Below are 68,205 nucleotides of genomic sequence, written 5' to 3'. Positions count from 1 at the left end.
TTCCTCCGGCTCCTCTTGGTCCTCGTGGTGCCTGGCGAGCATTTTTGGTGCGAGGGATGCGGGGCTGAGCCCGGGCTGCCTGGGGGCTGCGGGGGCCGTGCAGGACGGGGAGGGCCACATCCAGCCCCAATGGTTGATTCTGGAAGAGGGGAAAGGCTGGAAGTGCTGACCCCAAAGGCTGAGCGGTCCCCACTTTTTCCTGGGAAGAGCAGGGAAGGGATTTTCAGGTGTGTGTTTTGGGGTGTAGCGACCAGCCCCCTGCTCTCAGGCATTCAACAGTGGTCAGTGGGGAGGTTCCACAGCGGGACTCGTGCTTAAACCACTGCAGGATCAGGCCCTGGTCTCACCGGACCACCCGCCGGTCTCCTGTGGGGACCCCAAGCAGGGCGGTAGCACCGGGACACATCCAGTTCCCCCCCTTGCTGCTCAGTTCTTCAATGCATCAGTTCCCTGGCTGGGTTGGTGCTGGGAAATGACAAGGGAGGGAGCATCAGCTCCAAATATTAAAGGCTCGGTGCCCCGATCCCTCGGCCCATCAGCCTGTCTGTGCCCCGCTCATCTCGGCCGGGGTTTCACTGCTCCCTGTGGTTGTGGCTCCTCTTTCAGCTGATATTGCTGGAGTCTGCAGCAGAGGAGGAATTTGGGGTGCAGGAGGCAGGGGGGCACTTTCCTTCATCTCAACAGGTCTTGTTTGTTCAGGAAAGAGAGGGGCAGATTTCTCGCCCCAGATCTCTTTGATCCCTGGCACTGATTCTGCACCCCCAGCCTGCTCCAACACCCTGGACTTGCCCAGTTCAGGCCTTTTTCTGGACAGGGAGGATGTGGACCTTGTATATAGTGTGGGATAAAGCAGTGACAGCCCCTGTACACCCCAAAATATGGTGTGGGAAAAACAGATGATACCTCGTATGCCCTTTGGCTTGAGGATGGGGACAGGGATGCGGGTGCTGAGATGGGCAAAAGCTTTTGCTGAAGCACAACGCAGGGCTGAAGCGTCCGGAACCACGGGCTTGTCTCCTTGGTGGAGACACAGGTCCCTGGGGAAAACGTGCCCCATGCGATGGCCGATGTCACCCTGCGCTCTGCTCACGGGGCCGGATGGATGGGACGTTGTGCCAGTTGAAAAACCTTCCCCGGCTCCCCGCTATTTGCCCCGAGCTCCTCCGAGGGCCAGCAGGTTTCTGTCGGAGCAGGATTTCCCTGCTGGACCCACTTCCATCCTTTTGGCCATCTCGAGATCTGGACCAGCCTTGAATCCTGTAGCTTCGTGTACGGGTTTGGGCAGCGGCTGCTTGCACCAGCCTCCCTGTATTTCTGAAGCATCAGTGGGAGCCCCTGGCTGGCGGGAGAAGCGTTTGAGCAGCATCGGGGCCGCGTGGGGACAGCCGGGAAGATGCAAAGCGGCGGCCGAGCAGCAGCGGGAGGGATGCAGAGCGCACAGCACCCAGGGCTGATGCTGCACGTCAGCATCACATACCCCAAAACACAACAGCACGCACCCCAAAATCCCAGCTGGGAGTGGAGGGGGAACCGGAGCAGCCTCTGCTGCACTTGGGAAACCTTCTTCTCCCTCCTGACTACTTGTAAACCATTCAGTGAGAATTTCTTAAAATAGGTTCCACTTTAAGGACATATCTGCTGAATACCATTAATTTTCTGGGGTTCGTTAAAAGCAAACTTGGTATCATAGCAACTGAATCTATTCCAGGGAAGCAGCCAATTGCACTGTGCGGTGTGTGCAACCGAAGGCGAGAGAAAGGAGCCTTTCAGGTTTATTCTTGGGCTTGTGCCTTTGCAAGTGAAGTTTTAATTTTCAGTGTTTTATTCCTTGCAGAATATTTTATAAATTCTCCCGGCAAATGTGTCGGGAGAGGAAAACCACTGTGTTGGCAAATATTTGCAAAATCGCCTTCGTTCCGTGCGGTTCGTGGGCAGGGGCGGTGGCAGAGGGACGTGGCGGGTGCTTGGGATGGATGCGGCAATTCACCCCCATGCTCAGGACAGGTGGGCTTGTCCCTCCAGGATTGGTGCCACCAGCCCCTGTGTCACCCTTGGGAGCGATGCCAAGCGTGGGCATCTCTGGATCCGGGACCGCCCAAGCGGGATTGGAGGCTGCTGGTAAAGAGGACACTAATCCCCACCTCATTTCCCCGGCCTCGCTAAAGAAATAGTCATTATTTTCCTTTTAATCCCATCTCTTTCCTCTTTTCCATTAGGCCCTAAGCTACAATCTTGTTCCCCCGGGGGATGTTACGCTGAGGATAATCCCAGGCGCTACCGGGGTGCTCGGCCCAGCTGCTTTGGGACAGGGGGTGGTTTGAGGGATCGGGCATGAGTTGGGGGCTCTCTGGTCCTTGTCCCCGACATGGGGAGAGGAGTTGGGCTGAGCATCCCAGCGCTGGCTCTGCAAAGCAAGTTGGGGGCAATGGGGTGCTCCCCAAAACCCTGTCCCGGCCGTGGAGATGGGAATAGAGAGCTGGTGGCTGGCGGGATGCTGGGGTTACACCCAAATTCCCTAGGTGAGGGGGTCCCTTTGCTGAGCCCTTCCTCCCACCGCAAGCTGATTTTGTAACTTGCTAGCAGAGAGGGAAAGAAAAAAGTCATTTATGATAAAAAGTATCACGTAAACAGACAGAAAGGGTAAAAACCCCAGACAAAAACACATCCACGAGCAGGAGAAAATGAAAAACACTGGTGTGTTTAACTTCAGGCCATTTAAAAATAACCGTTGAACAGGCAACGGTAAATAACCATTCCTTCCCATCAGGTGTGTGTCGCTGCGGTGGCGGAGCTCTCTTCTATTCACCCAAAGCTGGCGGGGAATGGCCCGGCCGGCTCTTTAGCTGCTCATTTGTATAGACGTCAGGAAAAGGCTCCGACCTGGATAAACCAGGTGCTGGTGATGGAGGGAGATGCTGCGCGCAGGCCCAGCTGCCCCGGACATCGGTCTGTTCTCCCTCCAGCCCCACACGATGCGCTGGAGCTTTGCTTTCTCTCTCTCCTTTTTTTTTTTTTTAAATGGAGAAATTATAATTTACAGTTTAATATCTTCATGTTTCTATGGAAACTCCATGGCTGCGCTGGGTGGAGAAAGCAAAACCAGCCGGGAAAATGGCAAGATTTGAAAGCAAGAGGAGCGGGGCGGATGCTCACTGGGGACCTGGGGAGGGATACAGGGGGACCTGCCATGTGTTGGTGATGCTCAGGGTGCTGAAGATGTGGCCTTTGTCACCGCATCACTCCTGCTAAAGCCAAACCCTTTGCTCAGGCTCCTTGGTGAGCGATTTTTCAGGATGCTCCAACCCAGCAGCGTGTGCCGAAGCCTTTCCCTCTCCCCACAGCCGGAATCCTCCTGGCGCAGGGAAAATCCCCCAGGGACTGTTGGTTCTTTGGTGGGGGACGAGTTTTTGTCGAGTCCCCTCACTACGGGCACACGTGGGCATCGCCCACCCCGGGGAAAAACTGCTCCAGCCCCAAATGTAGGTCACACACATACGTGCAGCATCACATCCATATGTTGACTTCAAAGAGCCGGAGCTCGTCCTCGCCGCTAACAAACCCGCGTGTGGCGGTTAAACAGATCCGCGTTTCGAAATGGCGAACGTGGGGCATATGCGTTATGGACCGGGGGGGTCAGGGGACCCCCCCTCCCTGGCACTGGGGCTGGTGATCATGCGGAAAGAGCAGGGTGGCAGCAGAGACCTTGTCCCCCTAATAGCCGGTGACAGGGACTTGCTAGTGGCGATGTCCCTGCGTCGGGCGCGGAGGGAGGATGGAAGGTGTGTGATGTCCCCGCTTTTGTCAGAAAGTATCTATCAGAGCAGCGGGGAAAGGTCAGCGGGAAAAGCACGCGGGGAGGCACGAGCGGGCCCCGAGGATGCTGTCCTGTCCGTCTGTCCTGCTGCTAACGCCAGGCAGTGATGTCCCCCTCCCGCCCCCAAGGATAGCAGGAGATAAGCTTAAAAAATTCCAGATGCTTCAAAAAAAAATAACAACTCCGGGTTTCGCCGCCTTCGTCTCCTGGTTCCGCAGCCTTTGCGGATGGTGTTTTCGTGCCTGACTCCGCCGCCACCAGAAATGTATTTATTTATTTTTAATGAAAAGCACGATCCCGGTGCTATTCTGGGGCTGGGCCCTGGCAGACAAGGGAAGATGCTGGGGCTGGCGGGGGGGCTGTGCCTGTGCCACCGGCTTCAAGGAGCAGCCCCCCCTTCTCGAGCGGCTGCGCGGCGAGCGGGGCCCCGGCGGCTCCCCGGGAGGCTGAGCCCAGACTTTCTCTGCCCTAATTCCCTGGGAAACCAGGCGAGGGCTGATCCTTGCGCGGCTGTTTATTGTTTTCTAGAAACCTTGGATTTCCACAGAGCTCGGAGAGGATTTTTTGGGGGGAAAGCCACATACTGGATGTTGGGGGACATCAAGGTGTGATGCGCCTCAACCACCCCTTCCATGGGGAATCCCATTGCTTCGTGTGGCAGACGGGGATTTAATGTGGAATATTTGCTCCAGGAGCATCAAATGCTGGTTGTGAAACAGGGACAGGGGAGCTCAGGGTGGTGCTGGAGCATTTGGGGTCCGCACGGCTGGGTTGGAAATGGGGGGACGGCCACGCGTCCCCTCCCCTCGCCGAGCCTCTGGGTTTGCAAATAAGAGATGGGCGCTGGTACCTTTTGGCTAATTTCTTATATCAAAATTGAAGCGTCTGGGTAAAAGGAAGATGCAAAAAGGGACGAAACCCCCCGCCAGCTGCAATATATCAGCTCCTAGCCGGGCACACCCGCACGCCCGGGCTTGCACACGCGTGTGCACGACGCAGCCGAAGCCGGTGTTGGGGGCCGGCTGCTCCGGGAGACGGGGGGCGCGAGTGGCATTTCAATGCAGCGCAGGCGAACAATGAGGTGTGTTTTTAAGGGACTGTGAAAGGGATTTTTTTTCGCTGAAGGACTGAAAAGGCGGCGGGGGGGGGGAGCCGGGCAGCCCCTCCATTAGCTCAGTGCAGCAGCGAGAACAGCTGTGAAAAGAGCCCAGGCCTTTTTCCCACGCCCAGAGGAGCGGAGCGAGGGAAGGAGCCCTCCCAGCGAGGTCAGATCCCATCACTAATATATACACAAGGCTGTGCCCTCATTCACGTCACCCCGGCGCAGGTTTGTTTAAGGCACACACACATTGACACTAATTTCTCCTCGCCCTCGCTCCCCCAGCCGGCCCCATTATGGTCCCCGCTGCATTAAACCCTCCCCGTGCCCCGATGACGGCTGGCGGCACTGAGGCCTTGTTGTATTTTTTATTCCCCCCCCGGTTCTTTCTCCCAACACCTGACCGGCAAGGTCAAGACGAGCCGCCCGCGCCGCGGCGATGGGCTCTGGCCGGCAGCTGCTGCGCCGGGGCCGGCTCACAGGAATGCGCCGCGGCCACCGGGTCCCGCAGATGGGACCTGGCGGGGGTTTGACACCGGGGACTCAGCTGGTGGAGGCGGATGGGGGATGCTGAGATGTTGGGGGTGGTGGTGAAGTGATGGTCCCCCCTCCCCAATCCCAGCTCTGTGCATTCGGTGATGCCGGCAGAGGTTTGGCCGCCTGGCTGTGTGTCGGGAGGATGAGGCTGCGGGTTTGTGCTGGGGACAAGTTAAAGGGTTTGGTCCAAACTCCCTAGGCTGCAGTTTCCAGAGTCCAAATGGGGAATGATCCGGTGCTGCTGGGGGGGTCTTGGTGGTCCTGGCACGATGTCCCAGCAACCAGGGGCACAGGGGCGATGTCCTGGTGCCAGGCAGACTCTGCTGTCCCTTGGGGTGCTGAACCTGGGTCCAGGTTGTCCCCACTGCCACCGTCCCCATCCCCTGCACCCCAGCACTGGTGGTGGCTCTGGGGGACATTGCACAGGGCTGTCGGGGGGTGCGGGATGCGTGAGAGGCTGCACACGGGGGACGTGAAGGGGATCGTCCCCTCCTGGCTGTCCCACGCCAGGTTCAGCCGCAGCTGGTCCCGTCCCCCTCGCGCACGGTGCCGCCGGCCCAGCCAGGCATCTGCCGAGAGACGGGCAGCAAATAAATCAGGTCTTGTTTATTCTCGTGCCTGGGCTTGGTGTGTGAGTTCATTTGAAAACGTTCTGCCTTAAATTACAGCCTAATAAATCAATACCCACTTAGCGATGCAAGCGAGCGGGAGCAGTTTGCACAAAGAATTAAAGTTGCCTCCATGGGTCTTGGGCTTCACGAAGGGCGAGGGAGTGAGTCCCAGCAGGAGTGTGTCCTGGGACACGTGTGCACAGCTGGAACACGCGTGTGCACGGCCAGAGCGTGTTCATGGCTGGGACATGTATGTGCATGGCTGTGCTTTACTGAAACATGCATGTGCATGGCCAGGACATATGTGTGCATGGTTGTGCATGGCCTAGACACGTACATGCATGGTTGTGCATGGCTGGAACACACCTGTGCGTGGCTGGGACATGCGTGTGCATGGCTGTGCTTCACTGGGACATGCATGTGCATGGCCAGGACATATGTGTGCATGGCTGTGGATGGTGGGAACACGCTTATGCATGGCTGGAACATGCATGTGCATGACCGTGTGTGTCAGGGATGCGTCTTTGGGCAGGTGTGCGCCGTCAGCTACCCCACTCGGACTCAGAGCAGCCACAAGCTAATCCCATTCTCCCCCCAGCTCCTCTGACGAGGGATTCCTCTCTAAAATTGACAATAGGGTTCCCCCCATTCAGTGCCCACCCGCCTCTGCCTCTCGGGCACTTCGTTGTGCCCCCACTAACGGTTTTCCCTGAGCATCCTCCTCCCCTCCGTCCCTCCGCTCACACCTTTCACTTGTCTAATCCCCTTGTATTTGTCTGGGCCGCCTTCCAGGGCCACCCACCTCTTTATGGGGCCACTGCTTAAGTAAACGCTGCCTTTGCTCTGTTAAACGGGGACTCCTCCTCAGCAGAGCCGGGCTTAGCAGGACCGGACCTTTCATGTGCCACTCGCCATTCTCCAGGCCTGCCCTTCGCCTCTTGGCATGGCACCCTCCATCCTCATCCTCTTCCTTCCCAGGGATTCAGGGCACATGGTGCTCTCGGCGCCCAGCATCGCGGTACCTGCAGCCCTTGGTGCCATCACTGCTGTTCCCACCAAAGCCACCCTTGACAATGCCCAAGGACTTTGTCCCTGTCCCCCTGGTTTGTGGCAGAGTCGGTTTTATCCCTCCCCCTCCTCGTCTCCCTTGCCAAGCCCTGACACTTGATGGCAGCCCATTCAAAATGCATGGGCTCCCTCTTTCCAAGAGCCCCGGTCCTTTTGAACTAAAAGGATTTTCTCAGAGGCTAAGTTCAAATGTATGGCCGTTATTTATTTATCACCCCGCTATGTATTATTCATTTATTTAAAAATGTATGGCAGCTGGGAGCCCCGTGTTTAATCACCCCGCGGATGGCGAGGGCCAGGTGGAGCCGGCCCCTCGCTCCGCCGCTAACCTGGCGCCGTGGCTGCCGCCGCCTCGCCAGCATCACGCCTGATTTACCACGAATCTGGCCCAAAACTAACCCCAAGCCCACGCCGGGCAGAGCAGGGCGGCCGTGCCCAAGTCTGGTGTTTTGGGGGGATGCCAAGGACCCGCCGTGCCCCCTGTTGCGGATTACGGGGTGTAGGTGCATGGGGTTGTTGTCCCCTTGGTCCCCAGGATAGCTTTTTGGGGTTGGGGGTGGGGATGTGCTCTCCTCGCCACCTGCCTGGACCCTCCAGTGACCCCGAGCACTGTCCCAAATTGCCGTCTGTCCCCAATATGAGGATGCAGTGGCCAACTGATGTGCAGGGAGGTTGGAAGGGGCTGGCGTTGGGTTGTCATAAACTAAAAATGAGGCAAAAAAAGGAGGAAATGGGCTGTGCTTTGCTTTCCCCGGCATCACAGGGAGGAGGGGACACATCCAGCTCTCTCAGCATCTCCTTGTCCCTTCAGGGCTTAGTGCAGGGGTGAAGGACCCAATTCCCTCCCGGGAGGAACGCAAAGGGTTAAGGATGCTTTTCTTCCCCCCATATACCCCTCACGAGCCCCCACCATCCTTTTCCAGGCTGGGACACTCGCTAATTGAGACAGCTCCAGCCCCTGCCTCCCTCCTCTCCCCCCGGGGCTGAGCTGCCTCTTCCCAGGGGGAGCACATTGTCTGCTCCAGCCGGGTTGATGTAATCCCTAAACCCGAACAATACTTCCCCACCCCGCTCCTGCTGAAAGGGTATTACTTGCCCAATGAGATAATTACTCCACAGGCCACCCTAATCATCCCCCTCCCTCCAGCCGCTTTCCCTGATGGGCGACAAGCCGCCCGCAGCACCCGGGATGTGGGTTCAGGGTCCCCCGGGGTGACACTGCCGGAGATGCTCACCCTACGTAGATACCCCTAAAACAAGCACTAAATTATACTGGGGGAGGGGGATGTGCTGCTGAGATGCCACCTCCAGCCCCATGGTTGTTGTCACCTCAAAACGCCACCCGTGCTGGGGTGTCCTGGGATGCGGAGCCTGGGCTGGTAATGCCACTGATGAATGAACTCGCACCTGCTGCAATGGGGTTTGGGTTTCTCCTGAAGTTATGTCCCCGTCGTGGCCTCGCTGGGAAGGGTCAGGGCTGGCAGATGTCCCCCGAGCACCCGGCAGCGAGCACAGACCCGTCAACAAATCAAGAAACCAATTACCAGGCTAGAATTTGGGGAAATAAAACTCTACATTTTTAATTAAATACCAGCACTTGCGCAGAGCTGATTTAAAAACGAAACCCAGAATTTCAGCAACTGAGAAACCTTCCCCACCCTACAGGAGAAATGTGAAGAGTTTCCTCCATCGGTTTAACAGGAAACAATCCTGGTTTTCAGCCCCGCGTTGTGTGGGGTTTTGCTGCCAGAGGGACCCGGTGCTTGCTCCTGCAGAGCGTGTGTGGCCGCGTGGCGTTAGCATGTCCTCGTGAGCACACACGTGTCCCCGTGAGCACACACGTGTCCCTGTGAGCACACACGTGTCCCTGCACACGCAATGACAGCTGAAACGCCAGTTTTCCCAGCCGGATGGTGCCAGGGCTGGCTGTCCCCTCCCAGAGCAGCCAGGACACGGCAGAGCTCCCATGTCCCTTCATTACCTGATGTGCTGGAATTGGGGACACTGCAGGAAAAGAGACCTGCAGAAATTAAAGCCTGGTTCTTATTAATCCCGCTCTTTGCAGCTCTGGCTAGGCTGGAGCTGGGGATTATCCCATCCGCCTTCCCGCACGCCAGTACAGTGAGAGCAAGGCGGACGGAGGATTAATCCCCCACAGGTTTTGCTGATCCCATCCCCAGGAACGGTGGCTGGGGGGGTTGTTGGGGCTGGAGCCGGGCAGGGGGACACGTACCCTCTGCCACCGCGGATTTGGGTTGGGCTTAGGGAGAGGAGCTGGTGTTTGGGGGGATGCTCGTTGGGATGCTCGTCGGGACCGGGGCCGGGGTTTGAGCGACAGGTCCGGCAGCACCGTGGTCACCAGGCTGCACATCCCCAAGTTCCCAGCAAGGACTTATCCTCCCGCCCCGGTGGCACAGGGACCGTGCAAGTCCAATGCTGCGGCGAGGGACGCTGCCCGGCTCCCGCCACCGCTCCTCCCCGTCCCTTTCTTGGCCGATCTCTTCTGACAGACAAACACCAGCTCTTTCTCCGTCACAAAGTCCTTGTCCAGCCAAGCACACAAAGCGGATCCATTATCCGATGGGGGACAGAAAGGAGGGGCCGGGGGGGGGCTCGTCACCGCACAATGCGCACAAGTGGCGCGCGAGGCCGCCCCTATTGTGTCTGGGCAGGAAGGGCCGGGACCCCCGGCGTGGCCCCCTCAATGGCAGCATTGTGTCTGACCCCCCCGTCCCCTTGGGTGTCCTCTTCGTGTCCCCCTGCCTTCATTTTCAACCGCTCATCTGGGGCAGCGTCGACAGTCCCCCCCCATGTCTCTGGTGGTTTTGGGGTCCCCACTTTCCATTGCACACCAGAGGGGTAGAGTTTTTGGGATGCGAGACTGCAGAATGGGATGCGGGATGAAGGATGTGGGATGTGGGATGCAAGGATGTGGGATCTGGGATGCAGGATACAAGATGTGGGATGCAGGATGAGGGATGGATAGAGGATGCGGGATGCAGGATGCAGGATGTGGGATCCAGGATGCGGGATGCAGGATGCTGGATGTGGGATCCAGGATGCAGGATGCGGGATACAGGATGTGGGCTGAAGAAAGTGACCCGTGTGTGTTTGCAGGCGATCCCTGTGGTTTTGGATATGACAGTATCACTCATTTTATTTTTTGCAGAGGAGAAACCCACACTTTGCTTTGGTCAATGTGCTCCAGCAGCATCTCTCACCGGGCTGGGGATGGGGCGCAGCATCCAGAGCCCAGGGGAGCAGCCAGGCCAGTGTGGGGAGACCCCAAACCCCACAGCACCCTCGCCCTGGACACCAAAGGCTGGAGGAGCCCTGTGGGTGCCTTGGAACGGGCTTTCCTGCCTGCCCGGCATGGGTTTGCAGTGGCAAAGTGATACATGACCATCGGGGACGGGCTGATTTGGTCACATCCCTTCACACCTGCGGAGGCTGGTGAGGGACGTTCTCCCCCAGGGATGCTCGAGACCCCCTCGTCTCTCCCGAATGGGGTAAGTTTGGACTTCTTTTCGTTTTCCTCGCACTTTTTGCAAACCCGGCGCTGGGTTTTCCCTGTAAACCCCCCCCCAGGCTCTCACCAGCGGGGGTTTGAGGGGAGCAGCACCGGGGAGGGGGGACCCACAATAGGTGGGTTTTTCTTATTGTTTTCAGGGGAAAAAAATCTCAGCTTTTGTCCCCATTTTATTTATATTCCTCTTTGCAAACATTCCGTTTGCCCTCTCAAATCTAGTGGAAGACTATTGGTAACAGCTTCTGGTTGCCAAATAATTGATATTTTCCCCCCATTTCCTTTTTAATGTACATCTAAAAATCTCTCCTCCATGACTCAAAACCATCCTTCTCTGTGACTAAACAGCACAAGGGAGAATCTTCCTCCCCCACCTCTCGCTTTGCCCCCGGCTGGGTGCGCAGCCTCCCCCACCACCCCCACATCCTCCTGCTCTGCCCCATCCAAACCCCCCCAGATCCCACTTTTCCTGGTGGATTTAGCCCCACAAGCGGCTCCTCCTCCTGTTTTGGGGTATCGGTTGGATCCCACCCCCAGCAGCGCTGGGAAGGGGGTGGAGAGGAGCGCAGCCCCACAGCAGCAGCAGCGTCGCATCCTTGGGAGTCAGTGAAGGGAGAAGAGAACCCGACATCCCCCGCGGTCCTCGCTCCTCCGAGTTTTCACGTGACAGCGAAGCTGTCCGAAACATTAGCAAAACCAATTTAAAGATCACATTCACATTTCCCAGGGTGAGCCTGGCAGCCGGCGCTGCCGCCGTGCCCGCGGTCTCAGGGCTGGTTCACCCCCAGATGCACGATGGGGAGATAAGGAATAAAGAGTATTATCCCCTGTTTTCCCCCCAAAATGCCTGTGCAGAAGTGGTTTTGGGTATCTGCTTATTGAGGTTGGATGTTTTCTTGCTGTTTTCCCGGCGCTCCAAGGGTGATGCAGGATCCTCTAGAGATGGGGCTGGGATGCTCCCATGGCCATGTTCATGCTGATTTTTTGGGGAGCGAGACATACGTCTCCCTGAGCCCCCATTGCTCCCCATTGCCCACCCGCCCTGGGATGCTGATCCCTGCATCATCCATCCGCATGGAAACCGGTGCCGTCCCACCTGGAGACGCCGAGATACCGCGATGGAGCGGGGATCCCCAACCAAGGAGAAGGGACACATTAATACCCCCAAAATTACGATGCTCCACCACTTTGAGCCGCCCTTCCCATCCGTTTTTGCTTCATTCCTTCTTCCTCCCTGCTTTTAAACAGCCTCTTCTTCCTCAGAGTAATATTAATACCGGTTGATGGGGTTTGTTGGTGCTGGTGCCCGGCACAGCCCTGTGCCCGACGGGTGCCCCGAGCAGACGCTCAGTGCTCTGGGCGAAGCCGCCTTCCTCCTCCTCCTCCTTTCCTCCTCCTCCTCGTTGCTCTAAGATGGCCGGCGGCCCCAAAATGGTGCTGAGCATGAGACGCCATCTGCAAGGCTGGTCCCACGCCCAGCCGTGGCCTTTTTATGCAAAGGGGAATTAATTAGATTTGAATATGGTAATTAAGCCATCAAACCCCGCCGCTGGGCGCTACCAGCTCCCTTCTTTTCTTCGGGGCTTTCTTCTCACCCCTCTCTCCCGCCGCCCCTTAACCCTTCCCCCTCCGCTTTTTGCACCCAAAATACCGCTCCTGCATCTTAATGAAACGCCGTGTCTGGGCGATGCCACCGCGACCCCGTTCGCTGCGCCAGATTCCATCCGTCCTGGGGCTGCCGCCCGTCTGTCCTGGTCAACGGCTGCGTCCTCACCCCCATTATCCCTCCTCCAAAATAACCACGTGCTTGTAGAGGGATGAGGGCGACACCCAAAAGAAGTGGGATTTTGGCAAGAAATTGGTCTAAAATGAATTCCCCAAAGGCTGGGCTGTATTTTAAGCCTCTCTGATCCTTCACATTCCACATATTGGCTTATTTTTGGTGATGGATCCGCGTCCTGGTGTCACCCAGGTGCTGCCCTGATGCGCAGGGGTGGGTGAAGCTGCTTTTGGGCATTTCTCCCAAGGTATTTTGTGATAGGAAGGAAAATAATCAAGAATTGAAGGTGCTTTCAACATCTGTGCCTAGAAAAGGACGTTTTTTTAAACTAGGAATTAAAGCTTTTGCCATTTCCACATTACTTAATAGGGCCCATCTCATCACCTTGGCCCGTAACCGCTGGGTGAGGCGATGGTGCAGAGACTGGAAAACTCTTGGAAAGAGGGATCTGCATGGAGGAAATAAAACCCCTGGAATATATTTTATACATATATTTATATTTATAAGGAAAATATTTATCTTTTTTATTTTTCTTCCCACTCACCTTGCAAAGCAAAGGGAGGAAATTGGGAATACCTGCGGGAGCTCATCAGAAAAGCCCCCGGGCGCTTTCTCAGCAAGGCGCTGAGAACTCGTATCGGCTTCTTAAAAGCAACAAAAAAACCAAATCGGCCCCAGAATATCTGCGACAGGGTCGTTTCTGGTGGAGCTTTTCATTGTACCAGCAGCTGCTTCCACTGGAAACAAGAAAAAGGCTGAGATTGTACATATATGTTGTATATACACACATATATGGTGTGTGTATACATGGTGATATGGTGTATATGGATATACGGTGTTAGTAGGAGGTTTTAGGAGTTGAGAGACAAGTCAGGACAGGGTGATATGGTAGGAGATGGGCAGGTAGGATGGAGAGCACCCCAGACATGGGGTTGGTACCCACCGAGTATGCTCGGGGCTGCGGTTGGCACCAAAGCTCAGCCCCTCCAGGCTGGGACAGGGGGTGACAACACTGGTGGCACCAAACTGGGAAGACCCAAAGTTCTACAAGCCCCTGAGCATCCCCGAAGGCCAGAACTCATTAACCAGGGGTCCCGCGAGCAGCACCCACGGCAGGCAGGAGGCTGCGCTGTGCGGGGCGATCCATCTCCAAAAGCTCTTCCAGCAGGATTTTCCTGCCCTTCCCGCTTTCCCCACCCTCCCGTGGCCACCACGTGGATTCCCCCCGGCAAGGGAAAACAAGCCAAGATGCTTTCTTTTGTCTGCACCACCGCTCGGCTCTCTGGCTCTATCCACCTCGACCTCCCCTCCGTTCCCAATTTTCTCCCTGTCCCTTTGGTAGCAGTAAAGGGGCAAACCTTTTTTGTTTATTATATTTTTTAATTATTTATTTTTAATTGAGAAATAGTGTTGGGGAAGGAGGGATGGAGATGCCCCAACAGCCGAGCCAGGTTCCTACCATCCCAGGGTAACCCCAGGGGTTTCCTCCCCAAGCCCCCCTTACAATGGCCACTCCAGCTCACTGTGACTTCTTATTCCTAGAGCCCTTGCCAGCCATTTCTGCCACTTCTGTGCAAAATATATATATGTATTTATTATATATATATATATTTATTGTGTGTATATATATATATATATAAAACAAGTGATGGATGCGCTGGCGAGAGCTCTGCTATGGGGGAGAGAGGCGGGGGAAAAGCGGGGGGATGGAGAGAGCTTAAAAATTACAGTGGGAATTAGCAGGAGCCTAAGCTGTTGTTTGCGCTGCCCATTAGCATCTGCCTATTTATCTGTCACCAGATCCTCGTGGCATCTATCCATCCATCTGGATCCCTGTCAGTCTGTCTGCCCATCTAATTATCCATTAGCATGGCAAAGCCCACCCCCGGCAGCGGCCCCAGCCGCGAGCCCACCTCTGCTGCCCCCTCGCCATCGCGTGGCTGCCCCACCAGCAAAAACAACACGGGAGGGGCTGCAAGGCTGCGGGACGTGGGCGCATCCAACGGGGATGTGGGAAAGCAGGGCTGGAGCGGGGAAATACGGGGGGTTGTGTTGTGGGGGTGTCCGGAGGGTGTGGATTGTGTAAGGATGTGCGTGTGCATGCAATAGTGCACGTGCATGAGTCGGTATATGTGTATATGTGCACAAATTGGCATATGTGTATCTGTGCATGCCATGGTATACATGCACGAATTGGCAGATATGTGTATGTCACGCCGCAGTATCTGTGCACAAATTGGGGTATGTGTGTACGTGCACAGCGCGGTATGTGTGCACAAACTGGCATACGTGTGTATGTGCACATCACAGTATACGTGCACAATTTGCTATGCGTGTATATGTGCACATCACAGCATACGTGCACAATTTGCTATGCATGTATACGCGCACGCCACAGTACACATGTACAAATTGGTATATGTGTATACACGCATGTCACGGTACACGTGCACAAATCGGGATGTGTGCACATGTTCACACCACGCTATACATGCACACCACCCTTCAGCTGCTCACGGATGCTTCATCTACCCACGGGGAAGCAAAGCGGGCAGCTCGTGCCACGCCGTGCCGTGTCGTGCCGTTCCGTGGGCAGCGCCGGTGCCGGCGGCTCTTTGTGCCCGCGCCGCCGCATTGGGTTTCTTTGTTCGCGGCGCTGGGCAGGGTCCCCCCTCCCCGCCTGCTCCGCGGCCCCCCCGGCCACCGAGGAGCAAATCAGCGGCGTTTGCATATTCAGAGCAGGTGGGGGCCCATATGCCTAAGATGCACCAGACAAAATTAGCCACCATAATCATAATCAAGTGTGCCGTTGTGTTGGGGGAAGGGGAGAGCCTGGCAGACAAGGCTGATAATTATGAAGCTCAGCATGTGCGCAGCGGTTTTTGCAACAATTATGCCGAGCTCAGCAAGCCGGCAATGATGCTCGTTACAACCACCCTCCGTCACCCGCCGGCAGTTGGCTCCCAGGAGGGCTGTGCTGGGCTCGGTCCTCATTGTGCCACCGTTGGGTCCTGTCCCCGTTGGTTGAGCTGTTTGCAAGCTGGTTTGTGGTTTGGTGGAAGCTCTTGCTTGGGCATCCCCTGGCGAACTGCCCCTGTGCCCCAACCACCTCCCCATAACCTCCTCTTGCAGCAAAACCCCTGTTTCCCAATTGGATTAAACCCACCGTGCTGAAGGCATCTCCAAAAATCATCATCCCCCAGCCCCGTCAGCTCTTGCCCTGCACAGAGAGCAACACAAACCCTTTGCACAAAGGAGCTCTGCAGCTCCAGCTTCACAAAAACTGGTTGATTTTTGCCTGCCGGGACTTTCCCATCCTCCTCTGCTCACCCCACCATTTGCAGGGGCACGTTATCCCCCACGCGGCCCCCTCCGCAGGCTGGGGACGAGGGTGGTGGCAGGAGGTGACACTCCAGATTCATCTCCAGCCGCCAGCGCTCGAGGGACCCGTGTCACACAGCATTTCCCTGACCGAGCCCTGGGGAAGGGGAAGGAGAAGCAGCCGCGTGTGCGCAGGGATGACAGGAGACGCTCCGTGAGGACCAGCTGCGGGAAACGGGCTGCGCAGACACGGCTCGGCGCGGAGCATCGGGCGGGATGCTCCGTGGCACCTTCCAACCCGCGTCCACCAACAGAGGAGGAAAATAAATGGCTTTTAAACAGGCTGGAAGCTGCTCCAGCTCAAGCCAGGGCAGGGTTGGTGCTGGGGGAAGCTCGTGTTTCCCCAGGGTGTCCCAGTGCAGTGGGGACAGAGGGACTGAGGTTGTGGCTGTTTCCCTAGAAAGGAGCTCAGCGTGCATAAGAATCCCAGCTCCACTTTCCCCAGCATCCCTCCTCCTCCTCTCTCCCATGCGATATTTGGGGGTCAGGGTAGGCACAGCCCCAGAGAAAACCCTGCATGAAGCACAGCTCTGGGCTTAAACAGCCCCAAACCAGGATTTTTTTCCCATGCAGGGCAGTTTCTGGACACCCCTGGCATCCCAGCACCCTTCTGCTCGTTACCTCCCAGCCCAATTAAGCACCGAACCAGCACAGAAACACCCATCGGCATCAAGGGATTGAGCTGCTCCGCGCCGGGATCAACTAGGGGCTGGTTTGCTCCAAATTAAGAGGATTTATCAGCAGATGACGGCAAAGCTGGGAAAGGACCAGTTCGGTCCATTTATCCTGAGCCATTTGCCAGAGTCCAGTGAAACAGCCCCATAATCCGGTTTCTGCAGGACGGGGCAGCACGTGCCTTTGGGGATGGGAGCTCCACGTCCCAGGAGGGACTGAGGGTCCCTGAAGAGCCGCTGGTGTCCATGCCCGGGTGTCTGGTGAGTCGTTTGGGGGATTTGCTGGATGTTTTACGCTGTTTTTTCCCCCAAGAAGCGAGGGAGATGTGAACATCAGCAACTCCCCATCACTCGCCATCTGATCTGCGTGGAGCGGCTCCTGCTCTCAGCCAGGGGGGAACAGCAGCATCGGATTCAATCAACCAGTTTCTGGAACATGTGGGAATAACCGAAACAGCCCATATTGGGCTCATTTCCCACCCACAGAGATCCGCCGCTTCAGCCCCTTTTTCAGCAGAGTTTGAAATAACTCCGCAGGAATTTGCGTTTGTGCCCAGTCCCTTCTTGCCCCAAATGACCCATCAAGGAAAAGTTTACCCTCTATCGGGATTTTACAAATCCTGTGCCTTCAGCCGTCCTCTTTTTGCCCCAGATGTGAAGTTTTCCCTGGTTGATCTCTTTCCTTTTTAAAATCATCTACTTTGGAGCCCGGGATTCTTCCTCGAGACATCAATGGGCTCAGGGCAGCTCCGAATCCCCCTTTGGGTACCAGGGCTGCACCACCCACAGCATCTCCAGCAGGAGCTTCAAATGTGATTTTTGGGCTGTGAACTGGACCCAAAAGTGAGTGAGGGTGTGTTGATTCACATGAGAGATGTGAGGGGCAGGACCCGCCGCTCCGCACCCCCAGGGCTAAAGAGCAGCAACTCTCTGGACTATAAATTCCCGAATTCCCTGGATGCCCCCGGCCCGGCTGTTATTGAGATGCAGGGAACAGGGGGAGAAGGTGACCGCCGACTCCATAAATATTAGCGGGGCCGACGGGGCCGGCGGGCGCAGACAAAGCGCCCATTGAGCCGTCGGCGCGCCGGCCCAGCTGCCACGGGGAGCCGGGATGGGGGTCAAGGTCAGAGGTGGGCCCTGCTCGGGTTATTTTTGGCGATACAAGGGGTCCAAGCCCCTTTCCTCATGCCCATAAAGTTAATAAAGCGAACGTGCCCATGGGGGATACGGGTGCTGATGGCGGGAGGGGAAACTGAGGCAGCGTTGCACCGAGGGGACGGTGCTGGTGTCGTTATCCCCAAGGGACCCTTTTTATGAGTCTGCTTCATACCATATATCCCTATAGAGTTTCAGATGGGACATGCCGGTCCCACCGCATGTTGTCAGCGCCCTGTGCCCGGTTCTCCAAGTGCCAGGGGTTTCTCCAGCTGGATGGAGAACTGGTGGTTTTGGCCCCATCTGCCCCCCAGGGCTCAACCCGCTACCACACAAACTTGGGTTTTCAGGAATATTTTAGTCCCTATTAAGCAATCCCTTAGCAACGCCTGTTTCCATGGCGAAGAGCAGAGAAACCTCTGCGCTGACGCTGAGCTTTGCCTTAAATTATAATTCAGCTTGTTTTTATTTGGGTGCTGCCCCATGGGTCAGGTCCTCAGCACCCATGGGTGCTGCCCACCCTGGGGTGGGCCATGGGCGCCCGTTCTGGGCTCTGGGATGGGCTGGGGGCACAAAACAAGGTGGGTTTACCTGGGAACAGGAGCCTTGCAAAAATGGGGTTTGGGGGCACACTGTGCAGCCCAAAAGAGCCGCAGCGGGTGGGCTCTGTTCTTCCACCAGCCTGGCTTTCCCAAAGGGACACGCGAGTCGCTGGGAAGTCAGGATTCCTGCAAGAAAAATCTACATGGAAAAGCGATTTTCATGTTCTTTTTAGTTTGCAAAAATCCCAGTGACATCCTGTGCTGCGCTTGGCGCTTGCAAAGAAATGGGGTTTAATTCCACTACCTCTGTCCCCAATGGGAAAACCCTCCGTTTGGGAGGGATGGCGGGTTCTGGGATGGACCCTCCATGGGGATGTTCCCCCCGGTGTCCACCCCACAGCCCAGAATCAGCACTTCTGTGGGTGCGAGACCCCCGGCGGGTCCCACCTCGTGGCTCTGCCCGTCCTCACCTCCGGGGAGCCGAAGGGAATTCTCCCTCCTCCCCGCGCTTTATTTTGCTGCAATGGTACCAAATCCTTGCAGCGGTTCGTGCCCTGAAGAGCCTTAAAAACCTCCCAAACCTGACAGCCCAAACCAGCTATTGCTTCGCTTGTTTCCAAGTGTTCACTAGCCCTGATTTATTTATCCCGGTTCTTTGAATCCATCACACACTTTTAATCCCAAATCCTAAGCAGAATGGGAAAACAACCAACCAACCAAACCTGCATGTGTCGTTTAGATGCTTTTGCGCTTCTTTAAGGAGGTGGGATTATAACTTCTCACCAAAAGTGTCCCCTGTGCGCCGGGGTCCTGGGCAGGGCTGGAAGAGCCAAGAACCCATTATTGGGGTTTCCAAGCATCAGAACCGTGCGGCTCCTCCAGGGATATTTTCCCAGCCTTCAATGTCCCTGTTCACGGTGGGAGAAACAAAATGCAGATTGTTGGGCCAGAAGGATGAGGCTCTTGGTGCACAGGGGACATCTGTGGGCAAACCCTTTGGATTCTTTCCCTGCTGGCTTGCACAGCCCAAATCTCCCTCCCCGATGGGATTTCAGGGCACCTAACGCTGTTCTTGGCTCTCTGTACCTCTGTTTTGGAAAGCTTTGAAATTTTGGGGGTACTGGATGTTCCCCCTGGCTTAGGACCAGCCTCTCTGGCACTGAGCACCCACTAGGCTGGACTTAAATCCTTCCCAAAGCTGGACATGAAGGGCAGCGAGGGTGGATGAGGCTGCGGGCATATTAAGGTCCCCCCATCCTCCTCAGACCCCCAAACCAGGCTCAGTTTTTCTCACGCACACATGGGAAAGGGGCAGAAATTAATCCTTATGGAAATGTATTTAAATTAATTCCCTGCCTGGACACTCAAGCTGTTCCCAGCCTGGTGAGGGCCGGGCAGCCCGGGGAGGAGGGAGGGCGGACGTGGCCCCAGCCCTCACCAAGCTGGGACTGGGCTCACACCAGTTTATCCCATTAACAGGTGACGCGAGTGGTGCCGAGCGAGGCGCACGGACCATGAGGTGACGTCCTGGGAAGCCGGAGGGACACGGAGCCGCTGCCACCGAGCCCCAGGCATCGGGAGAACAAGATCAATGAGGCAGAAGGGAAAAAACCCTCAAGTGCATTAAAGGTGTTGGAAGCCCCCGCTGTGTCGCAGCCTCGTCTGGTGTCTGAGCAGGATTTTACCCCTTTTCTCTTGCAGGACACCCCAAATCCCTGCACGACCTGGTGTCTGAGTGTGTTTCCTTCCCAGTAGGTCGAGTTTTATCTCACCAGCCCTGTCCCTCCCCACAATGGGGACAATGTCCTGTTCCTTTTGGGCTGGGGGAGGCCGGAGCAGCCCACCTCTGGGCTTGGCTGGTGTGAGGCCGGGCATGTCTCACCTCCACTTTGCTCCTTCTTCCTCTCCTCGTTCCCACCCCAGACCTGGGAGCTGGGTCTGGCCCCGCTTTCCTGGTCCCCCTGATGGAGGACAGATGGGACAGGCTGTGCAAATGGGGACCTGGAGGGACAAACACCCACCAACACCATCAGCTCCTGGTGTAGCTGGTGCTGTCGGTCCTGAACCTCACTCCAGCCCCCCAGACCCTATTTTTCTGCCTTTTAAGTCAAATTTCAAAGCAAAATCCAGAGCCTGGAGACCCGCAGCCCCTGGAGCAGGCAGGGGACCATGCACAGAGTCAGCGCAGAGCTTGGTGACTCCTGTTGCTCACTCGGCATCGGGATGTTGGAGCCGCGGAGCTGGTGCCGGGTCTGGCTCAATCCCATGCCCAGGGAGGGATGTGAGGTCCTGCCAGCGTTTTACTGGTGACCAGTTAAACACAGTGTGGGTGACATGGGGCCACACCATCTCCCCTATGGATGCGTCGGAAGGACGTCCTCGCCGAAATCCCTCCGAACCCCCCCAGCACGCGCTCGCCCGCCCGCCGCCGGCGACCCAGACGCCCAAATATTGAGCTTATCCATTAAATTCCCCCTGGGGAAAAGGGCTGGGAAGAAGTCGGAGCACGCCGGAGGGAGTGTGGCAGTTTGTTATGCTAACCGAGGGGGGCTCCGCTCAGGGGACGTGTCGGAGAGGTCTGAAGAGCAAGGAGTTCACAGGCCCTCTCCTTTTGTCATGCTAAAAGTGCAACACAGAAAATATATACAGGCAGCTGCTCAATGGAGCGTGAAATACAAGCGATTTCTCCGGGAGCCCTGGGTAATGCGATGCAGCCCGGACAATGCCCGCCCGCCGCCGGCTTTGTGCAAAATGGGGAAACTTCTGCGGGGGGAACGGGCACGGAGAGAGTCCCGGCAACGGCAGCTGCCCCCAGCGTCACCCAGAGGTGGGATGTCCCCACCCGTGCTGCCCATGGGGTCCCCTGGCTGCGGGACCAGTGGATCCTCTGTTGAGAATCCAGCCCTTTGAGGAAATGTGCCCCCCCGGTGCATACAGGGACCATGCTGGGCCTGGCACCCCCTTGCCACGCATGGGACTGGGGACCCCTGTTAATTGGTTAATTCAACGACTTTACAGCAGCACCGACAACCGTCTGTCTCGGCAGTTCCCTTTGCTGATGCTAATTCGAGCATCCCGGCAGGAGTGGTGTAAAATCAGCCCTCAAAGGGGCTTTTGTGTCCTGGGGGAGGGCAGCCGTGCTGGGGGTGCTCCGAGCATCCATCTTCCCACCTTTCCCTCCTTTTTTTTGTGTGTCGGTGGAGCTGAAAGCCGCTGCCGTGGTGGGGCTGTGAGGATACTGGGGCCCTGCATTTGTTCCAGAGGTTTGTGCAAACCCTGCGAAAGGTGCGGCATCCCAGTGCAAGCGCTGGAGGGGTCTGGGGGCCCTGGGGGCAGAACACGGGCTGTGCCCACCCAGCAAAGGTGCTACTTCCCCTGCCCCTGGCTTGGCTTGTAGCCAAGGACGACTGACAACCAGGACCAGGGGGTTGGGGGGATTTTTTGGCATCACAGCCCCCCCCCGAGTTCTCCCCACCAGCAGTGGAAGGGCTGCTCAGCTCCTGGGCAAAGCCAGCATGGGTAGCATAGTGGGGGCTGCATGCCCTGGGTGTGTTTGGGGGGGGCAGGGAGGATGTGACACCCCCAAGCCTGGGTACCCCAACCGGCGGGGGATGCTCGGGGCACGGGCGGAAGCGACATCTAGCGGGAAGCGCATCCCGTCGCCTGGGAGATCGATATCCATGGCAACCCCCCGGGGCCACCAACACCCTGCCTGGACCAGGGTCACCCGCCAGCGCCCGCAGAGCCCCCGTCAGGGCCATCACAGCCCTAAATAACACCGGGCTCAACTGAAATGCCTGTAGACCCCCACCGTGACACAGGCGCTGGCACCGTGGTGGGCGCTGAAGCCCCTTTACCGAGATGGTCACAGCCTGTCCCGTGGCATCGTTGCTCCAGGGAGGCACCGGGGAGGTGAAGGTCCCAGCCCAGTCAGCCCCAGGTCCAGGGTGGAGGAGGATGGGGAGGGCATGGAGATCACGAATGCTACTGCCCAAAGCCCTGTGCTCTCCTTTTCCCCAAAAATCCAGTGCCTGGGGACTACTAGCGGTGATGGGTATCGCAGAGCCTCAGCTTGAGGGCGCCCTTCAGGTGCAAATACACACCCACATGTGTGCATATATACACATAGGGGGTGCAGGCACACACATATGTATGATTTATTATGTACATAACCCTGCAGCCGCTTCTGGGGCTGTGCCACCGCCCCGCACAGCGCGGCCGGGACCCGAACCCCTGACTCCAGGTCTGCACAGGGACCACAGCTCCCAGCAGGCAGCTCCCGCGGAACCTGGCGCCGCGAAGAGCTCGCCCTCTCCCAGAACCGCCTTTTCATTGGCCGAGCAGCTGCCAATCAGCAGCAGAGCAGCAGCGGATTGGCCGGCAGGGGAGCGGTGGCTGCGGACGGGCTTCCTGCGGCCGCCTTTGCGCTGACCTCGGCATGGTGAGCGCGGGCGGGGGCGTTCGCCCGGGGGTGCATGGTCAGGGGTGCATGGAAGGAGGATGGATGCTCAGGCTGTCCCGGGTGGTGCACATCCGGGGGGTACACGCTCAGGGGTGCATGCACGGAGGCTGTCCCGGCGGGTGCACACCCAGGGGTGCATGCTCGGGGTGCTCCAGGGGGTGCACACCCGGGGGGCGCATACCCGGGGTGTTCCGGGGGGCTGCACGCCCAGGTTGTCCCATGACAGGGACCGGGGGAAGCAACAGCCCCGGCACTGTTGGGGGCTCCCCAGCTCCCCCCGGCTCTGGGTGGGTCGGGTGCCGGTGTTGACCCCCGCGGGTGCCCCCGGTGCAGGCGGTGATGGGGGTGCAGGTGGTGGTGACCCTGCTGGCAGCCAGCATCATGCAGAAGATGGCCCCGCACTGCTCCTTCGCTCGCTGGCTGCTGTGCAACGGCAGGTATGTTGCCCATCCCTCCTCTCTTGTCCCCGTGGGGGCTCGGGGACACTGTCACCGCTGACACCCGGCTGCTCCTTTCCAGCCTGTACCGCTACAAGCACCCGTCAGACGAGGAGCTCTGCGCCCTGGCGGGCAAGCAGCGCCCCAAGACCAAGCGCGACAGGTCAGCTGCGGGCTGGACGGACCTAAAACCATCAATATTTGGGTTTGGTGCTCATGGAAGTCATCCCGGCGTACTGCGGGACTCCCCCGGGGAGGTGCTGGTGACAAGGAGCTCCAAGCGAGGGATGTGTCACCACGCGAGGGGCTTTGGGCACCGTGGGACACAAGGGACGGAGCCAGCTCTGTGCCTGCCGTCCCGAGCCAGAGTTTCAATTGCAGGAGGGTGAATGGTGTGACGGATGACAAGCCCCTCTCCGTGCCCCGGGACATCGACCTCCGCCTGGACACCAGCCCCATCACCGCCGTGGATGCTCTGGGTACCCCCCCATGCACCCGTCGCCCTGGACTGGGACCCTCGGCCATGCCCGGGTCCCCACCACATGGTGACCTGTCCCTCTGTCACACCAGTGCTGCGTTATTTCCTGGAGTACCAGTGGTTTGTGGATTTTGCTGTCTACTCCACCGCCGTGTACATCTTCACCGAGGGCTACTACTGCCTGGCGGACCCCGAAAAGGAGACGAACATGGGGGTGCTCTGGTGCGTGCTGACGGTCGTCTTCTCCATGTATCCTCCCGCCAGCTTTCGGGGTGCGATGGGCAGGAGACAGAACCCACCATCCTTTGGGGGTTTTTTTCCTATTAAAAGCCAGTTGAGGTGGAAAATTAAAATGTCTGGCTTTTTAAACCGCTCACTGTTGAGCTCTAAAGGTGCCTAATGAGACCCTTCCCCGCAAAGAAGGCGGCAGTGGCCTAACGATGCGCGTGCTTCACAACATCCTAATGAGCAGGGGGGTCCCACCGGCCTTGGGGGGGTCCGCAAAGCCGGTGATTTCCTTGACGGCCGCCCCCTGCCCGCAGCAAGGTCTTCTTCACCGTGATGCGCCATTACTTCCGCTCGGAGGAGGGTGGCGAGCGCTCCGTCTGCCTCACCTTCGCCTTCTTCTTCCTACTCCTGGCCATGGTGGCCCTGGTGATCCGCGAGGACTACCTGGAGTTCGGCCTTGAGCCCGGTGGGTGAAGGGGGGACGGGTGGTCCCTGGGGGCTGCGGGAGCCCCACTTATGGGGTTTCCCTCCCCACAGGGCTGGCCAGTGTCACCAGCAACCTGGAGAACACCCTGAAGCAGCGGGGCTGGGAGTGGACGTGAGTTGGTTGGGTAGGGAGGGATTTGGGGAGGTTTTTTTTGGAAGTTGAGAGTAGGAATCCCATTGAGGAAGGGGCCAACCGGTTCCCCCCGCCCAGCGCTACCTTCTCTTTCCGCAGGTTGCCCATTGCCAAGTTGACCTTCAAGCTGGGGCTGGTGGCCCTGTGCTCCTTCCTGGGCGCCTGCCTGACCTTCCCGGGGCTGCGCCTGGCCCAGACGCACCTCGACGCTCTGCGGATGGCGGCCGACAAGCCCCTGACCCAGTTGGGTGACATCTGTGGGTGGGGAAGGGGGCAGTGGGGTGGGTGATGGCACTTTGGGGAGTTTGGGACCCAATGGCAAAGAGGTTTGGCGGTGGGAGAGGGTGGAGGGGGCGTGGGTGAGGAGCGGTCCCTGCCCACGGGGGGGGATGGAGGGAGCGGGGGGCACCAGAGCTTTGTGGGGGTCTCTGACAGCTCCTCCGCAGGGTCCTGCTCCACCTGAGTTTCCTGGCGCCCGTCCTGGTGCTGGTGATGTGGATCAAGCCCATCTCGCGGGATTTCCTTCTCCACGCACCCATGGGCAAGCAGACGGTGCAGCTGTAAGTGGGTCCTTGCTCCGAGGGGAAACTGAGGCACGGGGGCACCGCTCCACCTCCTCCAACACCAACATCCCCTCCATCCTCCCCACCACCACCGCCTCGCCCACCAGACACCCTCCCTGGGACACAGTGGGGGTGTTTCTGGACCCTGGGGACCTCCCTGAGAGCCCCCTCCTCTTGCCCCAGCATGTCGGACTCCACCTACAACACCATGCGGCTCTGGACCATCGTGGGGCTCTGCCTGCTGCGCCTGGCTGTCACCCGCTGTCACCTCCAGGCGTACCTGGGCCTGGCCGAGCGCTGGGTGGAGCAGATGCGGAGGGAAGCCGGGCGCATCACCGGCCTGGAGATCCAGCGCAAGGTGGGGATGCGGGAGCTGGGATGGGAGCCGGGGGGTCCGGGTGCAGGTCCTGCTGATCCCCATCACCTCCAGATCACCAGGATTTACTGCTACGTGGCCGTGGTCAGTCTGCAGTACCTGGGACCCGTGGTGCTCACTCTCCACTGCGCGCTGCTCCTCAAGACGCTGGGTGAGGAGGTGGCGGGGAGGACATGGGGGCTTGAGAGGGGCAGGATGGGACCTGCAGGTCACTGTCAAGCCATCGGCATCCAAAGCGTCCCCAGGTTCTTGGGACATGATTAAGGGCGATGGAGCTGGTGAGGGGCTGGAGCACAAGGGTGATGGAGCAGCTGAGGGACCTGGGGGTTCAGCTGAGAACAGGAGCTGAGGGGAGACCTTCTGATCTCTGAACTGCCTGAAAGGAGCTTGGAGCCAGAGGGGTCGGGCTCTGCTCCCCAGGAACAAGCGCCAGGAGCAGAGGAAATGGCCTCAAGTTGCGCCAGGGGAGGTTGAGGTTGGATTTAGGAACAATTTCTTCCCCAAAGGGCTGTGGGGCATTGGAACAGGCTGCCCAGGGCAGTGCTGGAGTCACCATCCCTGGAGGGCTGGACAGACGGACATGAGGTTCTGAGGACATGGGGCAGGGACAGGGCTGGGCTATGGTTGGACTCCATGATCTTAAAGGTCTTTTCCAACCACAGTGATTGTGTGATTTGCAGTTGGCCTGAACCCAACACACACAGTGAGCACGTTGGGCATCAGCCACCAGCACATCTGCGCTGTGGGGCTGGAACTGCGGTGTGGGGACCGACCCCCTCAGCCCTGTCCCCTCTGTCACACAGGGCACCACTCGTGGGGGCTGTACCCGGAGCCCCCTCCCCTCCCTCCGGCAGCAGCGGCGGCACCTCCGCAGCGCAGCAGCGAGGACGGGGAGGACGTGCACGCCACGGTGGAGCAGATCACAGGCATCTTGGGCGGCATCTTCACCCCCCTCTTCTTCCGTGGACTCTTTGCCTTCCTCACCTGGTGGGTGGCCGCCTGCCAGGTCGTCACCAGCCTCTTCGGCCTCTATTTCCACCAGTACCTGGCAGCTTCCTGACTGGAGGAGCTGGGACGTGCCCTGGGGCGCAGTCGGTGCCCGGCTGCGGGTCCCCTCCCTCCTGCCATGGCTGGTTTCCTGCTTTGCACGTGCCCGTGGGCACATGAAGACACCCACTCGGGGACATTTTTGCCACCAGCTCTTGGCATGACGGGTTTTATGCATCCGGGCTGGCATGGGCATCCCCTGCTCCTGCCGCCCATCACCGCCGTGCCTGCTCTTCTTGCCCAGTGTCCCTTCTTCCCTCCCAGCCCTGCGTGGTGACCGAGGAGCTGAAGCTCCGCAAAGAGCCACAGCCAGGTTTACTGGGTTGTTCCTGCCCTGGGGACACTCCATGGGGACTCTGTTTTCGAGGGCTCCTGCCAGCCCCTGGGCCGAGGGCTCAGTGGGGACTTCATGGCTGGGTTGGAGCAGCAGTTGACGTGTCAGCACAGACTCTGGGGTGCGCTCTGCCCCATGTTTGCTCCGCCAGCCACGGGCGAGTGTATTTTTGTAGGGTCGCTGCTCTGGCCAGCTGGGTTGGAGTTCCTCGGGGTCATCCCTCTGCTTCGTGTGAAATCCTCAGGCCCGGCAGCCTCAGCTGTTGGTTGTTTTAGAAATAAATCAGTACCCCGGAGTCTCTTTGCTGTGCTGAAAGCTGCTGGTTTCCTTTGCGCTTTGCAGCCCCTCGTCCAGCTCGGCCGAGCTCTCCCCAGCGCACGGTGAGTGCTGGTCCAGCTGCATGAAAAGGGATTAGCAGGTCTGGGCTGCTCAGAGAAAGGGAGAGGGGCTCTGATCCTATTTGATAGCCTTGTAATGGGCTTAATTCCCTCTTGCTAAGGGCCGAGATGAGAAGCAGCCCTGTGCCCAGTGTTAACGGGGCTAATCCAGACAGCCCTGCTCTGTCTGGCCCCCACTTATCCGGGCTGTGGTCACACTAAAAACCGTTTTGCTAGAAAAGAACAAAAAGAAGAAAAATGGGGAAATTCCCCTTTAGCAAACAGCCGGGGAGACCAGCAGCACCATTAAGCAGCCCAGGGCCAGGAGGAGTTTGGCTGTGACTGAGCCCCGGGTGGGAAGGTGCGAGGAAGAAGCGATTTCCCCCAGGGCTGGGATGCAGAAGGGACTCGTTCCGTCCCGCGCTGTCCCATTAAAAGCCAGTCCGACTGCCTTGATGGCTCATTTATCTAATTTTCCTGGAGCACGCGGAGGAAGCAGCCGGGGGCTGAGCCGGGGGAAGCTTTCGCGGCAGGAGGACGGTTGCTAAGGCCGGGGGTTGTGCTGCATTCAGACATGCAGACAGTTCCTCCCCGGAGATCTGCCCAGACGTGACCCTCTCAGGCGAGGACAATGACTGATGGACCAGCCAAGAGCAGGAGACAGATCCACAGGCACTGAAATTGGGCCACATCAAATACAGTGATAAACCCCCCCCATCTTCCTCGCCTCAGAATTCAGGTTTTTTACTCTTTGTGTCTTTGTTTTGTTTAGAATAAGGTGCGGGTTGGGTTTTGCAAAGCGCCATGCTCAGGGTACAGCTGGGACCAAGAGGGTTTGTTGCTGCAGAGGTTCTGCTGGCACCAGGATTCGGACTGGGAGTCCCTGCAATGACCCAGATGTGGCCTCGTGTGGCCCCTGGTCCCCTCCATACCCACCTTCGGTGGCCACCGAGCCACACTGGGCAAGAAACCACTGCAGAGAGGTTACTGGGGTAGGGCTGGACCCGTCCTCACTGCTGAGACCTTCCTGCCTTAGAACCACAGAATCATTGTGGTTGGAAAATACCTTTAAGATCATGGAATCCAACCATAACCCGCCCCTGTCCCTGCCCCATGTCCTGAGAACCTCATGTCCGTCTGTCCAGCCCTCCAGCGATGGTGACTCCAGCACTGCCCTGGGCAGCCTGTTCAATGCCCCACAGCCCTTTGGGGAAGAAATTGTTCCCAGATCCAACCTCAACCTCCCCTGGCGCAACTTGAGGCCGTTTCCTCTGCTCCTGGCGCTTGTTCCTGGGGAGCAGAGCCCGACCCCCCTGGCTCCAAGCTCCTTTCAGGCAGCTCAGAGATCAGAAGGTCTCCCCTCAGCTCCTGTTCTCCAGTGAACCCCCCAGGTCCCTCAGCCGCTCCATCACACTTGTGCTCCAGCCCTTTCCCTTCTCTGAACTCACTTTCTTGGTGTGAGGAGCCCAAGACTGAGCCCACGATTCAAGGTCTGGCCTCACAAAGCATCCGTGTCATGTCCCCAACTAGACACGAAATCAGCTGAAAGCCCCAGAAGCCGAGCAGCAGCCGGGGGTCCCCAACTTCGGGGACCGTGCCTAGGCCGACAGTGCCACCTGCTGCCACTGCACACCCGTCCCAGGCTGCGGAGCTGGGGACAGGGACAGCACAGGCTGCTGCTGCTGCTGAACCATCTCCAGAGCCGCTTGCCTTCCGTGGAGCTTTTCCAAACTTCCATGCGAAGCCCAAAGCACCGAGCCCAGCACTTTGTGGGGTGCTCCGTGCACAGGACACCTGCAGGGGTGGGGACACAGCCAGTCATATAATGCACCCCATGGTCACATAAGGTACCCCCAGCCACAGCGCTCCCTCAGTATTTAATCCCTCAATAATTCCACCCAGATGCACCAGGCCCCTCTCTCTCACAACCAACATATAGTAGGAGACACCCTAAGAAAGCCTACAAAGTCAATTATAATTTTTTATTAAATATACATCCTCTCTTGGCACAAATCTTAAAATATATAAACATCATATAACAAAGTGTCTTCACTGCAATAAAATAGAACTCCAGATCCAAGAAAAAGCAGTCAAAAACCGACACTCACGCGTACACGCGGGTGGTGAGGATGCGTCCCGACAAAAGGCATGGAACACTGTGCTGATCAATGCATAGACCACACGGGCAGCCAGCGGTGCTGGACACCCCGCGCCACGCGGCCGTTCGGGGGAGCAGCCCCTACAATAAAGAAAAGGCTGTATGTGTTGTACCAGACCCACAGACACACGTGGGACGTGGCCCAGCACACCCCAGGATGGGCACCAGGCTCACTCCGGGTTGCCACGGCTCTTCTGTTTGAAGTTAAAGACACCAGAGGGTGAAGTGACGGAGCTCAGGTTCTAGTCGGAAGGCAAGAAGTGAACACAAGTACTGCTGTATTTCCACAGAAGCTATAAACCGGTTTGGAGAGCTGCCGGAGAAGGAAAAGCGCCAGGATGGACAAGTAGGTCAAGAATGTTTTAAAAAACCCTCATGTCCCATCATCTAGTGCCTTTAATTCCTGCCCCGTGCCCCCCAGCAGCCCTGGCTGGGGGCGGGGAGCCAAGTTTGGGCATCAAAAGCTGCAATTTTGTCATTTTGGATGCGTTTCATCGGAGCTGATTTTCTCGAAGTGCTGGTGCGGGAATGAAGGTGCAGAGCAGACAAGAAAAGAAAAGCACAGTTGGATGTTTGGCGGTAACGCATTAAGGAACAATAAGAAACATGACTTGAAAACAAAAGCAAGGAATTTGAGACCAAAAATGAAAGATCAGGGGATTTGCGGTAGGGAAGAAGTTCTGAAGAAAGAAGGACTAGAGAATATTCCTGTTAGATTCGCCTCCTTTCCCAGAGCTAAAGGCAAAGACCCTCCTGGCCAGCACAAAGCAGCGCCCAGGACTCCTGGGGCACCCGCTCCAGGCAGCACAGAGACTCAGAACACGTCTCAGTTCACACAAGCGTCAAGAGACGGGAAGAGAACGCTCTGTTTCTCCTTTTCTACATTCAAATCAGAGAAGAAGAAAACAAAGCTATTTAACCAACCCAAAGCACTAACACACAGTCACTCGGAACACTTTTTGCCCAAGAAACAAAAGCACCGAAACCATTACAGACTGAATTCAAAGATCCGTCTCTGAACAAACACTCAGCCTGCAAAACTTGGAAAAAACCCACGTTTGGCTACAATTCAATTGAATTAAAATCAGGTGCAGTTGCTAATTAAGGAAGAACTTATCTGAGCCAAACGCTCCTTCCTCGGGCAGGACCTGGGGGGGTTAAGCCACACGGGTTTGGTGATGCTCAAATCTCACAAGATCTGCTGTGCTTGCCCCCCAGATGACCAACCGTACCAAACTTGGCACAGACCGCACACCCAGACAGACACACGGACACGCACATACGCACACTCGACTGCTGACACACCGGGTTGCTGGTTTACACCTCGTTTTTCGTGGTAGGATGCAAGTGCCTTAGTATTTCCCCACCGGGCCACACAGGGGAAAGACAAGAGCAGAAGTGAATCGGCTTCTCCATTGGAGAAAAGAAATCAGAGCTCTTGCAAAGGACCGAACAGAAATGTCGCCCGAACGAAGAGAACGGCTGAGCATCTTCCACCGGCGATGGGAGCAAAACGTACACAGAATTCATGGCTGTCATCTCTAAAGATTTAAAACAACACCTAATGTTGCTTTAATTACAAGGTAAATCAGTGGCTGCAGTCAAGTTTCACAACAGAAATAGTCATTTGTGGGCTTGGAGGCAGAAATTACTGAGGTCAGCACCCCATCCATCCACAAGCATTGAGGTACGATCGATACCACGTGCTCTGGGAACGACGGGCGCGCTGATAGCTCAGTACGCTGGGTCTCCGCCACGGCCACCACATGGAAGTGTAGGTGCTCAATTACTAGGGAAATATTTGGCATCAGAAGCAAATTACGCTCCAAAGAACAAGTGCAAAGACAAAAGGAAGGAGAAAGCTATTTCTACCAGTTGTGCAATTACCTCCATTCTCATTAATAAAGCCACGACTCAAGGCTCAAACTACAATGGCTACAAGACATACGTCAGAAAAGGACAGATCTTCAATCATGCCTTATTTTTCTTTTATACATTAGACTCTATTAGCTGGAAAGGGATTTTTAATCTTGCTTTATGTCATCTGATTCTCCAAGAAGTCTGAAGTTCGCTCTGACCTCTCTTGCACTCCAAATTTAATACAGGAATGGAACGTAACAGAAACCACCCCAAATCTTGATTTCCTTGAAGACCAATTTGAAATAGAAACACTGGAAGGTACTTTACCATTCACTTTCAAATCGCGACTGGAAATGACTGGCGCTATATCCAGCTTCTGAGGGGCAATACTGGCTGTGGAGCACATGGACCCCAGAAGAGCTCTAGGAATCAAAGCAAGTGGGTTGAGATGGGGACTAATGAGCGGAGGCGACACGACCGACGCAGCAGGTACCAGCAGACAAGGTTGTTCGGAAGCAGAGTCAACTCTGAGGCTGCACTCGATGGGCACGAACAGCCTTTGGGAAAAGCTTAGTCTGCGTCACACGCGTCTTTGAGATGTTTGTTCTTGCATCGCGCATAAAGCTGCAGCAACAATACTGAAGGATAAAACTGCTTTAAATGTCAAGCATGTAACACTTTTCCAGCGTACCAACACTACAGTCTGCCAAATCCTTAAAAGAAAAGCGCTGCCTTGAAGACCATGAGAACAACGGAAGGGTTTGGGTGGCCTGAAAGCTCTGCTGCGGTTTGACTCGGTCCAGTTTGTGAATCCAGGCACAGCACCTACTCAACAACACTGACAACAAACGTGAGGAGTTGATTTACAGAACCGCTCGGAACTTTCCTCCCCTGCTGCCTACAGTCTTTGGTAATCTCAGAGCGACACTGCAAGTTTGCGCAATAAAACTTGGAAATGAAAAGAACATTTGAAAAAAAGGGCAGCGTTTCCAGCCAGAGCTCACCCAGAACAAAAGAACCGGACCTGTTAAATCCTGCTGTGTCCTGTTTTATGGAGACCGACGCTTACAGGCTAGGGGAAATGTGGAATTCCCTGCAGATTAAGTGGAATATTGCACTTGGCCGGCTGCCTCCAGCTAACACGGGTTCCGACCAGGAGCAGCGGCCACTTCCCAAATTCAGGGGCTCATCCCCACAGCACCAAGTCCTCCTTTCCGTCATCCGCTTTGTCTGCCCACAGACCCGGTAGCAGCACGTGTTCCTTTGAGAGGCTCCGCTCCCCACATCGAGGAGGAAACCAGAAGGGTGAGGCAGCTACTTTAGAGGGACTCGGTTCTGCAGAATGGTAAGGAGAGTTTTGTTTAGGAAAGGGTTATTTGCAGGTCGAGGTTTCCAAATAACTCAGAGGCTCATTAAAACGGGAAAAAAAAAAAAAATCCAACAATAACAGGAAAAAAAACAACCAAACAAGAAAGGTAAGTTGTCAGCTGCAGGACAGCACGTACGCAGCGAGGGAACGCTAGCATTGCTCTTTCTACACGTGTTGTACTTTTCCCCAGCAAGGAGCTGTGGGGATTAAGCTACTACCTTTCAACGTTAGTGCTGTGCTGTAATTTACGGAGAAGGATCTGCGTCAGGTCAAAGGTTGTGAAGCTTATTCCCACTGCAATCGGCCCTTTGACCCAGTTCATGCTGAGTCCTTTGTACAAGCCACGGATTAGTCCCTCTTCTCTGATAATCTCCTGCATGGTGAGAAGGATGGAACTGTACGTGTGTCCCATGACCCCCGCCGTCTGCATCCGTCGGCGAACCACGTCCAGGGGGTACGAAGCCGACTGACCGATCAAACCAGCACAGGCACCAAACAAAAGCCGCTCCGGAGGGGATGGCTGCGATTTCCCACTGTGATCTGGGAAAGAGAAAGGAGCTGAGTGTAGAAAGCTTCTCGTAACAAACACGCGATCAAGGTCAAGTGGGCTGAGAGCCAAGGAGAGCACAGAGCTCCCCGGAGTTCGCTCCCGACTCGGTTGGCAGCTGACTTGGTGTGTCACCAAGTCCTCCTGCGCCCAGGACTTGCGTTTCCTCGTTCCTCTGCAAGGCAGAGATGCTGCTTTTCTGCAGCTTGACTTCTCCACCGTCTGGAATTGGAGAGACGAGGGTACAAGGCACCCTCCACAAGCACAGAACTGTGCAATTGGCTCCAAGGCCAGCAAAAGGACTCGCACCACTGAATTCAAATACCCCAAACCGGCTAAAAGCCTGCACCATCTCACTGGAAAGCAAACCGAGTTGCCTTTACCTGCATGCAGTTTCTTCAGCGTCTCGTAGGTGAAGAAGCTAAGCCCAGCATACGGAATCACCCCGAGGATGGTTGGCGTAAATCCCCTGTACAACGTCTTCAGCCCTTCCTCTCGGGATATTCGGACGAAGACATGAACAATGTTGCTGTACCTGGCACGGGGACACAGGAAAACCAAATCTGCGCTGGTTAGTGACTGTGTACACCAGTAATATTTCCAATGGGACTTTCTGAAGGATCAACAACGAATTAATTTGGCTCTGAGCTCATCAAACAGCTCAGAAGGGGTCTCAGAAGCCTGTCTGTACATGGAGAAGCCGGCCAGCGGCTCTGCCACAGCCCTGTGCTGACACGCTGTCCTGTCTGTCAGGAGGCATCGTGCCAGCTGCCCTCCTCAAGAACCAACACCCAGGTTTTTACCACTGAGCTCTTTCAGTACCGATCTCCTCCCAGCCCCTGGACTAACCAGGAATCTGCTCATTTAATCAGCGCTCAGACCCCAGCCATTAAGAGGTTTATTACACCAAAGGCTCTGAGCAAGAAGTGACCCAGAAAACGGGAATAAAGTCATCTGACCTTAAAAGAAAGTTCTGTGTTTGTTCGTGGTGCTTGTACTTGCTTTCGTTAGGCACTTACATCTCCTTCGGCGTGACAGCCATTCGAGCACGGACCATATCCAAGGGGTAGGTTAACATGGCAGCCGTTGTGCCTGCCAGAGAGCCAGCAATGAATCGAGGAAAGGGTGTCAGCGCTCTAAAGTAAGGTGAGAGAAGAGACCAAACAGATCACCTGGAGATGGAAACGCTCCGTGGCTTTTGAGGATGGCTCTACTCTATCAGCTCCTGAATCCCTTCCCTGCCTGTGGAGTCAAAGAGGTGGGCGGGTGGGGGTTGAAGCGGCTGTGCTTTGCCACAGCCAGTCCAGACACAGGGAAATATTATTAGGAAATGTCTTTTGAGGACAGCAAGCCTGACCTGAGGTGTCTCAGACGCTACGTGGCCAAGAGCAGGAGGCTCGGGCCACACGCACGGCTCAGATAACAGCGCAAGGCTGGATCTTGCTGCTTCTCCTGCACAGAAAAGCTCTTTGTTTTGCCTGCCCGCTCTCAGCACGGGGAAGCGCTAACTCAATGTCTAGGCCACTTCTTGCTCACGCCTCTAGAAGACAGGGTCGTCTCCTCCCAAAGATCTCCCCTGTGCAAGACAAGAAGCTCAGCCCTTTGCTTAATCCCCTCACACCCAGTTCTGCAAAACCACAATGAGAGGGGCTGCCAGAACGCTGCACCAGCAGAGCTTTCAACCCGGCAGCATCTCTCTGTGCAACGCGGAGAAACGCGCTCCCTCCCTGCAACCTACGGCCCCACAAAGCGCTCCGTCCTGCTCTGCAGGGACGGAAGCCGTGTCTTACTTTCCCTGGAAGCCGTAGTAACTCCCCAGGAGCTGCTTGTACTCCTCGTGCGCGCAGAACTGGATGGCGGCGTAAGGGATGACGCGGACCATGGTGGCGGAGTTCCCTCGCCAGAGGCTCCAGACGCCTTCGTTGAGGTAGGTGCGATAAATCAGCCTGTAAGCCTCCTGTGGGCAAGCGGAGCAAAGGTCAGACACGGAGATCATGATAAGAGGGAGTCCAAACAATAGAGGAGGGGGAAAAGGTGACCCTATGGCTTAACCTCTCCAAATCCTCCTTCCCACCCCGACCGCAGCAAAGCTGGTATCAGCTGTTCACGCTCGCCGCGCTGACTTCAGAGCGAGACAACTAAAACCTCTTCTCTGGGGAGACTAAATCAGATACATGAGCGTGAAAAAGAACCTGAGTCAGGAAGGGAGAGTTTTAGATTCAAGACATCTTCATTTTCCCTTCATGGGCCAGGCTGGGCTGCTGTTTGCAAACCATTCATCTCAACCCAAATTAATCTTCTTAGCGTAAGACAGAAACATTTGGATTACGCATATTAGCACGGAACACATGGAATGCACACACAAGATGTTCGGCGAGCCATCAGCTCCCAAATTCAGATTTCCTATACACCCTGAAACAACTCCAATGGTGTGTGGGGGAAGAAAACATGCACTAAAGGAGAAGCTCTAACAAAACAAGGCCCTGGTGATGCCACAACACTTCCTAGGCCCTGGAGCGTGAAAAAGGACCAAGGCCCTTCCATCCTGTGCACTGCACAAACACATGAAGAACGAGCGCTGTCCTAAGGAGCGTTATAAACAGCGCTGTTTCCAGCTTTCCCCTCTACGCTGTGAGTGCTGCTACTAAAAACCCAGCAAGAAAGTTAAATAAATACAAATAAAAGATGCTGTTGGGGCTATTACTACCATTAATCAAACACTTCAGGTCAAGAGGAGACAGACACATCACCTCACCTTGGCAGAGAATCTTTTGGAAGACACTAAAAAGAAAAAAAATGAGCGTTAGGTCTTGCAATACGTTTAGATGGATTAAATAAACCTTACAGGCATTTTATTTAAGGGATAAAACTAGAGGAAAAGAATTAATGCAAGAGGAAATAAAGATTCTTTGCAATAAACAAAGACTTTCCACAGGTGAACGCTCCCAAACTCTCTTCAGCACATAAACCCATTCTTCCATCTAGTTATGAAAACGCTCAGCTTCTGTCACATTTCTTTCTTTAAAGCGCTAAAAATAAATTAATAAATTTTAAAAAATGTAAAAAAAACCCAAAAACAACCTGCACCGACCACTTATTCAAGCAGATTCCCATCCACGGGTTCCAGACCAATGGCAGAAGCAGCAAACAGGGCTGTTGAGCGCGGGCTCCACGCAAGAACGGTTTCAGCCCAGCAAACCTCCAAATGAGCACTCGGCTTCTCTCCCTGCCTGCGCCCAGACTGACAGCATCTCTCTAACTGCGCAATACACGAGATGTTTGGAAGCCAGATTTCCTTGGCACACAGCAGCTCTGTTTGTAACGCTCCTCCAGCAGGAGGGAAACCCAGGCTAAGACCTGAGCAGCAACGCTAATGAAACGTGGTTCCAATTAAGCGTGTATTGCAGCTTCTTTCAAACTCCTTTGAGACTTGGAACCTCTCAAGTGTATCAAACTATCGCATGCAAATATATTTTCACCACGCTGCTCCTTTATGCAATTCAACGCTTTTCTTTTGTCTTTTTTTTAACAAATAAAAACACCTTCATAACCAACTGCAGATGGATCCGCAATGGCAAAGAGCTCTTGTCCCTCTCCCATAGCAAAATTCTTCTGTCTCCAGTTCAAGAAACAACCTTCCCAGCTCCTAAAGCAAAGATGCTTCACTCTGGTGCTTGTTTATGAAGCAGGAAAAACCTTTGGGAGAGCAAGAGACTAAGAAATCCATTAGATACCAAGAAACTGGTCAGAACGGGCAAGCTTGAATCATCTCCTTTGCAGCCAGTTTAATGGGCGAAACCAAACAGGTCTTGTTATAAATGTCGACCTGGTTTGTTCTGGTGGAAAAGCACCAGCAGCTGCTCAGACGTGATCCCGGCCCAGGGTTCAGCTCCCTCCAGCTGCACCGCCCCATCTATATCCCAGACCTCAGCCTCCGCTACGCCCAGAACGGAAATCATGTCAAATGAAAGTCAATTTAAAATTAAATCTCATGCAGGGATTAGATTAAACCTGCCCAATTCATTTAATCTGGGACGTCAACCAGATTTAAAATCCTCGGCCTCACCAAATGTTTGCTGTATGAACTGTCTGTGCTTTCCCTTCCAGACAATCAGTGTGACCAGCAGGACAGGAACGGAGCAGAGCCCACGGTGGGGCTGAACCCCAAATCCCGCTAAACGCACCACAATTTTCCATTCCAACTTGCTGAATTTCATTTTTGGTTACACAGAGGCTGTATGATGCAAAGCTGGGTATGCCAGCTTCAATGCATCTTGCAGTACTTCCCATCATTAACTCCAACCAAAACAATTCAGCTGGAGTACAATGCAACTCTCAGTAGAAAAAGACACTGGAGCGGGCACAGCCTGGCATCGGCCTCTAACAAAAACCCAGACAGCTCAATTACCTCCTTCCAGCATCACCACCTCGCCTTATATTGCTCCTTTCCCCTTTCTTGTTGCTGCTAACGATAAAGTAAAAGCATTTTGCAAAAGCCAATGGGACTCACCTTGAAACATGATTTTTGTTCTGTCCAGTGGAGCTACTGCAGTTTTAGCAACAGCACCGGCCAACGCACCAGACATCAGGGAGTTGAGCACTTTCTTGTTCTCCTGGTTGCCCTAAAAGAAGGCAGTGTTCAGTATAACATGGTCAATCCTAAGCAAAATTGTCATATTTTACCTTTGCTGCAGCATCTACCCCGTCTCGGGGTCAAAATTATCTTCAAGATCTTAAGCGCAGGAAATTCCTGGTCAGACCATGAAGAATAATTAGACTCGTCTGCCAAAATGCAAAGCTCCAAGGTCTGCCCCTCACAGACGTACCGTTCTCCCTCTGTCCACGTTTCTCAGAGCCGAGCCACTGCCCCATGTGCAGAAGTTCCTTTCTTGCCCTCCTTTCAAGCCCTATTTCCACACTGTTCCCAAGATTCTAAGAATAAATCAAGACAGGTTTCCTACTGTGATAAATGGAATGGGAGTGTTTTTGTTATTGACATTCCTGCCACAGCTCGTATTTCTAAAGCAGCGATCTTCTGGTAACACACGGGCAGAAGGCAAGTAAACGACTTGAAATCTAACCCACGAAGGTTACGGACTGCAAGACAAGTCAAGACACGGTTCAAGAATGCTAACTTGTGATACGCTTTGTGTTTTCATGGAGGAGCCAACATTTTTCCTTTTCTCAGACTGCTTCCCAGCTCCGAAGTTCATGTTTATTACCAAAATACGTGATTCAGTCCCGTTTTCCACTCCAATCTTTGCCTGGCTGATGCTAAACACACGAGTATCCCCACAAAGCATAAACCTCAGCCTGAGCTCTGCTCTAAACCAGACCAAGGCTCAGCATCTCTTCCTGTGTTTCTAGCAGGTGTCCAGTGACAGCAGCAAGAGCGGGGAGGCCAAGACGCGTGCCTCTCTTCCCAGCACCGCCACCAAAGACATACAAGCCACAACCTTGAACGTGGAACGCAGCCCTGCCTGCCCGTCAGCTGTGAGCGATGCCCAGACTCTTCCCAGTGGGCGGAAACTGCTCAGCTACCATCAGAGAAAGCAAAAATTACACTTTATGCAGCTTTCACATACACTACAGCTCTTGGAGGATCCACAGCTCGAATCCCACAGAGCTACTTGTTTTCTAGAGCAGCCACACAGCATTTCTCACCCACGCATCGCAGGGACCCCACAACTTCTCGCCCACCCATCGCAGGGACCCCAGAGCGTCTCACCTCTGGCGGGAGGTGGGTTGGTGTAGTTGGCTCCGCATCCTGCCGTTTGAAATCCACTTGACCTTCTCTCACACCATTACCCATACCAGTCGCGCTTGCAAGTGGGCAGAAGAGCTATGGCTCCTGAACTGAAAACAAGGAGGAAGGAAGAATTAGCGTCAAAAGTAGAAAATACGCAAGTAGTAAAAAGCTTGTAGAGGAAGGAACAGTGACCTACTCCCAGGGCCATTTTCAGTAGGAAAACCTGCATCCCAAGCGCCCAGCTGAGGAGCATTTCCACCTTGCCAGCATTATTCCCTTCCTTTAATGTGCAAATGTATGTGTGGGGATACTTGGGCGCTATGTAAAAACCATTTCCATCATATTTACTCTTTTCAATCTACAAAGAGCTCAGCTCCAAGCTACACCACCAAAATATCCATGATTTCTAGAGAGAAGAATCAGATTCTCCTCTGTCCTCTCCCATCTCCTACAGTGAGGATTTGGGTTGCTATTTGCTCCAGGCATCTAGATATCAGAGGAGGCATAGGGAAATTTAAAACCCCGCCTTGGAAAATGGAAAAAACTAGTCACAGCAGTAAGTCCCGCAAGCCCGTCATGAGCAATGGGAGGTTATTTTAGGAAGCGGATAGATCCAATGCCTCACACGTGCCATAAAGGCTATTTTGATGACGCCAGTGATTCGACTGCAAGCAGCACGGCGGTGATTTCAGAACTCCCGTTCCTCCCGCTCGCAATGCACACGTGCTCGCAGCTGCTGAATCGGTGCAGTTTGCGCAGGTATCTCTTGCTGTGACAAGTATTTGCTCTGTGAAAGGCAGGGTCAGCCTAACCTCAGCTGCAAAGTATAATGGTTTAAATAGAAGATATCACTCCAGCATCTTTCTAATATTTCTGCTTTTTGTCACGCAATTTTTTCATCCTTAAATACGCAGAAATTAAAGAGCTCGAGTCCGACAAACTCGGAACAGAAAGGCGGCCCCTCCGGGTTCTCAGTCTCTTCCCAAACGGGCTGTGGAGCCACAAAGGTCAGTTTCCTAAGCCACGAGGCTGCTCAGATCTCGCGTCTCTCCTTTGACAGCTTCCTTCCGAGGAACACGGGATGAGGAAACCCAAATCGCTCCCCAGTTCTGCCGTGTCCTTCTCACGCATCCTCCAGCAAGTTACTTCACCCATCCCCTCCGATGCCCGGGAAACCCTGGGCACAACCTCTTGCCAACTTGGAAAGCCTATCTCATTACTATTTCTTTTCCTTTTTAACAATCTCCAGACAGCACACGCTTGTCAGCACCTTTCATACTTGCCGACCTATTCCCCCTCCCGGCATCGGTCTCATAAATTAGTGCCAGACCTCACTTTGCAAACCCCTGGGCTGCAGCAGCACCGTTGGCGCGGGGCCGGAGCAGCTTTGCCGGTGCCCGTGCGTGACCAGTTTGTGATGACGAAGCTCCGCACGACCCGTGTGCCCAGTCCCGGAGAGGACAAACGCACCCGGGTGTCTCTAATGGTCTCTGGAGCTTTGGGGAGACGTAGAGCAAGGTGCTTACAACTCCTGTTTGGAAAGAGGAGATCGCAGGATGTTGCTCAGAGAGTAGTAACTTCAACTTGTAACAAAAGAGAACATCTGATGGTCCAAAATCCAACCTAAGCATCGGACCACGTGAAGAAAAAGTCCCGTAAGGATCAGACCTAAAAATGGTTCATAACACTACAGAGCGGAGCACTTCATTACATTATTCTCAAGAATACAGACTACTGATTATTTCTAATTACCATCTGCAGTTACTTCCTTCCCTTCTTATCTCAGGTACCTGGGAAATGTATTGTAAAACAACGCCTTTCAGCAAAAGCAGGGAAGAGATCACAGGTAGAGATATCACCCTGGCTGCCGCCAATAAAGAAATGTAGGTCACAGCAGTAGATTTCTCTCTCCCCAAAATAAGCCCACGAAAATAGAAATCACGCTAAAGAGCTTAGGAATGCAATACGCAACTTTATTTTAAAACATCATTTGAAAGATGATTGAGAAAGATCACCAAAAGGAAATCCTAAAAACTCAGCCAATGGTATTAAGCCCATGTACACGCATAAAGCTGATATCCATTTACTCAACAATATTCTCTTTCATCCTATTCAGACACATTCTCCGTTTTTATTTTTAGTGCCCAGTGCCCTGATCTTACAAACACCTGTTTGTACGCTCAGTTTTACACATTAAACTACCCACATGCTCTACATAAATACAGCCTCTAAACTCGCAGAGGCTGAAACGCAAAAATAGCATTTATTATTTTAATTCCCATTTGCTCACTGCAAAGCAATGCAGCTCTATTTTACTTTGGCATCGGGCTGGATTCTGACGATGCTGAGTTACTAATTGAATTCAGGCTGTTTTGACCAATAGTGGACGCTGGAGCCACAGGGAACGGCGTTTTGCTTTCAGATTTGGTGTGAATTCGGATCGCCTGCCCATGAGAAGCCCGACATCATTCTGCATGCACAGCCATCTGACTTGCTCATTAAATAATCCGCTGAAACCCAACACGGAGCAGCTGGATATTTGTTAAATCCGTGTATTTTGTAGAGCTCCATAGACAGCCATTAGTTGTGTTTACAAAGCCATGGAAAACAAGAAAAAGAATCACTGCAGATTAGATTTTTGGTTTTAATAAAGCACTTCTGAGTGACTTTATTGCAGCTACACCAGCCCTTGGCACACACCTGGATCCAGCCTCCCCAGTACGACGTGGTGCGGAGGAAACCCTAAGAGGACAGATAATCAGAAAGCAAAACTGCTGGCGAAGGCGAGTTCAGAAGTTAGAGAGGTTTAATGAGTAACACACGCTGTGCTTCTACAACAAAACCCACGGCGGTGCATTGAAAGGACAAAGCGCTTAACTCCGGCGTCCAGTTTCAAGCCCGTCAGAAAACGCCGCTCGCCGCTCCGCCACGCTAATTCGGTCACGGATTAAAGATTAGTCACCAAATTGCAGAACAGGGGAGCTCAGGCCCCTCGTTTCTGGCTGGGGCATCTCAGAGCGACGAACTGATTTGTGCTGGTCCTCTGAGCCGCTTTCTAGGCACCCTCTAACAACCACAGAAACATCGGTGCTAAAACAAGTTCCATTCCCTGCACAGAATACGCATTAAAAACTAGAGCGCCGTTGTTTTTCTCCTCCACGTTCCCCCAGCTCTCTCCGGCGGCACTTAACGAATACCTGAGCCTGTTCAATCAAGCTGTCAAATTGAGTCTCTGACAAGCGAGACATTCTGCTTCTCTTGGTGCTGATTCTGATTAAAAGGACAGGCGAGACAGAATCGAGTTATTCGGATGCTCAAAGCAACCTACTTGGAAGAACGTCCTACAGGCAGGTGCCAGTTTATTGCCCAAGGCGGGGTGGGGGTTCAGATTAAAACCAGTTCTAGCTGTCCGAGCCACTCATGAACCCACCACGCTGCATTTCAGTTGAACACACTTTAAATTACACGGTCTGAAGATAATTAGTTCCTTAGCAGGAGAGTCAGGGATGAGCAACGCAACTAAGAAATATGCACAAATTCTCCTGTTAGGGTGTGCATAATTAAAATCGCATTACTAAATAAAGGCTTGCAGATAATTATACAGCTCCATATTTCAAAATTAGACCTTATTTAAAAGTTTGGCTTCACCTCATCGCAGCCAACCTGCCCCAAAACCCCTCCTTCAGGATCCCACCAGCTCCTGGGAGCAGCAGGAGGGAGGAAATATGGGTTTTTACCCAAATTCCCAGTGGACAGAAGCAGAAATCCCACGGCCCATCCTCCCCATCCGACCCGCTCCCAGGTCCAAAATCACCTGTTCACACAAAAATACCTTAAAAACCACCAGAGAAGACCCAGCCAGTGCAGATTTCGCGTTACCACGTAGGCAGAACACAGGAGCAACCTGGGCACCCAGCCCAGAGACGAGCGTGCAACGTGTCATGACCCAAAAACATGTTTGCCTGATATTCTCCTGTGGAATTTAGACCTGTCACACGACACGATGATTTGGGGAATAACACAATTTATCTAGCAAGAGGAACAGAGGCACCGCAAAGCAAACAGCACCATCAGCGCTCTGAATTGGCTAAAAAAAGGGTGGGTTTTTCCTTGGACGACCACAGCAGTAATTATAACAGTGGGTTAGAGCTGCCAGGACTCGATGCCCATAAAATGCACCATATTCATAAAACAGGCAGGAGAAACTTGGTCCAGCTCTCCGCTTGCCTCTAATCATCACCAAATAGAGGTATAACTGCTGCCGAGGAGGTAAAACGAGGTACATACAGAAATGGAGACACTTTGATTCAAGAACTGGGAGTTGTACCACACATACAGCTCCAGGCATCAGTTACACAAACTGAGATCACAGCTCATCTCTGGGGCAAAATTTCCATTTCATTCAGGTAAAGTCACTTGTATGACTCCGTATGTACCTTGTATGACTCCATAGGTACCAGTTTCCCTCGTTACTCAGCTCTCCGGTTCCTAATTTTTTGTTATTGTCATGTCATTATCATCACTAATGATACAATTAAACAGGGAAAAAGAAAACCAAGGGAGTTCCTGCAGAAATTTTCACCCGTTTTCCCATGCTCAAGTTAAGCGGTACCCAGGGAAGTTGCTCAATTAGGTTTCCTTCAATTATTACTGTTAAACTGAGCAATTGAGCCTGACAGAGAAAGAGATGTGGTAAGAGCTGAGATTACCACAGCCTTAAATCCAGCCTTGGAGCAAAAGCATCACAGAAAATCACAGCAAAAAGGGCTGAATCACTCAGAACAGGGGATGAACTCAACTAGATGGCCCCTTGAGGTCTGTCTTTGCCTTCCAGTTTGATTAAGCCCTTAAAAATCCAAACCAGATATGCCCTGAAGAACCAACTCTCTTCAGTCATATTCATCTCTGGGTTGCATATAAATCTGATCCCTAAACATTAGCTATGAACAGCCCGTTGCGTTTCTTCCTTCAGCAGTCCCTACAGAAATCGTTAGCGTCATTTTATAAAGAATCATTGGCTAAAACACTCACTAAATTACAATATCTGGAAGAGGCTGGTTTTTTACGTGCCTTCTCAGCTCCAATATACAAAACAAACGTTCCTCCTGCCGCCCTCAGCCAGAGACGAGCCTGCCAATAAAACTGAGGATAAAGATACAAACTCTTTGCGTGGTTTTAGATAATCTGGCTTGAATTAAGCCCGTTGGCGAACGCTGAGAAATGGTTAAATCTCAACCTCTGCTGTATTCAGAGGAGTCCAGGAGACTCGCATTTGGAACCAAGCTGGGAAGGAAGGCAGGAGCCACGGAACAGAACGAATCTTGGCAAGAAAACACAGCGCTTCATTCTTCGGTTGCTGAAAGAAAACTCTTGCTGAGAACACCTCAGCTCTGCTTCCCACAGCCAACAAATGAAGAGCGGCTCTTATCTGGAAGGCAGATAACGGGTTTATCTGGGGGAAAACAGAGCGTTTAAACCAGGGGGTGGGATCACAGGGTCCTCTGCTGAACCCGCTCCAGCCGCCCGGCTGCGATCACCGTCCTTCGGGAGCAGAGAAACAACTACACAACCACACACACGACGGCCCAAGCACCCTGAACAGCTTCAATACTCCTCTCAAAAGCTCTTTCTCAAAGGTAATGGCATAAAATACAATCAAGTATTCTATCTGGGCGCTCGGTTCGCAGGCTTCCTCCAGGCCACTCAAATGCAAGTTTTCCCATAGATCTACATGGCAGATACAGCCACCTGAATGCCACACACATGGTCCCAAAGCGACACATCCCAGTACAGGCGATTCTTTGGAATACAAGTAACCCCGAGTCATACACCAGTAATCTTTGGCAGGAGCTATTTCAACACAACAACGGATAATTAGGATCTCAGTTCTAAAACCCCAGCAGTTTAAATTGCCTATGAAAAAATAAAAGGAAAAGAAAGAAGCAGAATGATCCACAAGTGTGCCAAGCAGGTGTAATTTCTTCATGCTTTCCCATTGACTGGATGGGGTCATGCCAGACCACGATTTACCCACCCCGCTGTCTGTACTCACTCTATATCATACAAAAATTAACGCAAAGTGAAACATCAACTCAGTTTGGCCAAAGATGCCAATTAAATTTGATTACGAGCAGCACTAACACATGAGAAAGACACACCTTCATCATTAACTGCACCACTGCAGGAGTAGCGGATTTAAAGTGCAACTACAGAGCAAAGAATTCCTGCAATGCTCATTTATTTTGTGACCTGGGTCAGCTGTTTGCATTCCAGTTCATCTCTCCATACAGCACGAAAAGTAATATAAGAAAAATATATCACCTGGAAAAGAGAACAGCCCTGCAGCGTGAAGTATCGGTACCAGTTTCATACAAGGAATGTACAAATCACCTTCCTGCAATTAGCAGCAAAGTGACTAGAATAAAATGATTGCTGGTTCCTGAGCTTTTTTCTAACAGCAAACCTGTCTGACCTGTACCCAGCCCGTCTGCTTCACCAGGAAACCACACGTTGGTGCTCACCTTGTGCTTTATGCAACTTCCCAAAGCCAAGTTTGACACATCAGGTATTTCTGAACTGTGCACTTGTGATGGGGACCGAGTCGCTGCACTAGCTGCAGGTCAAGCAAAAAGAAAAGATTGCAGCTCCTGACTCACACTGCTGCGCTATCAAGAGCTAAAATTCCCCCGTCTGAAGCAATCGCTGGGGCCAGAGAGTTCCTGCTGAAATCCAACACCAAGGACGGGCCCCGTCCTCCTCCTCCGCAGCTCTCGGGACCAACATCCAAAGGTTCTAAACAATGATTTTCACTTGCTGAGGGAAAGAAAAGTAAGTGTTGAGTATCCACAGGTCTAGTAGAATGTAAAGATGCTCAGAGTTACCTAGGACCCAGCTCTGGTGTTTTAGACACCCAAACACAGGATTATTTATAAATACATTCACCCACGGGTTGTTGGTATGATACTGACCCTCTGGTACCTTATCCCACAGTCTCTCTTCCCTCAGCTGTTTTCTAACACCCACAGACATCTCTTCTGTTCCTTTACACACAACCCCTTCTCCCAAATAGAGTCATTTAAAAACCAGAACGTTTCCAAAACACTCTAAATTCTTCAAACCACAGGAAAACATTGGAGGAGCACACGACCTCCAAAAAAAGCTCTGAAGCAGGAGAACCTGCTTTTGTTAGCACAAAATAAAAGAGCCAAGCGACGGCAGAGTCCAAACCTACACTGCGCGGTTTGACAGCCTAACAGCCAGCAGGAAAAAGAGAGTCGACAAACGCAAACACATCTTCAGCTCCTCCCGACTCTGGGGGAACACGGGTTTAAGGTCAACAAAACAACTGCAGCACCAACTGCTCCACCTGCGGTACCGCGAGTTAGAGAAGACAGAACAGCGTTTATTAACCCTGCACAATCATTTCCAGCACTTGCCACGTGTCTTTTTATGTTACAACTTAAACCAAGACGCTTCTCCCATTTCATACTTGAAGGCAAAGGATGAAAGTCACCCCTGCTCTGTGACTTTTTGCTTACGCCGAAGTAGGAGAGAAACAGAAGGCAGGTTTAACGCCTTCCACACCCTCTGCTATTCACCCGTCAGCAGAGAAACACGAGCTCGCCTCACTCTCAGGTTCACATTAACTTAAAGAAAATTAAAAACAAAAATAAAAAGTCACACCTAAGCGCACACACGTTCAGCTCTGATCAATAGACTTTGAAGGGGAAGAGGAGCCCGTCGCGCTTCACATAGACGCTTCGCATCTGAGACGCTGGCAAGGCAGGTGACAGTGGGGAAAGGGGGGACAAGGGGAGACAGTGGGGACGGGGGTCAGGGGGGTTGGCAGAAGCGCGCAAGAGGAGCCGCGGGACAGGCGGGCAGGGGCCGGGCAGGCGGGCAAGACACGGAGCAACAACCGGGCAGCGCGACCCGGGGCCGGGCTGGGCCTCTGGCGCGGTGCCGCAGCCCGCCGTGACCACGGCAAAGGCCAGCACCGCTCCCCCCCGAATTCCCGGAGGCGGCGGCGGAGCCAGAACCCCGCCGGCCCCGGCCACATCGCCGCGACAGGACGGAGGGAGACGGGGGGCGAAGCGGCGGTGACCCCCCGGGAGGCCGCGGCAATGTCACCCGGCCCCGCTACACCGCGACACGGCCCGGGAGCGCCCAGCCCTCAGGCTCGAAGCCACGAGGATGGGCGCCCGGGGTCGTGTCAGCGCCTGCCGCGGGGCGGAGGGGCCCGGGGCCGGCCCGCACCTACCGGCTCCGCTCCGGGCTCGGCGCCGCCTCAGCCGCTGTCTCCCCGCGGCCGACAGGCCTCCCTCTCCCCCGCTGAGCCCCTGAGGAGGCGGGGCTTGTGCTGACGGGCGGCCAATCCCCGCGACGGGGGCAGTACCGAGCGTGGGGAGTGGCTGCGCGGGCGCAGACAGGCGGTGGCGGCAGCCAACCGGTGCCGGGAAGAGGCGGGGGGCGCGGCCGGGGGCGGGGCGCGGCGGGTGCGCGCAGATCCCGCGCAAGAGCCCTGCGCAGCGCCCGCGCTGTGCCGCCCGCAGCGGGCCCTGCGCGGCTCCACCGGCCCAGCCCCGCGCCCCGTCCTGCGCGGCCGTGTGCCATCCCCGGCCCCGCTACCCCGCAGGGCACCGTGCCATGCCCGACCTGCAGCTGCATCCCAGCGGGGCTTCACCACACAGTCCCATTTCCCCAGATGTGTTCCTTCCCCGTGTCTCAGGTTAAAACCAAGAGACAGTAGGCACAAAAAGCTCAACCTTACACCAACGCTTGTTTAAAGCAAAAGGAAAATGAATCCAAGCTATCCTGCCCCTGTTGGGGAACCCCATATCTGATTCTCCCCCAGCACCATGTTCAGCTTTGGTGCTGCTCCTCACTCAACAGCACCAGGCTGCACCACGGGAATTGGCCCTCAGGGTTTCTTCATCAGCTCTTCTTGGTGGCTCTGCCACAAAGGAGCCTGGGCCCTGCCCAGGAGGATGGCAGGGAGGAGGTCAGAGCAGCACACGGTGCTTGGCACACAGGAGAGAGCAGAGCCGGGCAGCCTTTCCTCCCATGAACGCTCACACAGGATTAGGAGCCTCAGAACACAACGACCTTTGCTATCTGCTGGCAAACAGCATGGGGCTGGAGGAGGCACTGAGACATCGCCACCACCCTTCTTTTTCTGTCTCAAAAAGGCTCCATAAAGAGCTCTCCACCCTTGCACTTTTTTTATATTTTATAGAATCAACATTTCTACAGAGAGTATCACATTAGAAAACATCCATTCAAGTACAACATCATTAGCAGCGCGGGAGGAAGGTTCAGCACCCAGAGTAGAGCTGGTAACACCACAGTCCGGCAGGTGCCTTGAGCGGAGATTTCAGAACGTTTCTGGATGTTTCATGTCTCCCTTTTTGCCCCCAAGTCCACAGCTGTCTTCAGTCCACGAGGCACACGGCCTCTTCATCGCAATCACAACACTCTTGGATCCAGGGAAGCGTCACCCTGCTAAGATATAACCAAAACCTGGGCTCCCCAGGGCTGGCTTCCTGCTGCATGATACCACCACTGCTTTGTAACTCGCTACCAGTCCCTGACTTGCTCATCTTACTGAAAAAGAACGTGAACCTTCCTCCTATATGCAAAGGGCAACATCAAAGTTATGTTGCTTTGGGCCACACTATTTGAAATTCTTACTTTGCTTTTGTTTAAAATGTTATGTTGGCTGAAAATCCAAAACAAAGCAGCAGCGCAGAATACGGTCAGCAGTAAAATAACAGTTAGTAGAACAGTACAACAGGACAGAACACATTCACAAATGATGGAGTTCCTCCTCATCCATCCCGTTACCGGCTCGGGCTGCTTGCAGAGAGCAGAGGAACAAATCAGAACCAGCTGCTGCAGTACGTACCAAACTCTACCAAAAAAGAGCCACTTTTGCTCTTGCTGTACAGAACAGAGCACACAGGAATGGCCCTGTTCTGTACACAAGGAATAGACATAACAATGGAGGGAGCAGATCATCTTCAGGCATTAGATGATTTGGTGAATAATTACTACACAGAGTTGACTTGCAGCCTGTGAATGCATAAAGCCATTTCAGCTGTAGCTCCCAAAAAAAGTTCACCACAGCCTCACAAGCCAGGCATTTGCGTCAGATATTCCAGTTGGATGGAACTGCAAATTAATCCATGCCACTTTGTTTCCCCCCTTAAGACTTGACGTGCACGGATGTCTTGAAGCTCCGCAGCTCAGTGGTGGCTGATTCACTGAGCCAGGCTTCCCTTCTGACCTGTCCACAGCTCGCGGAGCTCCACTTTGCAGCCCAGATCCCTCAGCGCAGCTTTGGCCACGTCATCGCAGTCCTTGTGCGTCGCACGAGCTTCTGTTATCAGGTTCTCAGCTCCCATCTCTAAGATGGGCTGAGAAAAGTCCCGGCTCCGGGAGACCAGGTTGCGGATCAGCATGCAAGCCTGTTTCTGAGGAGAGAGGCAAATGAGAGATTTTAGCATCTTTTGTAAGGAAATCCCACCCATGGAGGATGCTGGCACGCACAACGCAGATCTGGCTCCAACTGAAGAACCTTTCCTGCATGACCAATGTACAGTAGACAGCAACAAAGAAGAATAAATCCATGGACAAAAGCATGGCTGCTATTTTCCATGAAGGTTTGTACAACAAAACCTGCTTCTGTCAGAACACCAGCACATCTCAAACACTTGCCAAGCAATACCAAGTACTTCTTTAAGTGATGCCAAGACGCCCCCCTTTTCCACCTTCCCTGGCACTTAGCTTACAATATTCTTTCAGAAAATATTTTCTACAGTATTTTGATATTCTAGAGAACACAAAAATGGACACAGGCCCTACTGAGACTCGCGTGAGAAACTAGAGGGCAAGTTCTTGCCATGCAGGTGTTTTATGCGACTCTGGAGAACAGATGGCAATCTATATGTCTCCTATAAGACAGATAACATCATAGCACAGGCAGAGTCTGAAAGAGCCTGTCCTCGTCCTGCTTTTTTAAGAAGTAACACCTGCAAGAGAAGCACAACATTCCACAGTTGCTTGAACCTGAATTCAGGTGGGTTTGAAATCCAAGCTAAATTTTGCTCTGATCACATCAGGTTGACAGACGCAGGGACTCCTGCATTTAGACACCACATTCCCAACATGTTCAGAACTTTTTGGTATTTGTCAAGTAAAGGACAAAATCCCAATGAAGCTGTGAACGCAGCCAACGTCAAACTCGAATAAATAACCTAGTGCTCCGAGGCAAATACCTGTACAGCCACTTCTCGTGGGTGTGCTTTCATGGCCTGAAGAGCCGCCAACGCCCCTCCGCCTTCCATGATAACGTTACAGTTCTCGGGTTTGCGCAAAGCCAGCATGCACAAGGCTGCACAGCCTTGCTCGCAGATCTGCAAGGCAAAGGAGAAGAGACATTCACTGAAAATGTTGATTTAAGGGGAGACAAAAAAAAGTATTCAGAGTTTGTTTCTCTTTTAGGCAATTTTTAACATCTATTTTTATTTTTTCTAAGTATCTTCTACTGAAACATCCTGCTTCTCTGGCATGTAAACCAAGTTTCACAGCCCAGAGCTGTAAAACATTGTATCTGGTATTCATCTGATTCAGGAACAAGAAAAACCCCTAATAAAGAGGACATACCTTTACATTTACGCAAATACTTGCCAAAGCATGTGCTTATCCATGCTACAACACTGGAGTTAAAGGTTTAATACACTGCTCAGCTGCAACCATTTAACAACCATACATAGAATGTATCTGCTCTTAGCACAAGCTGTTCATTATCACAAGTCCTCCACACCAGCCAAGATAACACAGCTGCGTTATACAACCCAAACCTGCTCTCTGTTCCCAGCCCTGCTGGGACTCCATCACCCACTCCAGCATGTACCTGAGGGTTGGCAAGGTGATGGCTTATGGCCAGCACAATGAGGTCCGTTGTCCCAGCATTAACGATGGCATCTTTCACGTCGTCATTACCTGCAACTGCTCGGATGGCGCTGAGCACCTGCTTCACCACGTCCTCCATTCATCAAAAAAACAAACGACAACTTAGAAAGCTGCAGAAAGTTTTACAGATTCTTGAAAGCCACCCAGAGCATCCCATTCAAACAGCTGTCATTCCCAGTTATGAACAGCAATATTATTCTCAGTCACTGACATCCCCAGCCACAATTTCGTTCTACACAGAGTAATAATGAACCTTGTTAGTGGCAGAGGATTTCAAAGAAGCTTAAAGAATCAAACATCAGCCCTCTGGGACTCAAGCATCTAAATCCTCTTGAACATCTTGTAGCTAGAATTTTCCACTAGAATGGTGGAAAACCAGCAGCTCAGCTTTGCTGGGAGTAAGTAGAGTTCTACTCTTGGAGTGTGGATGACAGAACTATGCACAAGGGGCTCAGAATTCCTGCATTCTTACCCACAGGTAACCTAGTTCTGTATATAAAGCTGTAAATAGTGATCAGTGGTTGGGTTTCAACCCTAATTGCACCTAAAATAATGCACAGTCTAAGGCCCATTCCCAGCAAGGACTTTAAACTGAGGAGCACACCCTGCTCCATTACCTCCACTCCAAAGTACATTTTATATCGCTCACCGGATGGTCAATGGAGTCAGCCAGGAGAGACACCATAAAATTTAAGCCGCCAAGGTCCACAATTTCTTGACAGAATTCGTTCCGGACAGAGAGGCGAGAAAGGGTGGCACACAGTTCACTGAGAACGCTGGAGTTATCTGTGAATGCTGCAGAGGAGAGGTGACAAACGGAGTAACTACAAGGAAGGAGGGGTGAGCAGAATTAATGTGTTTTACTTTGCTTCATTTAAAAAAAAAGGAAACAGCAAATTTCGCTTTATATATTAAAACACATCAGCACACAGATGACATCCTGTTCACTCTGTATCTAGACAGAGACAGAATATCTTTTCTTGGCAAGAATGCAGCACCTCAGCGAGGATAACGCACCTGTAAAGCTGCTCTGGGCTGTTAAATACTTCCTAAACAGACTGACAAATAGTTCTGATAACGGTCACCTCGGTGCTGCTGCTGGTCTCTGGAGCAGCCATGTGATTTTTCTCTCTTGGGGCACATCTCATCAAAAGAATTAAACATTTTAGTGGCAAATTTCTGAATCATCTCTAAGGAGCTTCAAGTTACAACAAAGCAGAGTTTTGAGGTAAGAAAGCGCGGATGATTCAAAATTAGGATCAACAGCCACGGGGTTAATTTTACCTTTTGCAGCTTCAATGAGGACTCTCAACCCATCATTTTCTAACACAATCATTTTGGCGTGATCGTGAGCATGACCAAAGGGCACGCGGATGTCGTCGTCAAATGTCATGACCCTGAGCGTCGAGGAGGCCGTTCGGACGACGTCGGCGCTGTCTCCGTGCTGGACTATCGCTCCGGTCAGCAGCGGCAGAACCCCACCTTTGACAAAGTCCTGACGGTTCTGCTCGTGTTTCAGGCAGGCGTGCCGAATGCACCGGATCCCAGCCAGCGCCATTTCCTCATCCTCTCTATATTCTTTCAGAGTTTGGAGCAGGAGAACCTGGCCAGCAGAGTCAAGCAGGTCTGGCTGCCCATCCAAGACGGCAGATAAAGTAGAAAAGGCCTTCAGCATTAAATTTCTGTCTCCTGAAGCCAGCTGGCAGGCAGAGAATACCACAGAATAGGCACCGTTCTGCCCAGCCAGGTAGCGGAAAGCCAGCTGTTCTTTGCACTGATCGGTGAAGACCACGAGCTGCTCGGCCATCTCAGCAAGATCAGAGTCAGCAACGGCTCTCCCGAGGGAATCTAAAGTCTAAAGAAGGGAATAAGAGTCATTTTTCAACCTGAACTGTGAAGGAACAAGGACAGTTCTTCACAGGCAGTCAAATTTGTTTATTTATAATAATAGTCTTCTTTTAAATTTAAAATTAGTTTGACGCAGCTAAGAAACAACTGTGTCAAAGAATGCAGAGAACCCCTGGAGGAATGGGGGCTCCTCTGTACTTCTGCCACCACTGTTTGCTTTGTCAAAGAGCTCACGAAGAAATGAGACAGAGGCCGACGTTGAAGATAAATCTCGTTCTTAGTCTACTAGTTAAACTATTATATAACCCTGATCCTTAGAAGACAACGTATATTTGTGCTCCTACCAGCAAAATTTGGTGCTTTTGACCATTTTCAGAGGCAGGCTGCCGCACAGCTTTCACAATGTTGCTCAGGTCAACACCTAAAAGGACAAACAGAAACAAGGTTAATATTAGTTACAGCAGCTTGGCTAAGATTTGTCAAGTTAACCACACTGAACAATGATAAACTTATTATAAAGCACGGATCAAAGGCTGACAAAGTTCTGGCTAACTATAACGGCCAAATATGTCCTGGAACAAAGCATCGATTCCAGCTAAATGTCTAAATTGGGGGAGAAAACAAAAAATAAAAATGAGTTAAATTTCATTCACCAAACTGCACCCTGCAGTTTGACCTAAAGAGTTTTTCAGTCATAATTACTCAATGAAACTAGGTTAGCATTAATAGCGTCTACGTTCCACTTCACAAAGGTGTCTTTACAATACCGGATGCTCAATCTTTACATGCAGGTTCTCTTAAAATTTAAGATACGTAAAACCTCAGCCTGTAATAACCCAAACTGCAAAAACAAACGAATTTATAATACCTTGGGACTCAAACTGCTGCACAGCTTCTCTCACAGCCTCTTCTGGATCCATTTCAAATTCTGTAATATTTTCTTGCACTGCATCATCAAATGTTTCCTGCGCAATCTGTTTTGACCCCATTTTCCTCAAATGGGATAAACTACCTCCTTGTCCTGTCATTAACACAGTTCACAATTAGTTTCTGGTGCGAAACCTTCTAAAGTTAATCAGAAACAAAGGGCGGGGCCTGCTCTTTCCAAAAACAAAAGCACAGAAGCCAAAATCAAAAATATATGGTAAAAGGGATGTTTGGGTTATTCTGGTTTGTCTGGGCTTTATTTTAGCGGTTAGGAATAGAGCAATTAAAAGAAAAAGGGAAGAACTCAGAGGCCCAGGATTTGGATGGGGAATGCGCCGCTGCTGATGGGTGTTACGGTGCCGGGGCACAGCGGGCAGCCTGCCCGGGCACACAGAGTCCCGAAACCCCTCACACTCGAGGCCCATCGCAGGCGGAGCCCGCAGCACGGCCCGCTTCACCGCGCACCCCCTCAGCAGGCCCAGCGCAGCCCGCCCCTCAGTCTCTCAGCGAGACCTCCACCGGACAGGACCCAGGAACGGGGCGCGGGTACCGGGGGAGCTCCCAGGCGCACAAGGAGCCCCGGTTCTCCTCACCACCGCCCACCTCCGTCCCTCGTCGCTCGGTGACGGGCTCCTCCCGCCTGACAAAGAGCAGCGGGCTGACAGCACCGGCTCTGCGCGGCCGCCGTGCGCAGCTGGCTCCGCCCACCGCCGGCTCAGCCCCTCAGCGCCCATGCGCCAAAGCAAAAAGTCACGCCGATGCCCCTCAGGCGGCGCGAAAAAGAACTCGGTGTGTCCAAGTGCGCCTGCGCCCTCCGGTAACGTGCTCCCTCGCCACACACATGCGGTCAGTCGCCGGTTGCGCATGCGCTGTATGCGGGAACTCGCTGAGGCGGCCCTGCACGGCAGCGGGTGTCCCAGGGCCCCGCCGGCGGAGCGGGAGGCTGCGGGTGGCCCACGCCCGCTTCCCTTCTGCTTACCGCGCCGTGCGGCTCGAGCCCGCGCCCTCTCTGTCGGTACCGGCCCGAAACCACCCGCCTTGAGGGGATGAGGAGGCGGTGGCTGCGGCGCGGCGGGGTCCGCATTGCGCAGGCGCGGGGAGGGAGGGGGGCGAGCGAGCGGCGTCCCGCGGGGGCTGCTGGGAGATTCGTGTGTGGCGGGGAGGCGACGGGACCGCGGGGGCGGGGAGGGCAGGGCCGGCTCCCGGCGGGGCGGGCCGGGGGCGGCTCCTTCTCCTGCGGGTGTCTGCGCGTGTGGCAGCGGGCGGACAGGCTGCCGGGGGGGTCACCCGGTGAGGGGTGGGAAGGCGGGAGGCGGCAGCGGCTCCCTCGTCACGCTGCCATTCACCTCAGGCCCGTGAGGGGAGCCGGGGAAGGGAGCTCCGCGCCCCGCTGAGGAGAATCCGCCCGGGCCCAGCTCAGCGGGGGGGGGGGGGCCGGGTCAGCGGGAGGTACCGGCGGCGTTAGCGGTTCGGCGGCGGGAGGAGCTGCCCCGGTCAGGGCCGGCTTTGTGCTGTTTTGCTCCAGGATAAAAATGGCCTCTCGGCGGATCACACGGGAGACGTTTGATGCTGTGGTGCAGGACAAAGTTAAAAGGTATCGCATGGACCGGGGTGATGCTCTGGAGAACACAATCCATCATTTCAAAGGTAATGAAACCGGTGCTGTGGATTATAAGAGCTATTCTGGTAACAGCTTTGTTCGATTTCTTGCCTTCCGTTTATATATATTTGCTTAAAACGTGGACTTGTGCTGGTGTTTTTCCACTTCTATTTTTAAGAGGCTAATAGCTTGGTATGATTGCCACTGTTTCAATGTGGGAGGCAAATTCCAGGCAAAAAAAGCAAATTTCAAACAAAGGAATTCTGTTTAGGCTGCATCAGAGAGTGGGTCCAATTTCAGGGAGGACTCCAGAGACATCACTGCAGGATGGAATTCTGTTGATGGCTGATAAGTTAAATAAATGTAGGAGTGCATTTGATGCCTCTGGGTCTTTGTATTTCGTGTTATTTTTAGAGAAAACGCTAAAAGCAGGACATTAATCTAATGAATGTATACAAAACATGATCTACAAGTGCTTTTATCTTCTGATTTGGTGCTTAAAATGTGCAGAAAAATAACTTGTATTTTATTCATATGAAATTGAGAGTTTTAAAATGAGATCTGTTTCCTCAAAGTTGTATAAGCTTCAATGAAATAATTTATTTTGAATACTTAATTTGCTCAAGTATTCTTTACCTTTTGAGTTTATTGGAATTAAGGAATAGGAATTCTTGGATGCTTTGCGGGAAATTCTAGTGTTTCTGACTTTAATGTTATCTGAGATAATTGTGTATGAGTTCGTAAAAAATATGGTCTTCTGTTCAACTGTGGAATTCCAGTGCACTGTTTTTCAGAAGTTTTGGTATGTTCACTCTACTAAGTGTGGAAATGTGTTTGTTATTTCTTTTTCTGAGTACTACTTGCAGTGTATTGGTGTATTTATGTTTTTATCATTCCAGCTCATTCAAGGCCTCTCCCAAGACCAAGATTCGAAGACAGTTTTCATGACGATGGAAGATACGCTCATGACAACGCCCAGCACCATCCACACGATGACTGGAGTGAAGACCCTCGAGATGACTATCCAGGACCTTCTTATCGCTCCGCTAGTCCTCTCATCAGGAAAGAGAACTATTACCATGAACAGTACGGCCGTCCAGTGTCTCGGGACCGGGACTTTGGCCACCTGGCATCTCGGGACCGGCAGTTTGGGCGTCCGGCTTCACACGACCGGGAGTACGGGCACCCAGCATCTCGCGATCGGGAATACGGGCGCCCGACGTCCCACGATCGGGAGTATGGGGGCCTGGTTTCACACGACCAGGACTACGGCCCTCCTGACTCTTGGGAATCCACTGGACCACATGAAACTGATTTTAGTTCTTCAGATATTTTAGGTGATTTTAGGTCACCAGGACTCATGGAAGATGAATATGGCAACATGGAGAATCAGGAGTATGATGTGGACTTTGGAGTTCAATCCGACAGTGAGTTCCGGCCCCCGCTACGGAGAGGCAACATCGGCAGGGGAAGAGTTCTGCGAGGAAAGCGCCTTACGAGGGGCACTATTAAAACTAAAGTCTTCAAAGGAGATATCAAACCTCCTCTGAAGAAATGGAACACTAAAAAACTGCCCCCAGGCTCTGATCAGAAACCAGCTCTGCAACCTGACCAAACGCCTGAAACCGCTGAACAGCCCAACCAGAGGCCGGTGCCCGTCCCACGCCCTAATCAAAAGTTGCCTCCACGACCTAATCAGAGGCCGACTTTAACAACCCAGAGACCTATTCTCAGGCTTCCAAAGCCTGCACATGTTTTCAGAAATCTCAGTTTTGACCTTGTGGACAAATCAGACATCTTTTCAACATTTGGAATAGAAATTATCAAATGGGCTGGGTTTCACGCAATAAAAAATGATGCAGAATTTTCCCGGCTCTTTGGAGCTCTCTTCGAGCTGGAGACAGAAACCTGTGCAAAAATGCTCGCTTCGTTCAAATGCTCCTTAAAGCCAGAACACAGAGATTATTGTTTCTTTACTATCAAGAGTTTACAACATGCTGCTCTGAAAACTCCCAAAGTGGACAATGAGTTTTTAAATATGCTATTGGACAAAGGTGCTGTGAAAACAAAGAACTGCTTCTTTGAAATAATCAAACCTTTTGATAAATACATAATGAGGCTTCAAGACCGCCTCCTAAAAGGTGTTACACCGCTGCTTATGGCCTGCAATGCTTATGAATTGAGCATTAAGACGAGCGGTTTTGGTAATCCAAGAGAAATGGCAAGTGCTTTTGAGACCACGGTCTCTCTTTGCCGTAAGTCTCTAGCCCTTCTGGGTCAGACCTTCGCGCTAGCATCTGTTTTTAGACAAGAGAAAATACTTGAAGCCGTAGGACTCCAGGAAATGGCTCCAGCGCCAACACTATTCCCAAACTTTGACGATTCAACGTTGTTTGGAAGAGAGTACATTGAAAACTTGAAGGCTTGGTTGGAGAAAAGTGGATATCCAATTCAGATGAAGAAGGCTGAACCAGAGTCCACAGCACAGCTTAAAAAACCCTCTCCTGACACAAAAGCTAAAAGTGAGTGAACTGTTGTAAGATACTTTACAGTATATAATTCCTTTATTTTGCACAAAATCCTTTTGGTGCTGTAAGTCATTTCCATTTAAAGGGTGGCTTGACTTGCCCAGGATGGCTCAGGATAGGTTTTGTAAACCACACTGGGTCTCATCATAAACTGCTCTAGAATCTAACTTGCATTGAGAAAACAGAATGTTTCTGAGGTTTCCTTAGTTTATTCTAGTATTAAGTGCAGCCTTTTTTGTGTTAACATGTTGAAAGATTGCAAATGTCCATTTGTCAAAGAATAACTAAGATGACATATTGATACACCAATGATGAGAATAATACAACAGCTGCATTTTATTTCTCCCCATAGCCCCCCAGCGAGCTGATCGGAAAGTCGTGGAGGTAATCGAACAGCTGGTGAACAGCATTGTTTCGGGCACTTTGTCTGCCAAAGAGAGAAATGCTCAAAAGAACTGTCCTGAATATTGGTAGGTGTGTTTGAACAGTATGTCATCAGAGTACTCTCTGCTGAAGATCTTTGGAATATATGTAATTAAACTCAGTATTTCCTTCAATGGGTATAAGATCAAAGCCTACTATATATTTAATCAGACTTAGGAAAATGTTTCCTCAGCTAATTATACTTCTTGATATCCCTGGAAGTTGTCCTGTTGCTTCTGTTTTGTCTAGTAGATCACATTCCTTTTGATCTGTCAATAATGGCATAATAATGGCATACCTCTTCATGTATGAATTGCAGCATGGGTGATTAATTACTTATAAATTATTTATGTCAAAACCCTCCATCATTTTTTTGCTTGGCATCCTTCACTTACTGCTTTAGAAGTGGAGTTGGCTGTTACTCTGAGAAGAACTAATGCAGGTTGACGTTAATGGAAGAACTGATGTATAACCCTGGAAAAAAGGATCAGTTGCTACTGAGTTTTTGGTTGGAGAATTTGAGATTAGCTGTGCTTTTAGCTTGGGCTTTCCTTGTGTTTCTGTGATTTTTCTTTAGGTTCTTGTCTGATGAAGATAGTCTAGAATACAAGTATTACAGACTGAAGTTATCAGAGGTGCAAAGGCGGACATCGGCTGGAAAGGAAGTGGGTGGCGAGGGCAGAACACTGGAAGAATCTGCAACAGAATCAGTCAGAGCCATGTTATATGCCAGGAAAGTCGCAAGTATTAAGAGGAAGCTATTTAAAAGGAAAAGGCTTGGAATTATCACCCAACACTGTGTGCGAGGAAGGAAGGTGAGGAGAGCAACCACAGGGACGCAGACCGTGCTTTCGGCAGGTACGGTGCTGAAGCACCAAGACAAACATCTTCAGGGTTCCGTCCAGTCAAAAACTTCTGTGTCGGAAACCAGCCTGTCTGAGAATTCTCCCCTCGACACCACCTCATCCTCACAATGTGCCGCCAGTTCAGAGCTCGCTCTGCCAGCAGAAGAAAGGGCAGATGTGGAGAATTTATTAGCACCACCTGAACTTTTCCCACCATTGTCCTCTCAGTTTCCTGATGGTGAGTGAAGATTCAAGATAAGATTTTAACATTGTAAATTGTAGGAGAAAAGAATCACATAGAAAGTTTTGCTGGAAATTCTAAAAATCATTTATTTTGCTCAAGTAGATAGTTCTCAACTCTGTTAACCTTCCAGTGGTGCAGATTTTGTAGGAAGCTGTAGATAACAAGCGTTCTGTTTCTTGCAGTGGATGCTAAAACAATGGAAACTGCCGAGAAACTTGCCAAGTTTGTCGCTCAGGTAGGACCAGAAATTGAGCAGTTCAGCATAGACAACAGTGCAGATAACCCAGACCTTTGGTGAGTCCCACGTTTATCTGTGTAAATGCACTGATAAGAAAAATCAAAATGCATCTAAACAATTACTAAGGAGCTATTTCCTTTTATTGTTTGTTGAGATGTATGCTTTTATTCAATGTGTTTAGGAACAGAGGATTTTGAGCAACACTCCCTGTTGTCCTGCTCAGCACCTCCATTAATGGTGAATATCTGCATTACCTAAGAAAGAAAAACACCTCTCCCAAACACGTACATGCACTGATTTGTTATTTTTTGCTTTTCTATCCTAAGTAATCAGCTTGCATCTTGAAACAGGGTTCTGCCAAAGTATTTCCACTCTTGGGGTTTTGCTCTTGTCGTGGTTTGGTTTGGTTTGTTTTTTTAAGTGAGGCTTTGATTAAAATGGCCTAAGTGCTCTAGTGTAAATCAGCACAGGTTTTTCTCTTTCAGTCATACTGTGCCAATAAAAATGGAGCCCTATAGCCTCTTCTGTCTCTGAGTCAATGCTCCTGTTTCCATATAGACCACGTGATTGAAATTTGGAAGCCTGAATTCTCTTCTGGGGTCTGCTCTTTGCCTTCTGGGTCATCCAAAGCTGGTGTCTTTCTTAGTTTCTCCAACTGTATCATTAAGAGAATCGTACTGAATTCTTTACAACACAGTTTGAGAAGTGCTGATAAAAAGCAGTCTGTAAGAACTGAGGAGAATGGTTGTTCTTCTTGGTACGCGGTGTTGGGGAATTCTACATTTCTACAAAAACACACCTGGCATGAGAATTCAAAAAAATAATAAGAGATATATTTCTGATGTCTTACTTCGTGCTGGCTAAAGCAAATATCTTTCTGATATTGTTTTCACTGTAATTTTTGCTCAGGTTTTTACAGGATCGAAACAGTTCTGCTTTCAAATTTTACCGAATGAAAGTCTATGAGTTATGTCCATCTATTAACTTCAGTGCTGTGTCAGAAGTAACTGATGCTGGGGACAGTGCTAAACCTGAAGAGAGAAATGTGGATATTTCAGAAGAGGAAGAGGATGAAGAAGAAGAGGAAGAAGATAATGAGGAGGAAGCTGAGTTTGAGGAGGATATCTCCCAGCCTTTGGAAGAAATGGAGCAAGCAGAGGAGGAGGAAGAGGATGACACATCAGCAGGTAGAAGTGTGGAAAACCTAGCGGAAGAGATGTGTTCCAAAACAGGAGAGGAGATTTCGACAGGTGAAATGCAGCTAGCCACCTCCTCTGACGGTGCTGTACCCAATCTGTCGACACAGGCATCCGCTCCTGCTCCTGGTACCCTATTTCCTCGCAAACGAATCAGCAGCAAGTCTCTGAAAGTTGGTATGATTCCTGCATCTAAAAGGATTTGCCTCATAGAAGAACCAAAAGGTGAGTGTTACTTAAATGAGATTGTGGAGGTATCAGTACAGAATTCTTGATTTTTATGTGCTTGGTACTGATTGTCAATGGCTAAAAGAATTACATTTATTTAATATAAAAATGAATGCATTGTTTAACAAATGTCTTTACGTAATGATTTCTGTTGGTGAAGGCTCTCCTTTGTGATATGAAAGTGATGTATGATAAGCTCATGTAAGTCCAGTTTGAGTTTTCTGTCAGAGTATTACAGGTGCTCAGGGAAAGGAAAGATCGAAAGTCCTTATAGTATATTATCCATCAGTGTATTGCTGGCATGATGTGTCCAAAACTAAATACATACACGTACTAATTACCAGTTTGGTGGTGGAGGAGGAAAAAAAAACCCTGTGTGTGTTGGTTGGTTTGGGGTTTTCTTTTTTTTAATTCAGATCTTTCTTAAGGGTTCTGATTTTAGGCCAAAGCACTGAGTTAGTCCCACTTGAGATGTACTTTTGGAGTTCTGTATTAAAATTGTTTCTCTTTACAGCTGAATTTTGTCATTGATTTGATTTGCAGTGCATGAACCTGTCCGAATTGCTTATGATAGGCCTCGTGGCTGCCCAGTTACAAAGAAGAAGAAGGTAAAGAACACAGAATCCCAGAATCCCAGAGTGTCAGAGGTTGAAGGGCCCTGGAAGGCTCATCCAGTGCAATCCCCCCATGGAGCAGGAACACCCAGATGAGGTTACACAGGAAGGTGTCCAGGCGGGTTGGAATGTCTGCAGAGAAGGAGACTCCACAACCCCCCTGGGCAGCCTGGGCCAGGCTCTGCCACCCTCACTGAGAAGAAGTTTCTTCTCAAATTTAAGGGGAACCTTTTGTGTTCCAATTTGAACCCATTACCACTTGTCCTGTCATTGGTTGTCACCAAGAAGAGCCTGGCTCCATCCTCGTGACCTATCTTAATGGGGAAAAAGGATCTTTGCTCATTGAAAGAGCTCCAAACTATATTTGAAGGGGCAAAGGGACCCAACAGAGATAAGCCTGGGGACAACACGCCAATTTATTGCGGGGGTGAGGGATTTTTGGTACATGATCTCCCTGTATAACAAAAGAACCTTTATTTTTCCGTTTTCTTTTTCCCCTTTGTAGAAACCAAAAGATTTGGAATTTTCACACAAGAAACTGACGAACAGGAACGTGGGGTTCCAGATGCTTCAGAAGATGGGCTGGCAAGAAGGACACGGCCTTGGGACACGGGGAAAAGGAATCCGAGAGCCTGTAAAAGTGTATGTAATGGGAACACGATACAGAAATTTGACAGCTCTGGCAAAGGCTGGGATTCTAATAGTAACTCGATTTCTGTAACCCACCTAGATGTGGCCAGATCAGTGTTTTGTTCCCTTCTTGACGCACAGTTGAGCGTGGAGACTTCATGTGTTTTTCTGGCCCGTTTGGGCAAAGTCTGGTCTTGGTCATTCCTTGCCGTCCAGTTTGACATGACTGGAGGCTGCAGCCTGAATGCCGCAGTGTGCAGACACTTCCTAAAGATTATGTGGGTGCGCCTGTTCTTCAGGAGGTGTTTTTTATTACTTAGTGTATTTAGGTCTTTTAACACATAGTAGTATCCTGGGAATCTCCTCGCTAGCACACCAGGTACATAATACATACATAGACTTTAGGAATATCCTATACAGTACTCCTAGGTTTAGGCAACAAATTTCTTTTCACTCTAATTATGTGATTCATTCCACTGCATGCTGAATGAGGTAAGTACATCTGCCAGAAGGTAAGTCTGCTTTTTCTTTTAAAATACACTTTTGGATCTGAATCTTCCTTTTGTCTTTTAAAGTTGCTCTATCCAGTGTCCACTGCTGCCAGCGTGGAGAATGGGTAACACCTCCTTCAGCCCCCTGACTGAATAAGGAGACAGAAATCCTTCTCCTTCAACTCCCTGGCTTAATAACGAGCCAGAAACTCTTTAGTTCTCTCTAAACCCATATGACAAGCTTTCTAGTCCACGCACATAGTCTGTGGTTTAACACTCGTCTTTCTCCAGGGATTTCTATTGTCTCTTCATGCCTTGGATAGCACTGGTCATTTTAGTTGGTGGATACTTGTGGTGGTTTGTTTTCTTTTTTCCTTAGTGCTCCCAGTGGTCCAGTGGCCATCACTTTATTTTCTAGATTTCATTCTTCAGCAAACGGCCAGCGAGAGAGCAGTTTATTTCACCTGTAGCTCTCTTGTGTTCACCGGTGTTAGAGCCTTGCTTGTAGCTGGGCTTGCATCAGTAGGGCATCACTCTAGAGTTGTTTCTAGTTGATCCGGTATGCCAGGTACCAAGGCTCCGCTCCCCTTCTCCCCCAAACGAAGCAGAATTACTTTCCACTTGAATTGTGTCTGTGTTGGAAGCTGTTGTTTAGATCTCTTCTGCACGTTGTGAAATGTAACAGGAACGGAGTGTTCTAACTCTTCATTTTGCTCCCTAGGGGTGCTACCTCTGCAGGGGAGGGCTTGGGTGTTGCAGGGGAAGAAAATAAAGAAGATGCATTTGATGTTTTCCGTCAAAGAATGATACAAATGTACAGGCAGAAAAGAGCAAGTAAATAGGTATGTGCAATGGACACGTCTGGTTTATGAATTCCTGCAAACATTAAAATACCAGGGTTTTTAAGTCTTCCTTTACCAAGAAAATATTGCTGTTTCCATGGGTATATCTGGCTTCTTAGCATTGAATGAAAATCCAGAGCTCTGACGAACTGCTTTAACTGCTGAATTACCCCCGATGTTACTTCCTAGGTTTGACATAAGAAACTCACTCGCTAGAAAGAGCACGGACATGCAGAGGCTGCTGTGTGCAAGACCCTCGGCAGAGTCTGCCAGTGTGAAGAACACTTGGTTCTATAGTAGTGGACTTGAACACTAAAGTATTAAAACATTTTCCAAGATTAAAGTTAGTCTTGTCTTTAATTGTGCAAGCTAACAACTTGAATGTCATCTTCTGAGGAAGAAACAACTGCTTTTGTTCTCAGAAGTGCCTGTTTACCTCTCTCTTTGGCCAAGTTTGCCCGTTTTGTGATGAGAAATGGAATAAGCGACATGAAAAACCCGCCTGGCCTGGTTTGGCTCTGATCCTTGCTGAAGCCAAGAGCCTTCTCAAGTTCAGATCTTCTTGCAAGGCAGTTCAGATTTTGTTTTACTACATTTTATCGATGGCTTCATCTGATCTACTTGTGGAGCCTGCACCAAGCAGTTTCCTTTCTTCCATACAAGAAATCTGCCTGCCTGCTTGTTTTGTATAGGAGTCTAGACTTTGAAGCACAGGATGAACAACTGAGTTCATCTGAGTGTGATAACACTAAACTCTTCCTTGAAAACCTCAGCTGCTAAGGCTTTGCATTGTCATGAGCAAGTAGTACATATTTGAAGTGTACTTTTTGTTTTTACACAGATTTGCAGCTCTTCTCCAACACATTCTTGCATAATTTCTTTCCTTCTCAAAAAGTTTAAGCCACGAGCAGGTGCAATTCACGTGTCTGCAGAAAATACCGAAGAAAATACTTGGAAGTCACATATTTGGAAGTCACCTGGAATTGGATCACCAGTGTTACAAGACCATCAGTTTAGAGAGTCATTTCTGTGTTCTATTAAATATTTGCTTTGGAGAAGTTCTTGTATTGAAAAAAATGCCAAGAACTAAGACAAGCTGGTACTTCTAAGGGATCGTGCCAGAATTTACTGAAAGCGAAGAGCGGATTAATCAACAGAAAGCATTATGTAGCTGCTTGGCGAAGCAGTTCTGCAGACACGAAAGCTTTAGCAGTATTACCACAAATAATCATTCAAGGTCTGATCATTCATCTTCCCCCTTGCACATCAATAAGGGATCTGGGACTGGCTAACTGACCGTGACAGAATTCAATAGCATGCTTTTTAGTGTACTCATTCTCCATCATTACCTCTCTAAAACCAGTCCAAAGTCTCCCTTGGAATGTTAAACTGCCAGAATCTCCTTCTCCGAAGAGTCTTCTCTTGAGCTGGCGCATGTTTTGCTGAGCAGGAGTGAGCGCTGTGTTGCCGCTGTTTCCATCCTGCACCACACTTCTTGCAGAGCCGAGCACTTGTGGTACCCGCTCGTAGCAGCCCACAAGAATGTGGCAGCATCTCAAGTTCCTCACTGACAAAAACGTAAGAAAACGTGCTCCTCAGTTACCCACTTGCGTGTGCCTGCTGTTCAAAGAACAAAACGGTATTCTTTCTCCATTAGAAACCCCGCTGGCTGAAAGGGAGTGTCCCCATTTTCATTCTGTAGCAACAAGCTTTTCCTTGCTGGTAACAACCAGTTTTAGATGATGAATGCGAGATTTTTTTCCTCCTTTACTGTACAAGTCTTTGAAACCATGAGAAACAAAATCATGTCGCAGTGTAATTTCCCAGTCACTTGGGTTTAGGTGCCTCCAGGCACATAATCACTAAATGAAACCGTGATGGCAGGTATAGAAAAATACACTGGTAGTTCTGTTTTTCCATGAACATCACATGTGTCTTCACCTTTACGTTACAAGAAACTGAAGCATGAAGGCTATAAATACAAATAAGTTCACCTGCTTGTCAAATTTAAGGACATTTGAGAGCCCAGACATTTCTCACAGACTCTACTTGGAGATGGTTAAAATCCTTAAATGTTCTGCACCACAGGCCACTCAAAAGATCATCAGTTACAGTATTGGGCAGCATGTGCTTCCCTGTGAAGTTCTGTTTGGGTGTGTTCTTTGCTGCCCCTCCTTCTCTCCTGTGCCTAATTATCTATCAGTCACCGTCTGGTTTAGAATGACACTCTGCAACCAGTATTGTTGGCATCTGATTTATTCCTCCGGCCCGCTCAAACGGGTTTGGCTTTTCCTTTAGTGATGAAGCTGCCAGTGTTGCTGGTCACAATTTATATTTCCCCGCAAACTTCCAGTTCACCTCCTTGCCCAATCTGGGAGAACTGTTGGCATCCAGCTTGGAAATGGTGCCGTCCTTGCTGAGTGCAGTGCAGTTCAGAGTGTGATGCTGTCTTGAGAATAAAGGTGAACGTTGAGGAAATCTGAGTCTGCCACCCTGGCCCGCTCTAGTGTGCTCTGTCTTTCTTGTGCCAAGCTTGAATTTTGGACAAGATACCAGCAGAGCAGCGCTGTGCTGGGATCCCGGCCCTGCTCTCGCGTGGGTTACCGTTTGCCACTTTTCTCTCGTTTTACCAAGAGATGACCTTACGCTCCTTTTGCAGAAGGAGTTTCCTTTTCGTTTTGACCTGCTTTTGCAGGCAGCTCTGATTTGAAAATTTGCAATACTTGTACATGTGAAACATTTTTTGTGCGGATCCGTTGCCTTGGTTAAAGCTTACTAGCTTCTTTTCTGTTATTTTAGTTCCAGGCTCTCTTCCATGAAGACTGCAAGCTTCAGTGAACATTTTAACTAACTTCAGTGCTGTGTCTACTGTCTTTTTGGTTGGTTTTTTGCCATTATTCTTGCAGAGCAATTTGCTGGTTTCTGTTCTGTGCAAACTGGCAGTAGTGCTAAGCTAGTAACAATTAGACGCTTATGTTATTGGATAACTGACATTTCTTTTTAGTGTAAGTAAACATGTTAGCATTGTTAACCTTTTAATATCTGCAATAAATGTGGAACTAAACGATTTCTGGTTTAAATGTTTTGCTTGTGAATTTGGCCATTTGTAAGAGATATGCATCACTTTGGCACTAACGAGTGGAATCCAGATGTGTGGTATTAGTGTAAAGCGGGATTTTCTGGTGTACGAGGGAAGGTCCCTCTGTTTCTGTGCTGCTAAATGTTGAGAATACCCACTAAATAATTTCTTAGTTACTTTTTCATGTGGCTTCTAGTGCATTAAATCCATACACAGCAGCGTTACTCTCCGTGTGAACGCCAAAACCGTCGTGCCCCATTCAGAACTCGAGAGCTTTACACTTTATTCCCATATCCAGGAATGAGTTGTCGCTCTGATTTTCTCAGTGTACTGACTTGAAAACAGCAAAACTTCCTCTTCATGCCTGTGTTTGGTTTACCTTTGCCTTGAAATTCAGAGTCCTTTTTTAGACAGGATATGAGGGGGGAAATTTAACCCTTGTGCAGCCGCCTTCAATTGAGGGCTAAAGCCAGAGTGCTCATTGGCAAAAGCCACCGTGTCCCTTTTGTGACAGCCAGCAAGGTCTTTGCAGAGCCAATGCCAAGCCCTGGTTACACCTTTCTCCTCCTTTAACATGTAAGGACCTGGTTCTAGAATAAAGGACATTTGCTCTCGTTGGAGAGAAAAGAGATCCCCATCTTGCGTAAGAGAACCACAGTCACTAATATACTCTTTGGAGTCGTTTTGTTGGACTAATAGTGATGGTTTCCTTTTTTCTTTTTTCCTTCAAAGCTTTTCTTTGGTCTAATACCAGTGACATTTTTCCTATTTATTTTTCTGTTTGTTTTCTTTTGAAGACACTACAGCACCCTTAGTGTGAACGCGTAATCTGCGCTGAGATGGGATTGCTCCAAATCCATGTACAGTAGTTTTTTCTATTGATATTCCATTCTGCTTTAAAGTTAATCCTGATGTATTGTGCCCAAAGAGAGTCTGGCCTCAGAAATCCAGATATTGTTCCTTTGGATTGTTTTCTATCCTACAAGCAGGTACCTTTTCTAATTAAAAATGAATTCCTGGAAGTCCTTGATCATCCTTAATTCTGCATATCTCGTGACTGAGTGGCCAATCACAACCAGACTGTAGATTTGAGCAATAATAAACACCTTAAATGAGAAGATGCTCAAAGAACAATAGGGTGCTTCTGAAATACAATTTTTGTGAACCGTGTTAAGTAGGTAACTTGCTGAATTGCAGCAAGTTGTGGAAAATGTTTGCGTTATCTGTGGGCAATAAAGTTACTGCTGTTCAAGTAAGCGCCAGCACACGGTGTGTTCTCTTCAGCTCTTTGTGCCTAATTGTCGTTAGAAGGTTATTTCTTAGGCAAGACTTTGCTTTGAAAGGGAAATCATCATTCATTATCCTGCCGCTAGGTAATAAATCGATAGCAAAGCAGCAAATACAAAGCAATTAATTTTTAAAACAGCTGCCTGTTCGGCAGAAGTTCGTTGAAGATTGATTCATGGGGTTAACACAAATTTGATCTTTGAACAGTTTACGAGGGCTATTTCAGAAACGGGAGCCGTTATTGGATGGGAAATGGGAATTAAGAAGTCACACAACGCAAACGTGAGGAGAGGATCCGTAAGTTCGGGGTTTATTCGATGCCCTGTCGCTTGCTGGGGTTATTTCCCCGTGTCCACAGAAGGCCGGTTGGCCCAGGGAGATCTGCCGAGCTCCTTTGGTGTGTTCCCCGAGCACAGGA

At 51.7% G+C, this 68,205-nt stretch overlaps 4 protein-coding genes across 9 annotated transcripts; 2 read left to right on the top strand and 2 right to left on the bottom strand.

The window, feature by feature from the left end:
• The first annotated feature begins 22,613 nt into the window (after nucleotides 1-22,613).
• TMEM161A (transmembrane protein 161A) lies at nucleotides 22,614-26,459 on the top strand. Its single transcript, XM_080359396.1, has 12 exons — nucleotides 22,614-22,631; nucleotides 22,986-23,089; nucleotides 23,172-23,252; nucleotides 23,471-23,568; nucleotides 23,660-23,816; nucleotides 24,110-24,261; nucleotides 24,333-24,393; nucleotides 24,514-24,657; nucleotides 24,861-24,974; nucleotides 25,161-25,335; nucleotides 25,408-25,504; nucleotides 26,157-26,459. The coding sequence occupies exons 1-12, from the start codon at nucleotides 22,629-22,631 to the stop codon at nucleotides 26,411-26,413; spliced, it is 1,443 nt and encodes a 480-aa protein (XP_080215522.1). The 5' UTR covers nucleotides 22,614-22,628; the 3' UTR covers nucleotides 26,414-26,459.
• A 2,620-nt stretch (nucleotides 26,460-29,079) lies between these two features.
• Nucleotides 29,080-47,128, bottom strand: SLC25A42 (solute carrier family 25 member 42). 3 transcript variants are annotated; one of them, XM_080359377.1, is made up of 9 exons: nucleotides 47,055-47,128; nucleotides 38,774-38,901; nucleotides 37,556-37,667; nucleotides 35,801-35,826; nucleotides 34,836-35,002; nucleotides 34,065-34,181; nucleotides 33,429-33,580; nucleotides 32,717-33,038; nucleotides 29,080-29,350 (listed from the first exon to the last, which is right to left on the bottom strand). In XM_080359377.1, exons 2-9 carry the CDS (start codon nucleotides 38,855-38,857, stop codon nucleotides 29,161-29,163), a joined length of 1,170 nt encoding a protein of 389 aa, XP_080215503.1. In that variant the 5' UTR covers nucleotides 38,858-38,901; nucleotides 47,055-47,128; the 3' UTR covers nucleotides 29,080-29,160. The 3 variants fall into 3 exon arrangements, 2 of the variants coding, with proteins under 2 accessions (XP_080215503.1, XP_080215504.1); XM_080359378.1 differs by having other exon boundaries at nucleotides 29,216-29,786; XR_013923314.1 differs by having other exon boundaries at nucleotides 29,217-29,350; nucleotides 32,154-33,038.
• Nucleotides 47,129-48,081: 953 nt separating this feature from the next.
• ARMC6 (armadillo repeat containing 6) lies at nucleotides 48,082-54,253 on the bottom strand. Of its 2 annotated transcripts, none has more exons than XM_080359126.1 (8): nucleotides 54,136-54,253; nucleotides 53,484-53,636; nucleotides 52,960-53,036; nucleotides 52,052-52,622; nucleotides 51,417-51,562; nucleotides 50,709-50,840; nucleotides 50,071-50,208; nucleotides 48,082-49,266 (listed from the first exon to the last, which is right to left on the bottom strand). In XM_080359126.1, the coding sequence occupies exons 2-8, from the start codon at nucleotides 53,602-53,604 to the stop codon at nucleotides 49,054-49,056; spliced, it is 1,398 nt and encodes a 465-aa protein (XP_080215252.1). In that variant the 5' UTR covers nucleotides 53,605-53,636; nucleotides 54,136-54,253; the 3' UTR covers nucleotides 48,082-49,053. The 2 variants fall into 2 exon arrangements, with proteins under 2 accessions (XP_080215252.1, XP_080215253.1); XM_080359127.1 differs by having other exon boundaries at nucleotides 54,146-54,200.
• Nucleotides 54,254-55,002: 749 nt separating this feature from the next.
• On the top strand, nucleotides 55,003-66,405 carry SUGP2 (SURP and G-patch domain containing 2). 3 transcript variants are annotated; one of them, XM_080359064.1, is made up of 10 exons: nucleotides 55,003-55,189; nucleotides 56,042-57,664; nucleotides 58,023-58,140; nucleotides 58,671-59,176; nucleotides 59,365-59,476; nucleotides 60,330-60,841; nucleotides 61,388-61,452; nucleotides 61,964-62,100; nucleotides 63,301-63,421; nucleotides 63,611-63,822. In XM_080359064.1, exons 1-9 carry the CDS (start codon nucleotides 55,075-55,077, stop codon nucleotides 63,419-63,421), a joined length of 3,309 nt encoding a protein of 1,102 aa, XP_080215190.1. In that variant the 5' UTR covers nucleotides 55,003-55,074; the 3' UTR covers nucleotides 63,611-63,822. The 3 variants fall into 3 exon arrangements, 2 of the variants coding, with proteins under 2 accessions (XP_080215190.1, XP_080215191.1); XR_013923296.1 differs by lacking the exons at nucleotides 63,301-63,421; nucleotides 63,611-63,822 and having other exon boundaries at nucleotides 60,330-60,607; nucleotides 60,727-60,841; nucleotides 61,964-62,036; XM_080359065.1 differs by lacking the exons at nucleotides 63,301-63,421; nucleotides 63,611-63,822 and adding an exon at nucleotides 66,221-66,405.
• The last annotated feature ends 1,800 nt before the right edge of the window (nucleotides 66,406-68,205 follow it).

The sequence above is a fragment of the Nesoenas mayeri genome, assembly GCF_963082525.1.
Source record: "Nesoenas mayeri genome assembly, chromosome: 25".
Lineage (NCBI taxonomy): Eukaryota > Metazoa > Chordata > Aves > Columbiformes > Columbidae > Nesoenas > Nesoenas mayeri.
This window is presented reverse-complemented; position numbering and strand designations above follow the sequence as displayed.

Excerpts from the sequence above, each read along its gene's own strand:
- TMEM161A (XM_080359396.1), top strand. Across the intron at positions 23,569-23,659 it reads CACCGCCGTGGATGCTCTGG|TGCTGCGTTATTTCCTGGAG; the intron begins GTACCCCCCCAT and ends CTGTCACACCAG. Across the intron at positions 24,975-25,160 it reads GGCAAGCAGACGGTGCAGCT|CATGTCGGACTCCACCTACA; the intron begins GTAAGTGGGTCC and ends CTCTTGCCCCAG.
- SUGP2 (XM_080359064.1), top strand. The coding sequence starts at position 55,075 with ATGGCCTCTCGGCGGATCACACGGGAGACGTTTGATGCTGTGGTGCAG. Across the intron at positions 59,177-59,364 it reads GTCCTCTCAGTTTCCTGATG|TGGATGCTAAAACAATGGAA; the intron begins GTGAGTGAAGAT and ends TGTTTCTTGCAG. Across the intron at positions 60,842-61,387 it reads CCTCATAGAAGAACCAAAAG|TGCATGAACCTGTCCGAATT; the intron begins GTGAGTGTTACT and ends TTTGATTTGCAG.
- SLC25A42 (XM_080359377.1), bottom strand. The coding sequence starts at position 38,857 with ATGGGTAATGGTGTGAGAGAAGGTCAAGTGGATTTCAAACGGCAGGAT. Across the intron at positions 35,827-37,555 it reads AACAAAAATCATGTTTCAAG|TGTCTTCCAAAAGATTCTCT; the intron begins GTGAGTCCCATT and ends TTTTCTTTTTAG. Across the intron at positions 35,003-35,800 it reads CCAAAAGATTCTCTGCCAAG|GAGGCTTACAGGCTGATTTA; the intron begins GTGAGGTGATGT and ends GCTTGCCCACAG.
- ARMC6 (XM_080359126.1), bottom strand. The coding sequence starts at position 53,604 with ATGGGGTCAAAACAGATTGCGCAGGAAACATTTGATGATGCAGTGCAA. Across the intron at positions 52,623-52,959 it reads AAAAGCACCAAATTTTGCTG|ACTTTAGATTCCCTCGGGAG; the intron begins GTAGGAGCACAA and ends TCCCTTCTTTAG. Across the intron at positions 49,267-50,070 it reads CACGAGAAGTGGCTGTACAG|AAACAGGCTTGCATGCTGAT; the intron begins GTATTTGCCTCG and ends CTCTCTCCTCAG.